This window comes from Oryx dammah, unplaced genomic scaffold (assembly GCF_014754425.2).
Source record: "Oryx dammah isolate SB20612 unplaced genomic scaffold, SCBI_Odam_1.1 HiC_scaffold_26, whole genome shotgun sequence".
NCBI classification, from domain to species: domain Eukaryota; kingdom Metazoa; phylum Chordata; class Mammalia; order Artiodactyla; family Bovidae; genus Oryx; species Oryx dammah.
This window is the reverse complement of record NW_024070210.1, coordinates 33620622-33692710: the sequence shown is the minus strand read 5'-3', so window position 1 is coordinate 33692710 and position 72089 is coordinate 33620622. Positions and strand designations below refer to the sequence as shown.

Genomic DNA, 72089 nt, shown 5'->3' with positions numbered 1-72089 from the left:
ATTAAAAAAGTGGAAAGAACTAACAAATACATGGGAAGATAGGCAACACATTAATAACCAGAGATACATAAATTTTTTTAAAAAGTAAAATAACATTTTTATCTCCACCAGATGAGTAAAAACTGGGAAAACCAGATAATGTCAAGTGTCAGAGACTACTTGGGGAATTTTGAACCCTGGTACATTACTGGTGGGAATGCAAACCTAAATACAATTATGCCACGAAATAATCTGACACAGTGTGTACCTGAGAGAAATTCTTACACAAATTCCAGAATGCTCATGTATAAGGGTATTCATGGCACATTTTCATTATAATGGAGACATCAAACAAGGTAGACACATGTTATGTAGTGGTCAAAAGCAGAGAACTACATGGATGTACAGCATGGAGAAGACTCCTGAGAGTCCCTTGGACTGCAAGGAGATCCAACAAGTCCATCCTAAAGGAAATCAGTCCTGGGTGTCCATTGGAAGGACTGATGTTGAAGCTGAAACTCCAATACTTTGGCTACCTGATGTGATGAGCTGACTCTTTTGAAAAGACCCTGATGCTGGGAAAGATTGAGGGCAGGAGGAGAAGGGGTCAACAGAGGATGAGATGGTTGGATGGCATCACTGACTCAATGGACATGAGTTTGGGTAAACTCTAGGAGTTGGTGATGGACAGGGAGGCCTGGCATGCTATGGTTCACACAGTCGCAAAGAGTCGGACACAACTGAGCAACTGAACTGAACTGAACTCAACTGGAGGACAAATCTTAAATACAGTGTGAAGGAAAAAATTAGCTCTGGAATGGGATCCACAATACAACAGCACTTATTTATATTAAAATCATGCATAAACAAAACCCAACACTGCAAATCTTCCAAGGACACATACACATCCAAGACACCTATGGAAATGGGAGGGCAAACGGGAATGAGCTTGGGGGAGACGAGAGTGTGATGTAAACTCAAAAGCATAATTTGGTTTTCCCTGGTGGTCCAGTGGTTAAGAATCCACCTGCCAAGGCAGAAGACACAGGTTAGATCCCTGGTCTGGGAAGTTTCCACATGCCATGGGGCAACTCAGCCTATGTACCACAACTAGAGGATGCCTGCGTGCAGCAACAAAGACCCAGTGCCGCCAAAAATTAATAAATTAATTTAAAAATTAAAAGCATGATTAACTCAATTTTCTGTCCCTAGATTAAGAATGAAATCCCTCTAGTGAAAAAGTTAAAGGAACATTAGTTTTTAATCTGCTAAGACCAACAACAAAGAAAGATACATTATAAAAAGGAAATTAAATGGTCACTTTGAACTTTATCTAGAAACTAACTTTCTCAAGGATAGATAGCCCCTACACCCTCGTGGGCTTCCCTGATCGCTCAACAGTAAAGAATCTGCCTTCAGTGCAAGAACCACAGGAGACATGGGTTCGATCCCTGGGTCGGGAAGATCCCCTGCAGGAGGGCATGGCAACCCACACTAGTATTCGCGCCTGGAGAATCCCTTGGCAGAGGATCCTGGCGGGCTACAGTCCATAAGGTCACAAAGAGTCGGACACGAGTGAAGCGACTTAGCATGCACAGTCTGATAAGTTCAGCCTTATTCCTGGAGCAATTCTAAGTGTTAAATATTATTTCATAGACTGGGGATAAGGGGGATTTTGAATGTCTAAAACAATGCATGGAACACTTTATTAACAGCTGGAAGGAAAATATATGTCTGTTCTTCAGGGCTAGTTTCAGAGAAAACCACTAGGACGGTGACACTGACAAACTCGGGGAGTGACTAAGTGCCATTCATTGTGCTTGCAGACAGGACACCCTCTAGGAGGTCAGCATATTTGTGTCGAGGACAATTCTAAAAGCCCAGAGTATTAGAATCAAAACTAATGTGTCTCTTTATTCACTTTAGTCCTAGTTTTGCTATTAGCATCTATACAATGTCTAAATGAAGTATCATTTGAAAAGTATTTTCTATTTAAGTGATGTGCAGCTATTATCATAAAGCTGCTCAATCTATAAGCAAAATAGTTATAACTACACTTCAAAAGAACTTCATTTCCAAAGGAATTTCATGACACATGCAGCATGGCCCCTATATCTACAAAAGGGGCTGGAAATGAATTCTCAGCCTATGCGCTCTCCCCTTAACTCTAACGGCATTTGCAGGGTGTTGGTGGTGCTGAACTGGCAGGTTGTAGATCCCTTAACAGCTTTTCCTGCTTCTCTCCGTCCAGGCTTGCATGGACTGTCACCAGTGCATTGCTAATTGAACATGATGGGCACTAGGTTGATTAAAGAGAAAATTACATTCTACTTATCAAATGCTGATTAGCATAACTACCACATGTGCTTGCTTTCTCTTGCCCTATTCAATAAACATTTCATTAGAAAAATGAATTCTGTCACTTGGGAGATGGGCCTCTAGCTCAAACTTCTTATTCGGCAGGTAATATTCAGAGGAGTGTGATACATAGTCCACAGTGTGTGTGTTGCCTTATTTACGTAAAAAAAAAAGTCCTAAGCAGATTTTGGTCAATTTTTCCCTTTTCAAATAGGGAAAATAAGAAAAACAAAGTACGTGAGTTCTTGGCCCCAAGCTGTGAAGAACAGCTGACCCAGGCCTCCTGGGCAACAGACCAGAGCCCCCTGGGGCGGGACACCAGAGAGCAGGCTGCTCCTCTCCGAAGACTGTGCTATGGTGGGTGCCAAAAGGCCGAGACTAGTCTAGCCCCTGCCTAAGCCTTGGGCCCAGTGTCTGACTGCAAGGGCAGCAACTTCCCAAAAGAGCTGTGACTGCCCCTCATGTCCTACATGCCCCTCTCTCCAAAAAATGTTGGAGGAAGTGCCGAGAAATTAGGGGGGACTTCCCTGGTGGCCCAGGGGTTAAGAATCTGCCTTGCAATGCAGAGATGCAGGTTCTATCCCTGGTCCAGGAACTAAGATCCCACATACTGTGGGGCAACTAAGCCCGAGCAACTAGTGAAGCCTGGGCACCATAATAAAAGATTCTGCACACTGCAACTAAGACTCGACGCAGCCATATATATAGACATCCATTATTCTGGAGCCTAGAGGATTCCATGGACTGTATAGTCCATGGGGTCACAAAGAGTCAGACATGACTGAGTGACTTTCACTTTCATATATATATAGTAAAAGAAATCAGGTGAGTAAAGAAGTGACTCTGCCTCTTTTCTGGTTGACACATTTTGGTGTGTCTGCCTGGCTCACAATAGCTCCCTCAGTCCTGGAGACCATTCTCCTACCCTGCCTCTGAAATGGTAACATGGCCAGCACCTTATGACCCACCAGGATCTGTGCTGATTGGACTGGGAGTGGGGCAAGGGAGGATAGGAGGATGTCTCAAGCTGGGCCATTTACTTCCTTGCTCAGATTTTGGAACTGGGTTAGAGGGGCAGCAAGCTAAATTCCACTAGTACTTAGAATCATAGCAGGTATGCCATATTCCACCACACAGACCACAGAGGTAGAGAGAGCTGGTCAGAAAGAAAGGAATCAGGAAGGGAATTAAGTAAAAATACCCAGAAAAGAAAAGATACATAGAAGACCCAGAGGCTTTGCACTTCAGGTTCAAGATGCCTCCTGCATCCATGCCCTTGGGTCTGAAAGAAAATGCTTGGGTCTTTAGATAATCTTCCCACTCTTGCTTAAATCAATTTGACTTGGTTTCTTTTTCCAGGAAACCACTGAGTCTTGACTAACATCTTTCCTCTAAGCAGCTCTAAGTGACTAAAAGAGAATCCCAGGAATCATCAATATCCATGAGAAGCTAGTGCCAAGATGTCCACAAGAGTTTGAAAGATGGAAAGCAGATGGTCAGGCAGTAACTGACTTCAGCAAAGCAGAGAAATTACAATTGTTGGCCCCTGCAGAGGGGAAAGACCAAAAACAAAAGAAAACAAAAGCAAGTGGCATTGTGCCACAGAACCCAAGAAGAGGGTCAGGATTCAGAGGCTTCAGATACTATGAAAAAGGTTGAAATAGCATTTACACTGAAGAATACAGTCCCCCACGGGTGGCTGTTTATCCAGGAGCCAGGTGACCCTCACAACACAGACGTCTTTCACTCCAGCAGGACATAGGAAGGTATTTCTCCAAAGAAACTGAGCCAGGAGACCTCTGGCCATGGACATGGGCTTTACAAGTTAAGGAGTGGGGCAGGGGTGAGATGCTGTCCTGAAAAATACAGCATGATTAAAAGATTTCATGCAAATCAGAACCACCCAGCCCTCTTTCCTGTTCTTCCAGAATCCAGGTATAGGTCTTATTCTTAATACATTATTACAGCCAGTACAGCACAGACACTAATCAGCTGGAACGGACACTGGCCTTAGCATTGAGGCAAAGCCCTTCAGGCTTTGACCCTTTAATTGCTGGTTATAGGGAATATGAGTTTCAGAAGGGTCAGCGTGGCTCAGGGCAGTGGCTTTTATGATAGCAGTAAAGAGTTTCAATATTTTAACAACCAGTCTGGCTGTATTAGTGTATACTAGCCAAATATCACACTTGTTAATACCCTCAGGCAAGAAAAGTAACAATTCTCCTCTGGTGAAATTGAGCTTTTCTCTGGTGAAAAATATTGAAAACTTAAGGTTCCTAAATGTAAAGACCAGGTCCTGCCTAACCACCCTATGGTGAACCCCAATAGTCAACAAAATGTTGCCCATGCACATGCAGTTTCCAATCAGCTTTTAGTACCTTATGTTTAAATATGAACTGACATGCCAGACTCATTCCACTTTTGAGGAAAACTGCCAGTATAGATGGAGACCAAAGAGCAACAGAAATTCAAGACTCAGAGGAAATAGAGACAAGGCAAGGAATGGGGGTGAGGGAAGACTTCCAAAACAACTGTAATTAACATCTTCAGAGGGTTGTGAAGAAATTGCAACCATAGAAGGAAAGTAACCAAATATTATTTGTATGTCTACTTTGTATGAATAGTAGAATGTTGAATGTCTACTATTATCAGTTTTAGTGATTGCTTTCTATTTTCTACCTTCCGTCTAGTCAAGGCTATGGTTTTTCCAGTGGTCATGTATGGATGCGAGAGTTGGACTGTGAAGAAAGCTGAGCGCTGAAGAATTGATGCTTTTGAACTGTGGTGTTAGAGAAGACTGTGGAGAGTCCTTTGGACTGCAAGGAGATCCAACCAGTCCATTCTGAAGGAGATCAACCCTGGGGTTTCTTTGGAGGGAATGATGCTGAAGCTGAAACTCCAGTACTTTGGCCACCTCATGTGAAGAGTTGACTCATTGGAAAAGAGTCTGATGCTGGGAGGGATTGGGGGCAAGAGGAGAAGGGGACGACAGAGGGTGGGATGGCTGGATGGCATTACAGACTCGATGGACGTGAGTCTGAGTGAACTCCTGGAGTTGGTGATGGACAGGGAGGCCTGGCGTGCTGCAATTCATGGGGTCACAAAGAGTTGGACACAACTGAGTGACTGAACTAAACTGAAATAGCTTTATAATTGGCAGGTTGATCTCCGGGTACCTTCAAATCTACAGCCCTAGAGCCAACCTCATCTCAGCTGAACTTTAGCAATGAATTTTTAAAATTATTATTAATCATCTTTATTAGAGCATAATTGCTTTACAATGTTGTGTTAGTTTCTGCTCTACAGCAAAGTGAATCAGCCATACGTATATATGTATCCTCTCTTTTTTGGATTCCTTTCCCATTTACAGTTGTTGTTGCTCAGTCACTAGGTTGTGTTCAACTCTTTTGGGATCCCAAGGGCTGCAACACAGCAGACTCCTCTGTCCTCTTCTATCTCCTGGAGCTTACTCAGATTCATGTCCACTGACTGGGTGATTGAAATGAGATGGTTGGATGGCATCTCCGACTCAATGAGTTTTAGTAGACTTCAGGAGTTGGTGATGGACGGGGAAGCCTGGTGTGCTGCAGTCCACGGGGTCCCAAAGAGTCGGACACAACTGAGCAACTGAACTGAACTGAACTGAACTGAACTGAGTGGGTTCACTCAGTTCATTTCATCCTCTGCTGCCCTCTTCTCCTTTTGCCCTTAGTCTTTCCCACTATCAAGGTCTTTTCCAGTGAGTTGGCTCTTCACATTGGGTGGCCAAAGAATTGGAGCTTCAGCTTCAGCATCAATCCTTCCAATGAATATTCAGGGATGATTTCCTTTAGGATTGCCTGGTTTGATCTCCTTGTAGTCCAAGGGACTCTCAAGAGTCTTCTCCAACACCACTGTTCGAAAACATCAATTCTTCAGCACTCAGCCTTCTTTATGGTCCAACTCTCATATCTGTACATGACTAATGGAAAAACCAGTATACAGACCTTTGTAGGCAAAGTGATATCTCTTTAACTATATGGATCTTTGTAAGCAGATATCTCTGCTTTTTAATACACTGTCTAGGTTTGTTATAGCTTTTCTTCCAAGGAGGAAGCGTCTTTTAATTTCATAACTGCAGTCACCATCCGCAGTGATCTTGGAGTCCAAGAAAATAAGACCTGTCACTGCTTCCACTTTTCCCCCTTCTATTCACCATGAAGTGATAGGACTCGATGCCATATTAGTTTTTTCTCACGCTGAGTTGTGAGCCAGCTTTGTCACTCTCTTTCACCCTCATCAAGAGAGTTCCTCTTCTCTTTGTGCCATTAGAGTGGTATCATCTGCATATCTGAAATTGCTGATTTTTCTCCTCACAATCTTGATTCTAGCTTGTGGATCATACAATCTGGCATTTAGTGTGAGGTGCTCTGCATACAGAGGAACCTGGTGGGCTACAGTCCATGACGTCACAAAGAGCCAGACACGACTGACCAACTAAGCACAGCACACCAGCACTCTGCATATAAGTTAAATAAGCAGGGTGACAATATACAGCCTTATTGTACTCCTCTCCCAATTTTGAACCAGTCAGCTGTTCCACATCTGATTCTAACTGTTGCTTCTTGACCCACAAACAGGTTACTCAGGAGACAGTTTAGGTGGTCTGGTACGCATTTCTCTTCAAGAATTCCCATTTAGGTCACCACAGAGCATTGACTAGAGTTCCCTGTGCTGTACAGTAGGTCCTCATTAGTTATCTGTCTCATACATAGTAGTGGATATATATCAATCCCTATCTCCCAGTTCATCCCATCCCTCATTCCCCTTTTAGTGTCCATGTTTGTTCTCTGCATCTGTGTCTTCATTTCTGGCAATGGACTTCTAATTCATCTCCCTGCCTCTAGTCTTGGTCTCCTATAATCCACCATTTACATTTAGAATGTAAGCTCCCAGGATCCATGGGATTTCCACCATCCAGAGAAAAAAGCACAGAAACCTTAACTCCCAACACAGACCCCAACTCAGTAGGACTAGAGAACCTGATGGTCCCCTAACGTCTTCTGACATTTCACAGCTCTGTGCCTCTGAGTTCCTTCTGTCCTCACCTTCCCAAACTTATCCACATTGAGAGACTCCTCCTCTCATGTCACCCTAACACCAGGCAGCATTAAGCATGCCCTTACCACTGTATCACTGCCAGTGTGTTCTTCCCCTTGTATGGGCTAAATGGCCCTGTTATGTGTCTGTTGGCCCTTCTAAACAACATATTCCTAGAAACTCGGGACCTTGACTCATTTGTATCCTCATGACTTGGTCCAGTGCTTGACACCTGGTGGAGAAATGTTCTTGAACCAAGGTAGATAGGTGAGTGGATGAATAATTTTAGGAACTGAATTGAGTCTCATGGGGTGACTAGATCTAGACTGGTGGAAAGAAAAGAGGAAGGCATTCCAAAAAGGGAGAAAGTAAAGAGTGTAGAGGCGGAAGTAGGAACACTCACAGTGAAAATTCTACCTGACCTAGAACACAGGACAGGAGTAAAAACAGCAGAAGGCAACATCTGGAGCCTCGGGACATGCAGTTCAGTTTAGATATGGTAGGGAATAAAAGCTGTTTTAAAGCAATGGTTTATAGGTCCTTGTGTAATTATAGCTAAGAGACCAACAGTCTGTCATGGAGTCCCATGCAGACCCAAGAAATGGACATGTTGAGAGGACAACATGTATGAGCCCTGAGTGTGTCATGGTGCAGCACACGCAGTATCGAGGGGAAGACTCATTTTAGCCCGATGAGGCAGGAATTATAGCACCAAGTTTTTTTTTAAACTATTTTTTGACCAAAACACGCGGCATGGGGAAATCATTGTTCCCCAACCAGAAACTGAACCTGCATCCCCTGCAGTGGAATTGAGGCATCTTAACCACTGGGCCACCAGGTTAAGTCCCCATAACATCTATTTTAGAGATGAAAAACTGAAACTTAGAGATGTAACTTGCCCAAGATCACAGTGAATGACAGTAAATTTAAATCCAGATCTATACTTTATCAAAAATATGAGAAATCCCCTGAAATAAATGCCATTTAAATTAACTTCTGGCTTTAAGATTTAGTTTATTTCATTTCCTAGTAAGCAAGAAAATATATGGCATGATATAAACAATACATGTAACTTCTCTGGCCTTAGCTTACTCATCTATAAACAAATGAACTAGTAATGATTAGCTCCCTCATAGAGCTATTATGTAGACTCGAGTTCAGTTCAGTTCAGTCGCTCAGTCATGTCCGACTCTTTGCGGCCCCATGAATTACAGCACGCCAGGCCTCCCTGTCCATCACCAACTCCCAGAGTTCACTCAGACTCACATCCATCGAGTCGATGATGCCATCCAGCCATCTCATCCTCTGTCGTCTCCTTCTCCTCCTGCCCCCAATCCCTCCCAGCATCAGACTCTTTTCCAATGAGTCAACTCTTCGCATGAGGTGGCCAAAGTACTGGAGTTTCAGCTTTATCATCATTCCCTCCAAAGAAATCCCAGGGCTGATCTCTTTCAGAATGGACTGGTTAGATCTCCTTGCAGTCCAAGGGACTCTCCACAGTCTTCTCCAACACCACAGTTCAAAAGCATCAATTCTTCGGCGCTCAGCTGTCTTCACAGTCCAACTCTCGCATCCATACATGACCACTGGAAAAACCATAGCCTTGACTAGACGGACCTTTGTTGGCAAAGTAATGTCTTTGCTTTTGAATGTGCTATCTAGGTTGGTCATAACTTTCCTTCCAAGGAGTAAGTGTCTTTTAATTTCATGGCTGCAGTCACCATCTGCAGTGATTGTGGAGCCCAGAAAAATAAAGTCTCTCACTGTTTCCACTGTTTCCCCCATCTATTTCCCATGAAGTGATGGGACCGGATGCCATGATCTTCATTTTCTGAATGTTGAGCTTTAAGCCAACTTTTTCACTCTCCTCTTTCACTTTCATCAAGAGGCTTTTTAGTTCCTCTTCACTTTCTGCCATAAGGATGTTGTCATCTGCATATCTAAGGTTATTGATATTTCTTTAGGCAATCTTGATTCCAGCTTGTGCTTCTTCCTCCAGCCCAGCGTTTCTCATGATGTACTCTGCATAGAAGTTAAATAAGCAGGGTAACAATATACAGCCTTGACGTACTCCTTTTCCTATTTGGAACCAGTCTGTTGTTCCATGTCCAGTTCCATGTCCAGTTGCTTCCTGACCTGCATATAGGTTTCTCAAGAGGCAGGTCAGGTGGTCTGGTATGCCCATCTCTTTCAGAATTTTCCACAGTTTATTGGGATCCACACAGTCAAAGGCTTTGGCATAGTCAATAAAGCAGAAATAGATGTTTTTCTGGAACTCTCTTGCTTTTTCCATGATCCAGCGGATGTTGGCAATTTGATCTCTGGTTCCTCTGCCTTTTCTAAAACCAGCTTGAACATCTGGAAGTGCACGGTTCGCGTATTGCTGAAGCCTGGCTTGCAGAATTTTGAGCATTGCTTTACTAGCGTGTGAGATGAGTGCAATTTTAGTATATGATATATACAAATACTTGATAAATATTAGCTACTGTCATTACATTTCCTTAACTAAGTTAATAATATCATTCATGTAATAATTCTAATTAGTCATTTAAAATATTTCTCTCCCAAAGCAGAGAATAGAATGGTGGTTACCTGGAGTTGGGGGGTTGGGGTGATGGGGGGATGTTAGTCAAAGGACAAAAACATCCATGAACAAGTTCTGGGAATTTAATGTACGCCATGATGATTATAGTTTATAATACTGCATTATATATTTGAAAGTTTGTAAGAGACTAAATCTCTAATGTTTTCATAAAAAGAAAGGTAATTATGAGACATCATACAGGTGCTAGCTAATGCTAGGGTGGTAATTATTTTGCAATGTTTAAGTGTATAAATCAACACCATCATTGATTACTTACACAATGATAAATTGTTAAATTACTTAAATGTTAAATTAAACTTATACTATGTTACATGTAAATTATATTTTAATAAAGCTGGGAAATAAAATTAAATAAACATGAAACAAAATATCTCTCTTCAGGACACAAAATGCCTTCGCATCTTGCATTAGATATAAGAATTACTTTGTAAGTTGACATTTTTAAATTCTAGGCAATATGTAAGTGGATCTTCTTTATATAATCTTACTATAAACAGATGGACTGTAGTCAAATATATTAAAATGACTCATGAGACATCAGAGCAACCATTTCCATTAGAGTGATTTTCTAAGGCATCACAGAAATATAAAATTATACACATAATGATGCACTGCTTTTGAATATCTTCTAAGCCCAAAATGTACCACAACTTGTTTACTTGACAGCTCAGCCATTAATTTCAGAACGGCTAAAATGAAAAAGCACCCAGGTTACAGTTGCCTTGCAGGAATCCCTCTGCTATAATCTCATAGTTTTTTCACCTAATTAATTTCCCCTTTCCTTGCACCAGAGTTTCATGAGTGTATCTTGTTTGGAGGAGATTAAGAGTCACACGCTTCATTAGCAAGGTGTAAATTATCAGTGAGGCCCTCTCCATCCACCTGCTTAATTGGGTTAATGAAGCACCTCTGCGGGGCCTTCCTAGTGCCGCCCTCACCCTGCACTCTGCAGGTTTTACCTCCCTTGGTGGTTTGCAAAACAGGTTTGTGTTTAAAGGTGCTACTGGCTTGCTCTGTTTCCAACCCTGACTCTAAAGTTCAACTCAGCTTTGGTCTTTTGATAGACAAAAATGTTGCTTGGGAAAATTATGAACAGATGCCTTTGCTGACTCCTTCCTTATCCCCTGCTCTTTTAGAGAATTTGCCATGGGGGGTGGGGGGCTTGAGTCAACTCTTGAGATTAGTGTTGTGACCATCCAGTGAAGAGTCTTGATCCCCTTCCAGGACCCTCGAATACCAGCACAGATCTTCATCACTGTTGTTCCTTCTCGTTAGCACAGCTTCGGAGATCATCAGGGTAGCTTTACTTTTTCATCATTTCTAAGTTCTTGAGTGCTGATTTAACACCTCTCCTTACAAATTTTAAAAATTGTGATTCTTGAGCTGGTCATTTCTATAATAGTCTTACTCACAAAAGAATGTTTGTGGTGGCCCTTTAAGCCCTCCGGCAATTTGCAAGGAAGTGTGCTGATCTTAGACCTGTAGGACAAAGCCAAAGAACAGCAAGTGCCTAACGTAAACACTTTCGGGTGGTTTAGTCACTAAATTGTGTCTGACTCTCGTGACCCCACAGACGGTAGCCTGCCAGGCTCCTCTGTCCATGGGGTTCTCCAGGCAAGAATACTGGAGTCGGTTGCCATTTCCTTCTCCAGGGGATCTTCCGGACCCATGGATTGAACCTGGGTCTCCTGCACTACAGGCGGTTTCTTTACCGACTGGGCTACCAGGGAAGCCCAAACTCTTTCTGGAACACTGTAAATCAGCGTCTGTCTACTCTCCGCTGCACTCTTTTCTCATCTCAAGGGTGAAACCAGTAGCTTCACAGTTTCCTTAAGCCCACATATGGCTGAGTGGAAAGAGACCTTGGCCAAATTTTCAATGAACTTAAAATTAATAACAGGTCAGATTGGGATGTCATTGACTATCTTGGGAATTTGGTCTGAGAAAGAAGCATTGTGCTTAAATCCCTTAGGCTTCCCTGGTGGCTCCGATGGTAAAGAATTCACCTTCGATGTAGGAGACCCGGGTTCAATTCCTAGGTCAGGGAAGATCTCCTGGAGAAGGGAATGGCAACCCACTCCAGTATTCTTGCCTGGAGAATTCCACACAGAGAGGAGCCTAGTGGGCTACGGTACATGGGGTCACAAAGAGTTGGACGCAGTTGAGCAAATCCCTCGGCTTATAAATTAAATCTGTTCTCAAAATTCACTATGATCAGTTCACTGAATTGTCCATCCCTGATGCCCATTAGGAAATTTTGCCCTTGCTTTCTAAACTCCCTAAAGTGTAAGACAACATGCATGGAGGAGAAAAAACCCTTTACTAGATCGGGTTCACTCTTTCACCATCTGTATACACTTTGATTCAAAGTAAATAGGATTGGGGCTGCAACAGGAATAAAGATATAAGTAGAATAGATCTCTAAGTATGTTCAATATACACTTGTTTTGGATATTCAGGTGAGGTGAAAACTACTAAGTACAGGTGTGTTAAGGCTTTTGTTTCTACAATAGTATTTACACTCGTCAGTTTATGTTACCTTTAGCACATCGAAATTCCAACTTTTAAGATCATGTCTCATATAGCTAATAGCATCCCTCAAACAGAAACACACATGAACACACATACCTGGCCCTCTCATGCACACACATAAACACAGACACTCATGTACAGTCCTATGTTTCATAGAAAAGCTTTCTTCAGTCTCTTACGATGAGGCAATTTAAGGTAAATTAAACAAATGATCAGGCTGGTCCATCTGTAATGTCAACACTGATAATGCAAATATAGTAGGGGGTTTTAGACAGGTAAGATTTTTCTTTAATTATTAATGAAAATTAATCAAATGACAGCTGAATATGTTTTCTCTGAGGCTGGTGAAACAGTGTTAATATTAATGTCAGGATCTGTTTACCTTCACTCTCAGTTGTGGTTGCAATTATTATGTTGTTAAGAAACCTTTACACTTGCAATAGTTACTTCATTTACTTCCTTTATATAATCACTCCCATTACAGTGACAAGTACCTACCTCTGATGTAATGGTTCTCTTTGCATTGGTGTCATCTCTAAGACAACATTTATTAACATGCACCCCCTGACGTGAGTGTGCACTAGGTTGGTACCAAGAAATGTCCAGAGCTGCTTGGCAGTCAGGGGCACTGCAGATAGTCTGCTATCCAAAATGTCTGAGGAATCAACACACTGCCTCCTCTCCCCATAAGGAAAATATTTGCCTCTCTTTTCTCTGTAAACAAATGTGACTTCTCATTGGCTGCAGCATAAATCTAAAAAATAAATTCCAAATCTGGATGATGGCTGCACAGAGGACGTGTTCTGAGATCTGATTTGTAGATCTTACACAGTTCTGAAGGCAAACAGACAGGAAGGAACATCTCCATTCATTCCAAATACCAGCTCTGTTTAGACCATTCCCCACCAGAGGAACCATATAGTTCAGCCTCATGTCAAATGCAGCAACAGTCTGCATTAACAAAGACTGACAACTGTGGGCATTATAATCGGTGGGCAAATAATATCAAAGGCTAGGTGAGAAACTGGATCTCTCGGGAGAACTACCTTCAACGTCAGATGATTCCCAAGAATGTGAGTGTGATCACATGATGCTCTAGCGTTCACAATCTGTGTAAGCTGACTCTATACTGTTCTTTTCTGTATGCACCGTGGTGTGTTTCTGGCTACTGAACTTTCAATAGCCACTGAGGTTTGTGTGCTTTTAAATTTTTATTAATTACATAAAAATCAAATGCAACTTTGAAATCCCTTGATTTTTTGTTACTTGGCAAGCACGTTCTGACTTTTCTGATAAGTTGATATTGTTCCATCAAAATCAAACTCCCTCATATGTCTGTTAACTGAGTTTGCACTAGAGAAGACGATGGAAAGAAATCATATTATTTAGGAGAATGAGACTTTCCCATGAAGGTAACTTTGCAAATTGAAACCTCCCAGCTCTTGCTCTCTTTAGCCCACATTTTGTAGCAGTCGAACCTAAATCCCTTGCATTCATTTATTTATTCATCAGTGAAAAATTATTTATTGAATGCTAGCACTCTGAAAACTGCACTAGGTGATGGACATATAGAGTTAAAAGATAATGCCTACCCTCAAAGAGATGGCAGTCTGTTGAGGAAGACAGATAAGCAATTACCACATTGGGTGATACCAATGTGACAAGGGTGGGCCTGGGGGTGCTTCATGAACACAGAGAAGGGGGCTCACTCCCACCAGGGCAGGAGGAAATAAGAAAGGTTTTCTTGGAGAACAGAAGCTGAGGAGTTTAGGGTAGCAAGATATCTTAAACATCCTGTAATTTAAGCTCTCTACTATAGATTATGGGGGCGTCCCAGGTGACTCGGTGGGTAAAGAATCCACCTGGAATACAAGAGACAAAGGTTTGATCTGTGGAGGAGGGCATGGCAGCCCTCTCCAGTATTCTTGCCTGAAGAATTCCACGGGCAGAGAAGCCTGGTGGGCTGCAGTCCATAGTATCACAAAGAGTCACTAAAGTAACTGAGTGCACACGCAGGCACTATAGACTATAGAAACTCCTTCTCCAAAAGAGACAACCAAAGTTTCATCCTGTTTCTGCTTCTGAAGAGCTCGCTGCTCTGGAGGTCAGTTCTTCCCACTGCTTGGTGGCTCTCATTGTGATTAACTTATTTCTGAGGATAAGCCCCCAAGTTTCTCCTTGTAACTCCTTTTACCACCATCCCACCCCCTTTCACCTCAGAATGTAATTAATTACCTCTTTATTTTTTTCTATGTCTCCATTTATCTTTGAAGACAGTTATTATCCCCATTTACCTCTTCCGATTTAAATATTCCAAGTTTCTTCCAGTGTTCTTCAAATGAGAAAATTTGCATAGTCACCATATTTAAAGTACGAACCCAGACCTGCTTGCAATTCTTCATTATGACTGGGACATGGTGTTTGTAGTAATTCAGTCTACAGTTGCATTTAATGTTTATTCCTTGATTGGAAGGGTCTCACTTTTCCTGTATCCCAAAAGCTTTTAGAACACAAACCTTTCTTATCCTGAAATTACCCCCAAATCCTTTTACTACACGCTCTTCTTAAAAATACTATCTTATTCCCAGGCACCTAGACCTGAAATCTTGAAGACCTAAGTAGATATTTATTATACCTCACTTGGACTATTTAAATGGCTGCCAACTGGTTTTTCTGCTTTAAATCTCTCTAATCCATCCTTCAGCCTCCACCACAGTAATCTTCATAAGGAGGGCTCTGATCATGTCATTCCAAGCTGGTATTTTATACTATGTATCTTCTTAAATTTTCCCTCTACCTCTAATGTAAATTTTTAAATTTATTAACCAAAAAATATATATCTATTTTACTTGCCTCATTCTGTTCATAATCCTATTATACCATTTGTGTTATACTTGTGCCATTACATTTACAACTTTGGTTAATACTCCAAGTTCATGTTATTACTCATATTCCGTATATTGATATGGAATTATTCAGGGCCTTAAATACTGATTTTTCTTCTCTTCTCTGCTTTTCCTCCCATAACTGGGTACTTTTTCTAGTTTGATTTTTCTTCAAAGGCCACAACTATTGTTGTTTATAGTAACACTGAAGTTATATATCATAAAAGAAATATAGATAAAGTGCTATGAGTGTTCCAGAGAGGAAGAGACTGCTTCCAGAGTAGAGGCTGTGACTGACAGAAGTAGTTCCAGGAAAATCTTCATGGAAGAGGCAGAATTTGAATTGAGCCTTAAAGAAAGAATAGGCTAGAAGACTGAGATAAGAGGAAAGGGTATTACTGGTGTTGGGATTTACAAAGGAGAATAAAGTGGGAGTGGGCAAAGGATTTTAATAGGTTCAATTGCCAAGACTATAAAGTGCATGAAAAAAGGGAGATAAAACCCTAAGAGAAAAAAAAGGATCCTATCTTAGTGTACTTGAATGCCAAACGGAGGCATCTGATGCCATTGGAATGACAAAATTTCAGCTTAGAGTGATCAAAGCACCAAATTTTGGATTGCCTATCTCTTCAAAGTCAATAAAGATATACACTAGGTTTGGGTTTACACTGCCATTTGAATCAGTCAAAGTAGGTAGAGAGAGGCTAGTAGACCTGAGGACCTGTGCCATACATCAGCGTATATGTAATAGAGAAAGATGAGGACAGTGCCCACTTCACCAGCATATGACTCCAGGCATAGGGCCCTTTCACCTCACTATGGGACTATCACAGTATGTTTTTCCTGGGGACAACTACAGAATTTATCTCCCAATTCCTAAGACTTTTGTTTTTAAAATAACTTTCTTTCTTTCTTTGGCTGTGCTGGGTCTTCATTGCTGCAGTGGCTGTTCTCTAGTTGCAGCTTCTCGTTGTGGCGGCTCCTCTTGTGGAGCATGGGCTCGAGGCACGTGGGCTGCAGTACTTGCAGGTCCCAGGCTCTAGAGCACAGACTCAACAGTTGCGGTGGAGGGGTTTGGTTGCTTCGAGTGCAGAATATGGGATCTTTCTGGACTAGGGATCAAACCTGTGTCTTCTGCATTGGTAGGCAGGTTCTTTACCATTGACCCACAAGGAAAGTCCCTCTTAAGATTTTTATGTACACTTGAGTTTCCTCCAAGTAACTTTCTGCATCCTCTTCTGAAAATCTCTGAGAGTTCACCCCCCAAAAGCAGAGCTTCTTACCTGTTGCAGAGCTCTAATGCTGCCAGATTATCCTCTTCCTCCCCTCTATTACATGCCTACATACCTCTTGGCAGTGACTTTGTGGCATTTCTATGTACGTAACACTTTTTTACATATGACTAACTTCTATGCATGGGTATGAGTACCTCAACCTCTTTAAAAAGGTAGAACATCCATTTGCCGTAGAACATGGGTTCTTAACCTGAAGCTCACAGGACCAGTCCCCACAAACACATATCCAAAGTGTCTGTGCATAAAATTCTGGAGGTTCATGATCAGAGGGAAAAAAAATCACATCTTTAACTGTACTAATCTCATTTAAAGTTGGTATTTTCTTATGTCACAAAGGAACTTATCTGTGAGACAGAAAGACTCACAGACAGAGAATAGACTGTGGTTCAAGGAGAAGGGGATGGAGGAGTGAAGAATTGGGAGTTGAGGATTAGTAGATGCAAACTGACATATATAGAATGATGGACAACAAGGTCCTACTTTATAGCACAGGGAACTATATTCAATATCCTGTGATAAACCATAATGGAAAAGAAAATGAAAAAAAAATACAGGTATAACTGAATCACTGTGCTGTACAGCAGAAATTAATACAGCATTTTAAATCAACTATACATCAATAAATCAAATTTTTTAGTGGTCCAGAGGTTGAGACTCTGCATGCTCAATGCAGGGGCCATGAGTTTGATCCTTGGTCTGAGAACTAATATCTTTCATGCACTATGATGCAGCCAAAAAAAAGAAAAAGAAAGAAATTTTTTTCCATTGTAAATACAGGCAAAAACCTACAGTAACTGAAATAATACCTATGATTTTTTTCTTAAATAGAGATCATGGATATTTTCATCATATTTTAGTTGTGGATACCTCAAAATATTGTTTAGCCCTATTGATAATTCAAAATTAAAGTCATTATTAGACTAGGAATTCCCTAGAGGTCTAGTGGTTAGGACTTTGTGCTTTCACTGCCATGAGTCCTGGTTCAATCCCTAATCTCTGGTTGGGGAACTAAGATCCTGCAAGCTGTGTGGCTCAGCCAAAAAAAAAAAAAAAAAAAACCACCACCTCATTATTAGTCTCACTGGTAGATTTTATTATTTAAGGCATTAATAAAGAAAGGCACAAATTACTCTGTCACAGCTTTGGGGTTCTTTCTAATTTTGATAACTATATTTCAAAAAATTGGTTTCCTTTGTAATTTTGTTTTTTAATACATTAAAAAATATTATTCAGAGGAGTCTATAAGCATTGTGGGACTGCTAAAGGAGTCTAAAGTACAGAAAGAGATTAGGGTCCCTCTCCTAGAGGAAGACCCCGCTGCATTTAGAGTACCTATAATCGGTGAAGGAAGACACACTCAGCAGAGCCTTAGAACAAGATTATTTTCCTCCAGCATCAGTAAAATGGCTAAGAGCATGGAGGGAACCTGAGAGGAAGGTTTCAAGTTCAAATTTTGTCTTTTCCTGGGGCTGCAGCAATGGACATATCCTCTAAATTGTGCAGCTATGCCCTTATCTAAAATATAAGTTGTGAAATTTAAATGAAACTTTGTATGTAAGTGATTAGCACAATGTCTGGTACATAATAAGCATCTAATATTAATAGATAAATAATACACATCATTAATAATAATAATATTATTATAGTGACTTATGATTCTTCATGACTTCCCATCAATTCTGTCGAGATATGTTTTTGTCTCAAAATATTCATCACTAAGAAATCCAGTTCAATAAAATCCAGTTGAATTACCAGTATTTATTAGGAAACTATTGTGTATGCTGTGCTCTATACTGAGTGCTGAGATTATAAGATAGGTAAGGCCTGGCTCCCTGCCCTGTAGCTCATGGTCTAGCTGGAAAGACAGTCATGTAAACAAACAATTATGATAACTTGTAATAAGTGCTAAACATCAGCACTAGCAAAGTGCTGTGAGAACTTGGAAGACAGAGGGATTAGCTGGCCACGGAAGGGGCAGCTGAGCTGGAAGGCCTCACAGAGATGGTGATATTTGAGCTCTCCGGAAGAATGAGTAATGGCTTAGCAACCAGAAAGGGTATGACATGAATCAAAGCACAAGTCGGAGAATTGCCAGAGAATGTCAAGAACAACAGTTTTGCTAGAATGTAGGGTATGGGGTGGGGAGTGAATTAAGATGAGCTAAAACGCCATTTAACCCCTGGGCTAAGTCAAGTGTTGTAGAAACCTGCTACACAAAATACAGTCCAGAATCAGCAGCAGCTGTATCAGCTGGGAGGTGACTAAAAATGCACATCCTCGGGCCACACTCCCAGACCCACCAGGTCAGAATCTGCCTTAAGGAGATTCCCAGGTGACTTGTATGCACATTAAAATTTGAAAAGCACGGTGGTAGAACCTTAAATGCCAAGCTTAGATGTTACACGTTCACCCCATGGCCTGTATATGTTATAGATCTGGTTTCTAGAAAGTCAGTCTAATAGCAACATGAACAAACAGATTGGAAGGTGGGGAGCAGGAAGACTAGATAAGAGACCAAAGTAAGGGCTCTGTTGAGGGAGAGAGGGCACAGAGCTGACAGATAAATACCCTCCGGTTTTGCCTGTAGTTGTGTGAGTCATCATTACCATGGAACAATTTCTTTGTATTAAGTACCTGCCATATTCCAAGCCCTGGGCTAGGTACTGAAGGGATGAAAATAAGCTTAAAGTGAAATCCCCTGAAAATTTTATCCTACATAGTGAGATGACAGAGACACATGAAAAGTTAACAACAACAAAAAAGATGTGTGTGGTTGGATGCGTGTCTGTGTTACACACATTTATACATATACCTATATATGAATGTGATCTCCTTTCTTCAGGAATTTCTTCACTGGAGTCAACCATAAAAAAGGCATCGTGAACACAGAAGAAATAAAGACTTGCACAGTACATTAAGGAATGCAGTGAACATATAATCCCACGGTGTTGTTAAAGAATATATAAACGTGTGTAGAAAACCACTGGGAAACTTGATATGAACATTACATTTCACTGTTGTATAACAATGCATTAGGAGCTTGTTGGAAGCACCAGCTGTCGATGAGGTTCAGGAACATCACTGCAGATCCTACCATTCTGAGAAAAATTTGGGAACAGTCCGGGCACTTCCTCTTAGAAAGGGCCATGAACCTAGACGTACTGTAGACAAAGCTTTCTAATGACAGTGGCATGTCTGATTTTTAGGACATATATATTTACTTTATTTTTCCTTACTAGGATTATTACTATAATATGAAAAATAAAAACAAGCAAACAAAACCCTGGTACTATTTCTCTCACAATCAACTAGTTTCTAAGTTTTCAGAAGGGAAGACTTTGGCATTTACCTGGCATATAACTCACTACTTACAGTACCACATTTCCTTCTGGTTTTAAGTTTTAAAAGATCACCACAGAGATCAAGTATATCCAATACTTTACCAAGTCAGTTCACTTTCGATGAAGCAAGGACCGAATAGTGACCACTGAGGTTTAAATTGCAATCTAACAACAGTACTTTTTTCCAATTAACTTTTTCTAAAATAATCCCAACACCATGGGATTATATGTTCACTGCATTTCTTAATGTACTGCACAAGTCTTTATTTCTTCTGTGTTCACGATGCCTTTTTTACGGTTGACTCCAGTGAAGAAATTCCTGAAGAAAGGAGATCGCATTCATATATAGGTATGTGTATATTTCTAAATAGAGTAATGCTGTCCACCATTCTGCTCCTGTCCCTACCTTCCTTGTCTTGGAACCGGGAGAAATGACGGCCATCCTCTGGTCCTGACAAAGACAGAGGACAGAGGAGGTGAGCCGTGGATGGACTGCTGTAAAAAGGGAAATACTAAAGCCACAGCAGTCTTTTTGAGAGCCCATTGATGCCAGGCACCACGAGAAGGAAATGTGCATTGGCAGCTTTTGTTATTTTTTAACTTGACCCTGACAATACCTGCTGTGCTACCTGTGCTTTCTGCCAAAGGAGTGTCAGATGCGGGAGGAAGTTTGCACACCTGGTGAATTCAACCTCACAATGCCTCTTGTAGGGAGGAAAGAGAGAAAGGCAACTACAGAAAAGAACATAGCCAAGAAAGAGAAGCTGGGGAGGAGGAGGAAGAGTAATGAAACAAACAATTTGGCAGAATTCTTGTGTGACATTTTTGGAGATCATGTTACACTCCAGCGACAGCAATAATTAAGTATTATGGCAGCACCAGAGTGTGAGAATACGCCACTCCGGATTTGGATTTTTGTACCTGGAACTCAAAAGGAAATTCTGCACCAGCCACCGTGTCTCTGATTTTGATGCCCTGTTTGACTGGGCTGTTCCTCTGTGGAGTTCCCAACCACGTGTAATTAAACATCACGCGGTTTCTTAATGGACTGTCCTTTCCACAAAGGCCTTTTTAAAATTTACAGTCAGTATGTCTGTAGAAAATATGAAGTAGTTGCCTTTGCCCATTCCAGTGACACTGTGACCATTTCTTTAACAGCCCTGTTGGTTTGATTGAGGCAATCGGAGGGGCTGAGGGAGAGGTTAGTTTCAAAGATGGTCAAGCCAAAGCCAAGCTTGTTAGCAGCAACTGTCACACAACAAGGCCAGGACACAGGACACCATATGGAGCTTCAACAGCCACAGACCCGGGGACCCATGTATGTCCTGAGGAGAAGCTTAAGTGCTCCAACCTCCCTCCACACGCTCAAGGCACCCTGAGGGACTTGAGAATGGAGCATAGGGACTGTACTGGTGCTCACTGGAACATCTAAATTCTATTTGCACATGTTTAGTGGGGAGGAGTGGGGAAAGTACTTTCATTCTTGAAAGTGCTGTAAAACATTAAACTTCCAATGTCACTTAGAACTTTCCACACTTTTTTTTTTTTTTTTTTTTTTGGGCTGTGCTGGGTCCTTCTCTAGTTGTGGTGTGCGGGCTCCCCAGTTATGATGTGCAGGTTTAGTTGCCCTGTGGCACGTCGGATCTTAGCTCCCTGACCAGAGACTGACCACGTCCCCTGCATTGGAAGGCGGATTCTTCACCACCAGACCACCAGACCACCAGAGAAGTCCCTCCACACATCTTTAGACCCATCAGTGTTTCCCTTTTAACTCTGAAGTTTCTGTCTCCTGTAATGACCACCTATCAATGTGCTCTCCCATAAACACGAATGTGAGCGCCACAGGAGCCGAAACCTTGTGTTTCAAACCCAAGAGAATGCCTGATACAAAGAAGACCCTCAAGTATTCACTGAATGAACAGATACATCTTTATAATGGTCCCAGTTTTCTTAAATCCTAATGAAATTTTAAGCAAAAACTTAATTTTACATAAATTTGACACCTGAGAATCCTTTCCTATGGCCATTCTAACATCCATTTTAATGTCTCTGAAACCAGAAAAACATTATGATTTTATTTGTCATGTAATTTGTTAATAATGCAGTTACTGCTGTTTAGCGAAATTTAGAGCAAGCATGAGAAATGACAATGGGCTTGGTTATTCTTTGAAATTCCTGACGAGGTCATAGCTGAAATGTCTTCAAGACAAATGCTGACTCAGTAAATAATTACATTTCCTTGTAGAACAAATGCAAATCTATATTAAACGACAAAAATCTCTTTGGCAGTAACAATATTAGTATTAGAACTGTCAAAAAAACTGAAAAAAGACATTTGGTGTTAAATAAGCATATAGTTAGATACATCATAGAGGGAAACTCACAGAACCTAATAGGTCATTTGGCAGCAACTCCAGCCCTCTACTAGTGCTGGACAGTTCCTGAGACTTAAGTCCAAGAGTTCTTCCTTCTCTAGCTTTAAATGTTCCAGACTGAAGATGGTGCCACTTCCCTGGAAGAACTTTCCCATAACTTGTGAAAAGTCATCACTGACAGATTTCTTGTTTCCATCAATTTACTCCAAAGTAGCCTGTTGCACAATTCTGCCTGTCTGACGGGTGATACCTTTTCAGGCACTTGCAGGCAGTTGTCAGGTCTTTGTTCCACTGTAAGACATCACAAAGGTCTTGCCTCCTTATCTATGCCCTCAGAGACATGTTTTCATTTTGCAACCTTAAACCAAATTGCTTGCATGGTGTGTGCTGAAGCACTGTGGAAGCTGATGACTAAAATTTCACTCTTTGCAAATATGGTCCATTTTGCCTATTCAGGCTTTCTTGAGACATCAGTCCCTCCAGCCACTTACTCATTTTACCTGAAATTCCTTAGAGAGCTGAATCGCCATCTTCAGTAAATTCATTTGAACAAATTCATTACCCTGTTCTCTTCTCCTTCTGCCGTCATCCATACTAGTTGATTTGCATAAAGTCTTTTTATTCTCAATTATTCTCTTCTTTTTTTAAACCAAGAGCCCAATTTACAAGGTCTTTATTACTTTATTACTAAATTACTTCACCTCACTCTTTCTGTTCAATGCCAATTGATAAGGGAGGAAACATGAAATGCAATGACAGCCCTATTTAAGCCACATCTAAAAGAAAATTAAAAGTATACTTTGACAGTGTTTTCAGAGATGGGGAGGAGGTAATAAACATTGCCCACAGAATGAACTAACCTACATTACATGGGAATAAAGAGGCCAGTATCATTCTTAACTAAAGCAAGAACAGTTTGTTGTTCAGAGTGCTTGGGGCCAGGAAAATGCTACTTGCAGTGATGAATAAAGACTTTAACTCTTATATGGAGAGGACCAAAGGTATGATTTTAAGATAGTAGGGTTGAAAATTCCCTGGCAGTCCAGTGGTTAGGACTCCATGCTTCTACTACAGGGGGCATGGGTTCAACCCCTTATAGGGGAACTAAGATCCTGCAGGCTGAGCCACCAAACACATAAATAAAATAGGGTGGTTTGTCTCATTACACCTTGATCCCCTTGTAAAATCCCTTCGTTCTTACTTCCTTCTTTCCAAACATATTTGCAGAGTTCAAAATCCTTATGGTTTCTACCAATGCTGAAGGAAAAAAATATAGACTCTTCATGATAAAGGCAAACAGAATACAAAATAATCTATGAAGTTACACAAAACATATAGTTTGACACATATTATACACTATTATATACCCACTCCTCTTGCATTCTTCATGTTACATCTGTGATCCTGTCCCTTTAACAGGATGAGTACAGCCAACATCAGTTCATCCTGGCGTCTCTGACTCAACTTTGCTGGCCACTGACTGACTACAATGACAATGATAATAATGGTGACAATAAGAACAAAGAACACATGGGGAAGGAAACGGCAATCCACTCCAGTACTCTCGCCTGGAGAATCCCATGGACCGAGGAGCCTGGAGAGCTACAGTCCACGGGGGTCGCAAAGAGTTGGACACGACTGAGCAACTTCACTTTCACTTTCTTAGTAACTTTGAAGTGTGTAATGTAGTATTATTAACTAGAATCACAGTGTTGTACATTAGATCTCCAAAAGTTATTCATCTTCTAACTGCAAGTTTGTATCCTTTGACCACCATTTTCTCAGTTCTCACCCCTCCATCCACATTTTTAAACCCAAATAAAACACCTCAATCATGAAAAAAGAAAAATAAAACCATAGTCTGATTATTAAAAAAAAAAAAAAAAAAAAAGAACAAAGAACATGGACTGAGCACTTATTGAGCTAAGTGCTTCAATGGCCATAGCAATTGGGGAAATACAAACTATTATTTTTCCTGTTTTACAGATGAGGACGCTAGGGTGCAGAGGGGTTAAATTATCTTCATAAGGACAAATATCTACAAATACCATTATAGAGGAGCTTGAATTCAAACCCAAACAATCCAACTCTAAAGCCTAAATGCTTCACTGATATCCTTAACTGCTCCCCTGGTGAAGCTAGGGGTGAATTTCTCAAAAAATGAAAAGCACGTTCTAACTTATGTTTTGTAAGGCACCTGGAAGTTATATCTCATTAAATAATGTTGTGTGAGGTTTTCCACAATGTTAAGAGAGCTAGTGAAGTCGCTCAGTCATGTCCTACTCTTTGCAACCCCATGGACTGTAGCCTTCCAGGCTCCTCTGTCCATGGGATTTTCCAGGCAATAGTACTGAGTGAGTTGCCATTTCCTTCTCCAGGGGAATCTTCCCGACCCAGGGATCGAACCCAGATCTCCCGCATTGCAGACAGACGCTTTACCACCTGAGCCACGAGGGAAGTCCTTAAGAGAGCTAGAAATATAGGCAAAAACCACAATGCAATTTGTATATGAAGTTGGGATAAAATTAACCAATGCTCAGAAAAAGCTAAAAATATTCAGACAAGATGAGCATGTCCACAAGGGAAGTTACAGACATTCCTTAGCACCAAATCCACTCAAGTTATCAATGGACAACATGGATGTAAAAGTTCAAGGCCTACAATAAAAACTGGTAAATTTGCCACTTTGGATAGATCGTTGAAAGGCTGAGTAAATCACCCAGTCCAACGCTCTGCTTACTGATTTAAGCCATACGCAAATGTCTCCTTTCAATTAGGGAGACTGATCCCCTCTTCACTGTCATCATCTTGAAGAAGTGGCAGCATTAAGCAAGAGAACAAAAGCCTAGACTCTCCCTCTTTAAGGTTTCCGACTCTATCCAGACCCCTTCATGGAGCAGACACATACTTTAGAAAAATAGTCCTGAAATTGTAAGCCCTTGCAAATACTCTGAACATGAGTTTGACTCTTGTCTATCCAGGCAAATGTTGTGATTCTCTTTATGCTTTCTGAACATTATATCCTTAAGACACTAGAGCTAAGGCCAATCTTAAGCAGTAACAACCCTTCATTTTTTTACCTTATGTCTTATTTCCCCAAAATCAATTAGGCAACTGCCCAATATTAGAAAATGCACCACGTTAGCCATCAGTGACTGGTGGTCCAGCAGTTAAGGATCCAGCTTGCAATATAAGGAACACCGTTTGATCCCTGGTTTGGGAAGATCCCATATGCCACGGAGCAACTAAGCCCATGCACCGCAACTATCGAGCCCACATGCTGCAACTGCTGAAGGCTGTGTGCCCTAGACCCTGGGCTTTACAACAAGAGAAGCCATGGCAATGAGAAGACTGCACACCGCAGTGAAGACTAGCCCATGCTCGCCACAACTAGAGAAAGCCCACCTACAGCAACACTCACCACAGCCAATACATAAATCTTTATAAGGGGTGTCCCTTTACCAAATGTATACAATGCACTCATCCTCTGATTAGCATTTATAGCTTAGGTTTATTTAGTATATCATTTTGAGGAGAAGATACCAAACAACAGAATAGGGTTTGCAAATACCAGTTAATTAAAAAGCTAGGGCAGCAAACAAATAGTGTAGGAATGAAGTTATGGAACAATATAGTGAGATGCTTCTGGGACACCGTTTGCTGATAACTGAAGTTCTGCATAAATCAAGCTGATCTTTGACCCTGTCCAAAGGAACTTTTTGCTAAAAATACCTAAAACAATTTGGTTTTACTTTTACCATCAATGATCCAATGATCCAACTTCCGATACATGGACCTTAAAAAACATATTATTAAAATAGCTGCAGTATTTTTGAAACCTCTCCATTAAAAAAAAAAAAATCTGTCAATTCTCTCTAGAGCCATCTAGCAAAATCAAACAGAATCATTACAATTAGTACACTGGAGTAGCACGGGGCAGAATAATTCCACAAAGTAGTAATGGCAGGTTTTTATGACTTCAGCTAGAGCTGAGTACACAGGAACATGAGGCTACTGCTCTTCCCTCTACACATTCGAAAGTTTAAATAGTAGTAGTTTTATTTACCCTGCAAGTCATTTAGCCAACCCCGTCTAGGCATCAACACATAGGACAGCTTTTGTTTTTCAGTATACCCCTTTCCTTTATTCTCCATCGCTGCCCACTTCCACTCTCTTTTCTAGCCCTGAACTGATACCAGGTTAATATATAGTGATCTGAACTGACCTTACTAGAGACGGCAAAATAAATGCCATTTTCAAAACAAGGAAACCACTTCTACATAGAACAACATTGCCTTTTGTTTAAAGTCCATATTCCCTCTACTGTTTGGCAAAAACATTCATTTCCAGAGGCTTTTTCTAGTCATAGTTACAGCGGTGTTGTTCAAAGTTTATTGGGCTGGGAACACACAAGGTTACCTTTTCAACCTTTCTAATTTTTATTGGATTCTAAGCTCCTACATCTTGGCCCTCAGGCATTTTCATTGATAAAGCCCTCCTACCTTCTAGTCCAACAAAGACCAAAGACTTTGGATATGAATTTTTTAAAGTAACCACTGGAGAAGAGGCTTCAATTGTATTGGCCCAACTGGCAATCTGTGGAAGGCCACACGAATTGCTCAGAGATAACGCCCTGCCTTTCACCTCGCGGTCACCAGTTTGAGTCAAGCAGAGATTAACGGTGTCCAACGGTTGTTATCATCTGGTGATGGCTTGGGAGCTGATATGAAATAAATTGCTAGTATCTTGCGTCTACTTGCCTGAGGTCGCCCAGTTCAGGCTATTTGATGGACCAGATCCAAATCTTAGCTGCAATGGTTCCTCTAAATGGAAGCCTCTGTGCAAAGATCAAATGCTAAATAAAACCGTAGATTATATTTCTTCTTGCATTAATGGAAGATATCCTCTCAGACAAAGTTTGAAGTAAGCTGGGGAGTTCTAAGTGGGGAAAGTGGGTAAGATCTGCTATTCCAGACGAAAGGCCTCTAAGTATTTAATTTAAATTCTATCCTGGAGGTGAGTATACCATTTGATCTTGAATTCCTCTCCTGGATAGTATAGTCATGCCCTCCTTCTGACTCAGTCAGAAGGTCCTACACCTCCCATATCTATTGTTTTGTCCATGTTTGACAGTTGTCAAGCTTGAAAATGAAAAATTTTTCAACAGAAAAATTTGGGAACTTGGGCACGGTTGGAATATGCATACACATTTATGTATTTGCAGAGAGATGGGCATGAGTTTGAGCAAGCTCTGGGAGTTGGTGATGGACCAGGAAGCTTGGCGTGCTGCAATCCATGGGGTCACAAAAGTCAGACACGACTGAGCAACTGAACTGGCTGACTGAGAGAGAGAAAGACAAAGAACAAATTCACATTAAATTTCCTGAAATATTTAATCAGAGTCAGAAAATATCTTATTATTGTTGATTGTTTTGATTACAAAGGCTTTTGGATCTGAATCATTAAAATATTTGCTTAAATTTTCTACTTGACATTTCATGCAAAATACTATTAGAATAAATCTTATCTACTTCATTCATTAATTTAATGTGTTATACATAAACAGACACATGAACAATAATTCAAACTGGGCCTAACTAGGTAGAATTTAGAAATAAAGGGACTTTTAAGATTATTTTGTTTAAAGAAAATTAAAGGTTTCTAAAAGTTAAGGGTAGACTCAAATTTTACAGGACTGTCACCTTTTTTGTTACCAAGTTTACCCTTCATTCACAACCTATAAAAACCAATGGCTCTTATTTGGAGTTTTTACAAACCCTTTTGGGCTTCCCAGTTGACTCAATGGTAAAGAGTCTACCTGTCAAGCAAGAGACATAGTTTCCATTCGTGGATTGGAGGAAGTCAACCCACTCCAGTATTCTTGCCCGGGAAATCCCAAGGATAGAAGAGCCTGATGGGCTACAGTACACTGGCTCACAAAAGAGTTGGAAATACGACTTAGCAACTAAACAATAAACCCTTCTGTGAATTTGGTGAAAGCTATAGATCTGTCCAGGGATTTTAAAAAAAAAATACAGTTACACAAACCAAAGAAATTTTTGTACAATTGAGTTAATTTACTCATCCTCTAAAATCTAGTCACAAACAACCATCCCCAAAAGGATACCTGAAACACAGGGGTAAGAATTTCGGAAGGGACTTTCCTGGTGGTCCAGTGGCTAAGACTCTGTGCTCCAAATGCAGTTGGCCCAGGTTCGATCCCTGGTCAGGGAATTACATCCCACATGCTGCAACTAAGACCTGGTCCAGCCAAATAAATAAATAGTTTTTTAAAAGAATTTCTGAAAAAATATCATCTTAGACAACTTCGAGTAAGAGTACATACTTTGCATCTTTATCAATACATATGAAGAAAAGCAAAAAAAAAAAAAAAGAGAGAGAGAGAGAGAAAGCAATGTGCTCTCTTAAAATGGGCAGAAATCAAGATTATTGGTTTAATCAGGCTGATTATTTGTCCTTGAAAATGGTGAATATATGTTTGTATCAAAATGGTGAATACATGTTTGTATCAAGTTTTCTCAATCTCAAAATTAGAGAGCCTTAGAGTATGTCCAATTTTAAGATCAAACAAGGCCATGATTTGGCTAAAAGTTAATTAGCAAACAGATTGAGTCTTTGTTAGCCTTCTAAAACTAGAAGTGGCCAACTCAGACTAAAATTAAAAACTGTTGTTGTTCAGTCCATAGGTCCTGTCTGACTCTTGCAACCCCATGAACTGTAGCTGTCCAAGCTCCCCTGTCCATGGGATTTTCCAGGCAAGAATACTGGAGTGGATTGCCATTTCCTTCCCCCAAATTAAAAATAGAATCCACTTAATCAGCAAGATCTACTGAAAAATAAATTTCAATTAGAGACTTGGATTAATTTAAAATTCTAAAATGTGATTCTTATTTCCAAAATAACCTAATTTCACTTTAGACATATATGTAATACACATGTATATATGTGTAATTTCTATATTACACATATAAATATATATAAGTGCCCCAAATATCTGCCTACCATTAAAAAAATATTCCTTACCACTTCCACAGCAGTAAAAATGGCTGAAATTCCTAACCAAACATAACTCAAAAGTTATAAAATTTTTTAGATTAGTGGCCAAGAAGGATTCGGGGGAGTCCTTTACATGTGCGTCCTTAGTCTTCACAACTATCTCAAAATTCATTTCAGGTGATTTTGTCAGTCAGTCGTCAAAACGTACCATAGCGCCCTAGCACGAAGTTGCCACTCTACTCACCAGCTGGCAAGGCCGTAAGTTGCAACCGGAAGCCGCTGCCAGCCGGCTGCCCAAGCTCCTGGGGCTCGGGTGGGTGCACTTCCTTGGGGACCCCGGGATGGTGCCGGCTATACCACGCGGCCCTGCACACTCTGTTCCCGGCTCCTAGCTCAGGCCCGGCGCGGTAGACAGGGTTATGCCAGGTCGCGAGCTCTAAGGACAAGCTGGTTTCAGTTCTTGCATCTTTCACCACAAGAAGCTTGAGAGAAGTTTGGACTTCGGAGCCGGCCCAGCGTGGGGCTGCGGTCAAGGCACGAGGCGAGAAGAGTGCCCACGACATAAGGACGGCGAGGGGCGGGTGTGGGGGGCAATTATTTTGACCGGTCGACGGCGACGTGGGCGCAGAGACTTCAGCTACCATTTGTGTGCGATGCGCCCTTGACTGAGGGGAATCGCCCGACGTCCTTACATCACACCCCCATCAGATCCTCGGGAAGACCATGGATGCTGTTGGAGAAGGAAGAGCACGCGGATCGCAGGCTCCTGGGTCTTCCCCGCTTCCGCGAGGAGGCACAATGCCGTGTGGACCAAGCCTCGCCTCTGCCAGGTGGGTGTGACCCACAGTCTACCACTCCGCAGGGGATCCGGCGGCACCACGTGTGACCTGGAGCATGGCTGGGGCGCTGTGGGTTCGAGGCCCACTTCCGGGGCTGGTGCCCGTCGGCTGCATGGGTTAAGGGGGGCGGGGGGTCGTGATCTTGATGTCCCAGGCAGCTGATCCGTAGGCTGCCTCTCAGCCACTATAGTAACTCCTGGCCTCCCCTGGTACTCTCTTTGGCCTCGCCAAATGACCTTAGCCTGGGGACGGTGCGCGGGCAGGGGAGGCCCCTGGGGCGATGCCCGGGTGTACTTTACAACCCCCGAAGGCCCTGCTTTTTTGGGGTCTTCCACTTAGTTTGCGGGTTGAAAGGTGGGGCTGGAGAATGGGAACGCGGTGCACTTGCCACATTTGAAACCCGGGAACCCCCTCCCTCCCTGGCGCCTTGGCCGCTGCCAGGACGTCCTCAGCGCAGTCAGCTGCTCGCGTCCTGGCCAGAAGGCTTCCCTGCGGTCTGCAGGAGAAGAGGGGAGCTCCGCGAGTGTTCGGGACGCCGCAGGCCTTGTCGGAGCTAGCCAGGCAGCCTCTTCACAAGCTCTGCTCCGAGGCGGCTGGAAGAGTCCCGCGAAGGAAGCCCCAGATTTAGGGCAAACCCAAATCTCAGGCAAGGCCCTCGATCTGCCCCGGCCACCGCTTTTCGGGCTTCGCTCCCTTAAAAGCCGGGATGGGAGGGGCAGTGGCTGGCGACCCGCCCCTCTTAACTTCTGAGGGTGACCTAACGCCTCCGGGCAAGTTTTCCCCTCTGGTTTCCAGAGCACTATGCGGTAGTTAAAATACGGTTAAATGAAGAACACAGAAGACTCCCTCTCCGCTCTGCGGAAGAACGCTTCTTAAGAGCATCGCTGCTAAGAAGAGGTTTGGCTGTAAGCTGATAATCAGGTAGCTGTGGTCGGACATCCACTCCAGAACCTCGCTGCTCAGGGGCCATGTTATCACACACGACGTCCATTAGGCCCAGTAATCCGCTATCAACGCATTTTAGAGCCATTTGAATGTTAAGGCGATTTTTATTAATGGTCCAGGAGCCTAAAATGTGACTATTGGCTCTAGGAACAGATTTTAACAACTGGAGGCTGCTATGAGTGATTTTCAGAGTACCTTGAGGCCTCTGGAGATTCCAGTTGAGAGACTGGAGGCAGGGCCTAAGGGGGAGACTTCACTCCACCCAATCGCTGTCTCTATAGGACATTTTCTGGCCTTTAACTCCGGGACCAGGGTTGAAGGGTGAACAGACCCACGAGGTACAGAATCTACTGCTTCTGTGGGATTTGCTGGTCCCATCACGGGCAGTTCAAAGGGGAAAAACAAAAAGGCAATAGTATAGCTGCTAAACACTCTCATCGTATTTTTTAAGTCTTCTGCTGGAAAGGTTTTCTAGTAATGTCAAGTAGGTTAACAAGCCTATTTTTATCCAAAAGGCCACATTCCCACTCCTAAGTAGGCAAACTAAGTCTAGGACACTGGAGAGGTGGACAGAGGATTCCATTTGATTCTGGGATAGCTTTTTTCCCCCCTTGTGGTGCTGAAACAGAAGTGAATTCAAACTTTGGCCACTTAGTATTATATTTGCTATGGCATTCTTTTCCCCCCCTTTGTTGTTGTTTTCCTTCCACTGAGAATTGAAGGTAAAGGATGGGGAAGATTAAGGAATAAAAGTGAGTCACAGACCTCATGCAGTTCAACTTTCCCTCTAGGAGAAAAACAAAATTCGTAGCTGACCCTCCCCCTAGTGATAGCTTGGCCTCTCTGGCACCTGCAGTTATCTTTGACCAAATGGGTTGGACTTGGTAGGGCTTCTTTATTTGAATTTGCTTATTGTTTGTTTGCAGTCAATAGCGGGTTGGTTTTTAAATATAAAGCACACTGCTTGCAAGAGAGGAAGTCTGGCTAATTCTCTTTAGAACTGGGGGCACCTTCCTGGCTTGTGGGGACCACTGCTTAGGGGAAGGCCTTTTAAATGCATGCCTGCTTCCTTCTCCTCTCCAGCCATTTCCCCATATAAAAGCTTCCTCTTGCCCTGTGATGGTTCCGTTTCATTCGAACTGCTTCCACCAGAAAAACTGCCCTTTACAGTGTAGAAATTTCATTTTAATCAGGTTAAAACCGAGAACCCACTTATTATTTTAAGGCCTCGTGTTGCTATTAACAGGCAGTTTAGAAGAGATGCTTCAAGCAATGGTATACAATGTGTCTCAATGCACCAGGAGCAGTATGGTTTCACATGTAGTGTTAATTCTGTCCGAGACAAATCCCATAATCTGTGCCGTTTCAGAGCCTAATACGGAAAAACATCGGGGTGGGTTTTGTTTGGGGTTTTGCTCTCTCCATCCCAGGGGAACGTCCCAGGGGCTCCCCGTCTTTTATATCATGCTAACCTAAGGGCGCAAATGGGGCGACTGGAGGGATCAGGTTTTATCAGGGCACGCTGCGCTGACAGGGTTCTGGCCGTTGAAGAGAAGAAAAAGAAGTGTTCAAGACTCTGGTCGCAGATCTGGGCATGCAGATGCGTGACGAGGGGCGTGAACCCTTTGTGGTACCAGACAGCTGTTCTATGTAAAGGTTTTGGAGGAAGGCGTGAAGCAAGCCGGGGTCAGGGCTGAAACTGACCCTGCATCTCCGCATTTTGGTTATTTCCTAAGACTTCAGCTTCCATTTGTGTGGGATGCCCCTGTCTCCGGCCCGATTCCTTTGTGTTTCTCCTTTGCATGATTAAAACACGCCTCTGTACGCAATAAATCACCACCTCACACTGGAACGCCTGGTTTTGGGTTACAGCTTTGTCCGGGTAACAACAGTGAGGTTTCCAAACGGGTGTTAGACGCGGGTTCAAACCTGCGGCGCGCGCGCCGGGGCCGGTCGCCCGAGCACCCGCTTCTGGTTAAGTGGAGGTGGGAGCAGCACTGCGGCCCTGCGCTGCAGGTAACCGGAACGGGCCACCCGGAGCTGTCCGGGACGCCAGAGGCAAGGTTTCCTTCTTCCAGAACTGGCCTCCGGCCTTCAGGGCAGTTGAGTGCTGCGCCGGGTCTAAAAAGGAAGTCAGGGTATCTGGTTTAAAGAGGAAATCTAGAGACGTCGGAGACAAGCGTTGCGCCAAGGGTAACCGCGAGTCCCACAGGCTCCCCCCTTGAAAGGCTCAGCTCAGAGCCGAGGAGCCCCAGGCAGGGCAGAACTCACCCAGACCCACTAGCCCAAGCCCCAGACTTTCCTGGAGGATCCCTGGGGCCCCAGGCAGGCTCAGCTGGACCCCACCTCGGCGCCTCGTCTGCTCAGAACACCGGAGGCCCAAGGCGCGGCGGGAGTCCCCGCTGTGGCGGCGGCGGCGGCCTCGCACTTCACCGCCAGTGGGAGACCCAGCTGTCTGCGGTGCTTCCTCCCAGGGAGGGGGCGAGGCCGGCAAGAGGCCGAGGGCCCCGCCGCGCCGTCTTCTCCTCTCGGGCCCCCTCTCCCGGGCCCCTCAGGCCCAGGTCGCCCTCTTCTCCTTCGGCCTTGGCTTCCGTTCCTTCTAGCTCCGGGCGTTCGTCTTCTGACCTGGCCACACACACGCACCCGAAGTCCGGCCGCCCCCCGAACTCAGCCAGGCCGGGAAGCCGGCCCAGGTGCGCCCAGGCCCACGGCTGACCCCGAAGCCTGCCCTCAGGGCTCAAGGAGCCCTCCTCCCGGCGCCGGCGGCGCACGAGTCTCCCCGCAACCCACAGCGCCCGGAGCCGCGAGGGAGGCCTGAGCACCGGGTCGTGCGGTGGGCTGCGGCTCGGCCGAGGTTGCGACCAGAGCCGGAGCCAGCCCAGAAAGAGGGGAAGCCGGAGGACCAGCGCCCCACAGGCCGCCCCAGCCCGGCCTGCAGGGCCGAGCGGGGCCCAGAGGGCGGCGCCAGCCTGGATAGCCACTTGGGCCGCGGGGCCCCGGGGCAGAGATGGGAGTGCTCTTCCGGGCTAACTCCGATCGGGGCATCGACTGAGAAACCGCAACCCTGAAAACTCGCCGTGAACTCGGTTCCAGTGCCGCCTCGCCCGCACCTCGGCGCCAAGTCCTCGGAGTCCCGCGCGGGCCTCCCGGGCTGAGGGTGGGCAGAGCCGCAGGAAAGACGAGATTAGAGGAAGCGATGGGGGTGGGGTGGGGTGGGGTGGGGTGGAGGAAACTGACCATTATCTCAAACTCCGACGTTTCGAAAGCCGGAACTTAATTGACTTGATTGGATTTCTCTTATCTTTGAAGGGGCGAAACACTCCCAAGGTGAAATACAAAGGGCCCAGAATCTTTGCGGGAAAGAGAAAGGTTTGGGGCTACAGATCTTTGTAAACTAGCCCACCCTCACCTGCACCCCTCAAAACGAAGATTACATCAACGTTCAAGTCTTTGCTGGTCTCCAGACAGTTGAAATAGCTCCATGACGCCTGTGGAGGGTGGCATCATTTCGGTACCAACTTTACTTTAAGCCGGGTCTTGGCTGGGCGCGGTGACCAGAACTCTGGACGAAAGAGCCCGCGCTAGCTGCCCGCCTCCCAGACTCTCCCTCTCTTGCCTGTGGTCAAGGGGAATTCATTTCTACTTCACTATCAATTCAAAGGGATTTAACTCCGTGGTCTGTTAAACAGAGTTGTGCAAAGGTGATGGAAAAATTAGTTTCAGAGGGGGCTCAGCGCCTTTTTCTGACTTCCTCCTTTTTTAAACTACTGGGAGAGAAACCCATCTGCAGTTATTTGCCAAACTACTCCGCTATTTGTCGTTATTTTTTTTTGTGGAGAGGGTGCTCTTTTCTGTCCCTTTGTGGGGCATCCTGAAAACCTAAGGCAGTGTGAGAAGTGATTTTGGGTCTGCTTTACTGCTGCATGAGAAAATCTGGGAGAATAAGACCCAGTATCTGGACTATAAAGATTCATGTGGGTGGCTTCTCCCACCCTCCCCTCAATCTCACTCCAGTGTAAACTATGGTAGGGTGAATATTATCAGTAAGAACTGGGAAATCTTGCCATTGAGTTGTGCCTCACTTGTTGACTGTAAACTATTCCATTTCCTTTAGCAGCAAAACAAAAACAATTATTAGACAAGATCATGTAGGGCTGGAGAGGGCATGCGCAGTCAGGGAAAATTAGCCAGAAAACAAAATGGTTGTAACTGCTAATGTTCATTTTAAAAAGTTACAGTCAAGAGTCACTTCATTTTGGTCAAACTTAAGAGCATAAGGAGTGTAAAATGAAATTAAATATTGCTTTTACCTGAGGAGCACCATAATCATTGGCCCATTTGTCTTTTCTCATAGCTGCTTTACAAAATGCAGGTATAACCAGAAGGGACCTTTTTTTTTCTCCCTTAACACTTTCTTTAAAAAAAAAAAGACCAGAGTGCCTTATGTTCAAGTACTGAAATTATACGTTTTAGAACTTTTCTGAAACTCTTTTGTTCAGAAATCATTTCTGCCTGAATTGCTTTCAGATTCTGATTACATTCCCTCTCATGTTTACCTCAGATTTTTTTGGAACTTAAAAAAAAAAAAAATCCCTTAATCAAATAAGAGAATAGAAACAAGGGATTCTTGTCATTCACATCTTCTCTGAGGTACTACAGTTTGTCACTTCTTGCTTAAAAAATTGATCTATGTTAAGACATACTAGTAAGGTGGCTAGGAAATCATTAGGGTATCTGGCAGGGAGGGAAAAGCAAGGAGGGGTTTTGATTGTTAGGCTCTCTATATTCAATTTCAGAGCAGTATTAATGAAAGTCACAAAAAGTTTACGTACCAATCATTCATATCTTAGTCATTGATATTTAGCACCCTCCCAATTAAAAAAAAAAAAGTTTGTTAATTCCCTCTCTGATCCAAGAAAAACATTTTGGGGGGAGGAGTGGCTGAATGTGGGCTTCTCATTCACAAATAGTGGTATAAAATTAAACGAGACCCAATGTTGTGCTAGAACCATTTTAATATAATTATACATATCTGCCAAATCAGGAAGAAAGGTTTATGCATATATAACTTTTCCAGTTAACATCTGCAAGCATAAACGATGATCTCAGCTTATAAATTCATCAGGGTCAGAGCAATTGACCAATGTCTCTTTACTGCTAGGTTTACCAACAGTAAATTACATGATGAATTAGTGTCCTTTTGTTTCTCTTCTCTTACTCTCCTTGTCCAGAGAGATTTTGTTGTAAAGTTTCAGTGCAGCTCACCTCCAGCCAAAGGTAATCTTTTTAGATAAGTACTCAGTTGCTCTGAATTTATTTATAATTATAACCTATTTAATCACAGAAGAACCCCTGCAGAGGTGGAGTTCAAGGTTGCATACAATAACAGGAGATCACAGTTTTGAAGTCTAGCACAGATTAAAAACCACAGATGTACCATTTATATAAGACACACACTGATTGTCTCTTAAACTACATATTGACTCCTTATGAACATTATTTTTTTAAATAAAGTAGTGCATCTAAGACAATCAGTCGCACAATTCACACAGCCCTGAAAAGTTTTTCAGTGCCAACTACCAGTTGGTCATGAAATGTGAGTGAGCTTGAGACACTGTCCATTCCTAAGATTCAACCAAGGATTGGCTAAAACGTTGGAATACCTCTGCTTTAGAAGGCTATGTCCTTCCCTCCTTCCCCTCACAATTTAGTTCTGCTTGTTTATTTTTGGTGGTATTTGGTTGCACATGGCTAGAATGCTTTCGATCACTTTGTGAATCAGGAAAACCAATGATCTAAAACTATAACAGGATCTTAAGTATTAAGTAGATTGGTTTGTCCATTTCAGGTAGCTGGTTGGTAGGCCCCTCTAAGGCCTTTCATTTTCCTTCTATACCTCCCAGGACATTGATCAGAAGATGAGTCTGAACATCATACCATCTAACTCTTTTAACCAATGCCTGGCTAAAACTGGAATGTCCAGCCCAGTATACTTAAAAATCACCCACAAAAAGAGGTTCTACAGGTCTTCACAAAACCTGGAATTTCCATGAAGATGTCTGATCTTTATAATCCAAGCAGTCAGCATTGAAGTTAAGCTTCCAGGAGGCAGTTTGGTCCTTATAATCCAAACAATCAGTGGTTGAGTTAAAACCCAAGCTTGAAGCTCCATATCCCTGGGTGGAAAGAGAAGCTGGGGACTGATTGAGATGGCTGGTGACTGCATTGGTACCCATGGGACTGAGTGTGGTCCCTGGTCCAGGAAGCTGGTGATGCATAGGGGTCAAATAAGATCCACAGTCCATGCCCCCAAAGTAGGAAGTTGAGCCAGCATATCCTTGACTATAGCCTGAAGCCTGAGTATAGGTCATGGGATAGGACCTCTGCATGCAGGAGGAGGAGGTGGACAGGGGATCTGACAGTGGGGAGATGGAAGCTGGGCTCCAGATAGACACAGGAGCGCTGCTGCTGGAAATGGCTGGGACTGAGGTGCTAGAGGGGGGAGTGAATTGGCCACTTGTTCCACTCTCTGAACTCACTTCCCGGGCAGGAGATGTCTTCTTTTTGGCAGGTCTCACTTTGTTTTGACCTCCGTTCTGCTGTTGCTGCTGCTGTTGGCGGCACTTAGCTCTTCGATTCTTAAACCATACCTTGAAAGGGAAAGAAACTTCTTTAACATGGTTTCAGTAATTCCTTAAGGAGAAGAATGGCTCCCAGATTATAAATCTGTCCTAGGTGGACAGATGAGCTAAGCGGACAATCTCTCCTGCCAGTGAAAACTCTCATATATGCTCCTGGAATTATAAGAAAATCAAGGAGGCTCTATTTAAAAGCACTTGACCCTGATTTACTCCTAGCTCAAAACAGTAACATTTAAGATAATCACCCAAATCATATAGCTAAAAACTCTCCCCCTCACTTTCCCATCTCTTCTTTCCCTTCAAATACACACATAAATGTAGACCTAGCTGCATTTTGGAACACTCTCACAATGGAATAGAATGTATTTGTTTTTTGGATGAGAACATAGGAGAAATGAGATAAAACAATTCTTTTGTTACATGGCAACAAGAACAGCCTAAATTCAAACACTTTATGGTCCATCTTCCAGGTAGCAACCGCTAATATGAAGGCTGGTTCCGTTTTGTCTCTCCTAGAAAGATTCATACAAGAAAGCTCTCAGGAGAAATGATACTGTTGAGGAAGGTCTGAAAGCCACTATTTGCCAAAACCTTCCTTATGGTAAGTGGAGTGAATTGTATGTACTCTGTTTTGAACTCAGAACCAAACTTCTCTTCTAGTCTCAAGTCTGAGACTGAGACTCTTCCTTCAGGGTAGCGCCACTCCACACATAATTGTTTCCTGTGTCGTGTTCATTGGCTTATCACCGCTGTGTGTAATTTTCAAAATTCTCTTTACCAGCCTTTTTCGTGTTCTGCAATGAAGGAGCTGTGTTTGGTGTGCAAGGGGGAAAGTTTATCAGGGAAACTATGGGCATTTTCTAGGCAAAAGTTTTTAGTTGTCTTCTTGAGTGAGCTCTCCATATTGGCGTCTTAGCTGTGAGAATAATGCCATAATGCTGAGCACAAACCACCAGCCATTCAGAGCCATTTATTTTCTTTCAGTGAAAACTTTAGTTCAAGCCTCACAGGTGCTAAAACTTCTTCTATCCTACTTTGAAAAAGTCCCTTTTTGATCTGCTGTTCATGGTGATGTGTCCTAGCTGAAGAGTAGTCCCAAGTGTGTGGTTTAAGTGCTCAGCATTCTTCCCAGAGAAATCTCCATGGGACTTGCATTCCAGGAAAGTTGGGAGCTCATTTTCCTCTCCAGCTTAAGGTCAAGTTAAGGGGGAGAAAGGGGAGAAGGTATTTATCACAGGGATATCATGTTGATATTTTATCTGCAGAATGGCTAAGATCTAGAAAGTTCTTTTCAATCCATAAGAAGTCAAAGAAAACACTCATATTGTGTAATTTCTTCTAACACCAAACTGACATGTGACCTTGAGCAGGCCATTTATTCTACTTCTTCATTGTAAAAATATTGGAACTATCCAGGAGCTAAACTTCTTTTACCCCTAAAAGTAGATAAGAATTGGGGTTGGGGGAGGGGTGGATTTCCAATAGAGGAAGGGAATTTTTAAAATACTATGTGACCCTCCTTGACTCCAAGGGTTCTAGGACTAGGCTTTATCATCACAGCTAAATCACCCATCTTACCTTGCAGCTTAGGCTGGAAGACCCTTGGTTATACGATTGGGTGGGGGTGGAGGGACAAAAAGGAGTAGGAGGAGGGGACCTTAAGAGACAAGTTCACTGCCTTCAGATGGAGCCGGTTAGTTTCAAACCTTCCTTTGGTCCTTTCCGAGACCTGGAACTCTCCTGGGTCCTCCACACACACAGTACTGGGGGTGGGGTGAGGTGGGCGGGTGTCACGGTCAGGAAAGAGGTTCTGTCTACATCTGCCCTACCTGTACCCTGGACTCAGGCAAGTTGATTTTCAGCGCCACCTCCTCCCGCATGAAGATGTCTGGGTATCGGGTCTTAGCAAACAGTGCTTCCAGCACATCTAGCTGCGCTCGGGTGAACGTCGTCCTCTCCCGCCGCTGTTTCCGAGGGGTGGCTGCGGGACAAGAAGCCCAGGGCCCTTTAGGGTTGGGGAGCAGTTTCTCAGTCATAGGGGTCTCTGTGGGTGTCCGACTCTCCCCACCCCCACACCTCAGCACTCCCCAGGTCCTCTGCATCCGCTCAGCCGGGACGCTACCCATGTTCTCCCCACCCCCTCCCCGTCCTCGGCTCCTCCGGCAGACATGGCCCCTTCCAGGGGAGACCCCACTCCCCCTGACGTCGGAGATCGCTCCAGTCAGAGCGTTCCTTCGAAAGCAAGCAAAAAGAAAAAATGAAATAAAAGACAAAAAACAAGAACCCTCCAAAATCAACCCCTAAACCACAACACAAAAACTCCATTCTCCCAAGTCAAGAGGACCGGCAGCTCAAACTGATGGGGTCTTTGTTCCTCCATCTTTAAAATGGGGGCACATTTCACTTTATATTTCTCCTTCTACCACGACTTTACAAAACAGATCTGATCGGAAAGGAAAACATTCACACCCCGGATAAATCACACCCCTAGGGATTAGAGATGAAGGGCCTGGACGTCAGAGGAGATGCCGCAGGTTTGGCGGGGAGAATTTATGAGGACCTCGACTTCGCCAAGAGGGCACTTCCGAGGAACTGGGCTTCGAGGTACGGGCTGGGGCGTCTCGCCCAAATGACAAGGGCAGTAGCCTTCTTTGCCCCAGTCCAATGTGTGTCCCCATTCACTCCAATTAAAAAGATACGATTTTCTGAAAACGTTGTAGATCCATGTACACCCTTCTCCTCCACCAATAAATGCCCTGTGGCTTTGAGCTGCTGCTTGGAAGAAAAACCCAGTGGGGACCTCTCCTGGAGCTGGGGCGGGGGTGACGCGACCCTCTACCCCGGTGCTCCGGAGGAAAGGGTGTTATAACCCCGCGAAGCGGCCGTGAGGAAGGAGAGGGCAAGAGTGCCGCGAGGCTCACTTACCCGGGTAGCCCACCGAGGGGTGCAGCAAGTCCATGCCCGAAGTGGTCAGACTCAGCCCATTGACTGCATAAGGCGGTTGCTTAAGATAAGACATCATGCTAAGGTTGTTTGGAGGCGCAAAGTCGGCCCAAATCCGGGGGACCCAGCCGGAAGGTCTCGCTTCGCCCGGGTTGGACAGATTCAGAGTCCTTGGTGGGTGGGTTTGGAGTGGTGGAACTAAGGCAGAGTAAACAAACAAACAGAGGTGCTGGTTTACCGCTTCGTAGGATGCAGCTCTTTCACTTCCACCACTGACTTAAAAAAGAGCCCGAGGTACACAAGGCAGAGGTTTATAAAGGACTTGCAGAGCAACAACCACCCCCTACCCCCTCCCCAGCTGCCCTGGAACTAGAGGAGATGGAGAGAGACCAGATAAACCTGTCTTCCCCACCCCCCAGCCAAAACTTAAAAAAAAAAAAGATCCGAAGAAAGCAATTACAATCTGCCTCCCGCACCACCCCCCGCCCCCCAACAAAACCCCACGCCTCCAAATGCTCACATTGCATTCCTATCCCTACATTTGCATAGGACTCCTTGGCTGGCACTAGCTAATTGTCTCAAACAAAACTTGATTGGGGCCATTTGCAGAGACAAAGAAGTCTTTGGCTAAATAAATAATGCTGATAACAAAGGCCATTGGTGAGAAACAAAGAAACAATTCAAGAAATCTACCTCTCCCCAGACTGTTGCCTTTCCAAGGCAGATTTTAATTATCTTAGCTTTTTACCACTTTCAACTGCTGCGAACCTAAAATGTCAGTGCATTTAACATCTAAAATACCAACTTGCTCAACAGCAAACTTGAGGAAACTACTCAACCACTATTATTCCACATTTGAAGTCATTTCCAGTAATCATTTTCACCTAATTAGTAGTCTGGGTAATTAGATTTCGAGGTAAGTAACAGATTTATTAGGGTTTTGGAGAACCTTGATTATATGTGTCTAAAGAACTCAAGCTAAACAAACAAGTATTTAACTTTTAATCGACACCCATCAAATATTTAAAGGTAATGCAAAGAAAGTCTTCCAGTTTGGCACAGGGTTTGCAAGAAACTCTGAAGTAAAGTTAGAATCCCACCAATCAGATAATGACAGGCTCCCACATTTGCAAATAGAAAGGGTGCGCATTTGTAGTGCAAGCCGCTCCCATGTTGATTTTGATGTGTGGAGTCTGCTGATCCCGCAGGAGGCAAATTTTCCGACATTTGGGCTTTCAGCAGCTACAGCAGAGTTTCCTGTTAACTCTAGCTCCTTTTTGCACATTCTAGTTTTGCAGAAAGTACATACACAAACACCAAAGTTGTGAAACTAATAGAATTTCTCCCTACCTTTTAAGTTTCCTAAAATCCTATAAGAGAAAGAGCTCAGAGAGGGCAAAGGAAGAAAAAGAAAAGTTATTTACTTTATTCAGATGAGTTTTTTCTCACTCCCCCAAGCAAAGGGATTCAAAAATGAGTGTTTATAGGCTGGCTGTTTGCAATTTTGACATCTATTTTCCCAAAAGGTGGTACTTCTGCATGGATCTCTACTTTTCGACTTTGACATTATGAGAGATTGCTTCAAAATGGCGGATATAAGATTAGGAGAAGTTCTTTTAGAGTTCCTACTGAGTTTTAAGGACTCTGGGTTTTCATATTTACATTGCTTAAGAGATCAAGACACAAAACTCCATAAATGGAACTTGGTTACTGCAACTTCTTGCTGATTTAAGTTCATAGCACAAAGCTCATTCTTTTCCATCCTTCAGTTCAGTTCAGTCGCTCAGTCCTGTCTGACTCTTAGCTCTAACTTAATGTAATTTTATAAATGCCCTTGTAGGAGTTTGTGTTATCTCACCAGTAAAACTAACTCAGCAGCTCCTACGGGGGGGAAAAAAAAGACATTTTATCTTTTCTTCTCAAGACACGGTTATTTGGAGGCTGTGAAAATATTATTGCTTTAAAATAAAGTCATGTATTGGTTTTAATAGCCTCTAAGCTGGAATTCTGTCTTGTTTAATGCAATCTTACTATGTTGGAAAGTCCTGAACTACTGTAGATGGAAACAACTAAAATTATATCGGATCTGCACATGAGGAATATGGAAGAGTTCTCCATGTAGAGCTCTCACCCAATTAAAAATGCCTGGCACATCATACATGAAAGCAGCACATTCCAGCATAAAAAGCAGCTACAAACAGAAAGCACCAGGACAGAGATCCTTCTCGGAGGTCCTTTGATCTACCATCGAGAAACGACCAAAAATCTTGGCATAAGACTGTTTTCGAACTTACTACGGGATACATCTTTAAAAGAAAAAGGAACAAAACAAAAACTACGACGTGTTCTCGACAGCCAGCCTAGGTGCGCGCTCTCCAAAGAAGAGGCCTCGGACCCTTCCATCTAACTTTCAAAGCCCTGCCAGGACGCCTTTCTCCCTTCCTCTCTAAGCAGAGCCGGGAAGGGGAAAAAGAAATCCCTTTTCAAAAATACAAACCTCAAAACAACTGCTCAGGAGGTGGCCCCTGGAGAACTCCTACCTATAGAAGGAGCGGGCGGCGGCCGCGCGGCGAGTCCCCGTAGCCGCTCGGCGCCCACACCTCCGGGCGCGAGTGACTCGGTCCGGCGGCGTCCTCGCCCCGCAGTCCCGCAGCCTCGGCGCCCGAGGTCCTCCCGCTCCACTGCCCGCCCCGGGCCGCACCGCCTTATATCTAACGGTCAATTCGTGCAATCTGTCGCTCCCCCTCCCACCTCCCCCCTCTGCCTTTTTTTTTTTTTTTTTCATCTTCCAAGGAGCCCATCTACCAGTTGCTGTGTCCTCGCTCAATAATAATTACCTCGTCCGAGAATTAATTATAATAAATGTTTTCTTGATAAACTAACGAGATAATCCGAAGGGCACACGTCCCTTAATTACAGGCCGCCGGGCTCAGCTCTGCTTCTCGTCCGGGCTGATTAATTTTCTGCATGATGGAAAGGAAACAAAACTACGCGGACTGGCGACCGGCCTGCGGCTCGGAAGACGACCAAGAGGAAGAGGAGAGAGAAAGAAAAGATTTGCGGGCAGCGCGGAAAACAGCCGGCGCGGGCCTCCCTCCGGCGAACTGGAGTGAAAGTTTCTGGCCTCAGGAAATCGAACAACGCTGCCACCCGCACGGGAGAGAGGAAGAAACGTGCCAGAAGGGTTGGCCTTGACTATTAATCATAGCGAGGAGAAAGCCCTGGTGTGAGCTCTGAGAGCACAGGTCTGGGTGTCTACCTGCCTTGGGCGGGGGAGGAGTTTCCTCTTCACCTCCTCTCTTTTGCTAATAACTTTGGAGACGGGAAGAGTCCCGAGGTGGGCAGGAGAAACCCTGACCCCGAAGCTCTGGGATGGAGGGAGAATTTCCAGGAGTGACCTCCCCACACCCCCCCAAGCAATCCACCACTTCAGGGGCAACGCAGCTCGGCCTTCGGCCCCCACACCCCACTTCGGTCTGCAAAGGAGGAAGAAGCCGACTGGGCGGAATTCTGACTGGGGTTTGGGTTTCAAAAATTGTATCCTGAAACCAGACTATGATCTCGAGTCACTTGAACGCCTCAACACGAAGTCTTCCTGGGAATTTACGGCGCGACTCGCCGCCGAGGCTGGGTGCTGGCTGAGGCCTTCTGTTGGTTCTTCCCGGGCAGACCGAGATTGGAGGCTGGGCTTCTGCGCCTGGCTTGTCCCGGCGCGACCCGGCCCGCGACGCCCGGGGGTCCCTGAGCCTGGGAGAGGAGCGCGCAGCAGGCCCGGCCGCTGGCCCCGTCCGAGAACTACCGAGGGGCAGCCTTCCCAGCCGAAGGACTGCAGTCCTCCGCTCTGCTCGGCCTCCGGCGGAGCAGGGGCCACTCGCCGCCACTGCTGCCCGCCCCAGGTGCGCGAGGAGGGCTGCGCGGGGCGGGCTCGGAACCGGCCCCGGCAGTCACGTTGTAAAACGACTCGGGCGCACTCGCTGGGTCTAGGACCACAACACACAACAGCCATGGGGGATTATGGCACTGCCGGGTGTTTTTTTTCCTCCCCGGAGGTGGGGAAAATGATGATCAAAAAAGAAAAAGATTTGGAGGCCCTCTGGAAGAGGCTGAAAACCTTAGTGAGCTTCTCTTGGCTGGGGTAGAGGGGGCCGAAAAAAGTGAGCGGCGAGCGCGCGGCGGACGAGATGCCGGCGCTCCCTGCCTGCTCGGTTTTCCTCTCGGGTTTCCTCTAATGTTCATATGGGGCAGGCAGGGGCTCGAAGGGCGCCCACCGGTGCCCGCCGACCCGCGGGCGAGCCAGGCTTTGGGCACGCGGGCCCTGGGAAGTGCCCAAATTATCATCATCACCACCATCCGTCCATCCATCTATCCATTCATCTAGCTACATCTGCGTCTTTTTGTCTCGGACTCTTAAAACGTCCTTGTGATCAATCCAAATGACCCCAAACACATCTGATGGCCAAAACGCAAAGATCGCAGGGAGAAACCCAGAATGGGCGTTGACATAAAACCACAAACAACACCCCTCCAAAACACCCCACATCAGATTCGCAGGGTTTCCACGACGTTTTGCTAAAGCACCGACCGCAGGAGCGCGCTCCCTCCCTACCTCCCACTCTCGTCCTTATCCCCAGATAATAAATTTTTCTCAGTGATCGTTACTGCACCTCAGAATTTTGCAAAGGGAAGAAAATATATCAGCCTTTAGAAAACTCCACGTTCTCAAAGGTGCACCAGTGGGTCTGTTAGAGGTACTGGGGTGGTGGTAGACAGAGGGACACACAGATATGGATATAGACAGACAGACAAGACAGACACTTACCTTACAGCCACATGGGGGGTTAGAGGAAAAAAATCAAATTATCCTTCAAAATTCCAAATAGCCAGCTATCCTAAAAGAAATCAAGAGTATTGAGTTAGATATCTTGTAATCTTCATCGTTCCATAAAAAGTCAAACAACGGAAAATATCTTTCTAAAGAAAAGAAAACGAGGAAAGTCGTTCAAGTTCGAGATGCGCGTGGGCCTCTCTGCGATACATACAAAGTAGACTTGAGGAGGGCTTCTCTAGCGATTTTTATTTTTAATAACAGTGGACGCTGAGTTGGAGCTGAGGTCGGTTCCGCTCTCAGGGAGATTTGCTGAGAAAGCGCCTCTCTGGCAACTTTTTGACGCAAACTCTCCAACCAATGGCAGGGAGAGAATGATTGACACATCTAAGCCAGAGGGAAAATAATAAAAACACACAACAGGGGGAGGAAAACAGGCCGCTGCTGCACGGGGGGACGAGTAGGCAACAAATCCAGGCCTCCGACATTACCAGAATGTTCTTGAAAGACACTGGGCTCTGCCTAAAATATACATTACGGCTGGAGCATGTGAACTTATTGTATAATTAAAATGATGGACAGCGAGGCCTCTCTTTTTCTTCTCCTGTTCTTCCTTCCCTCCCTCCTACCCCTCCCCTTTTTTTGTTTTTGCTTTTGATTTAAGGAAAGGGAGAAAGGAAACCCATACACCCTAAGATGGGAAGATAAAAAATATCTAAGTCAAAGATGGAGGAGACTGAGGGTAGGGGATAGCTGGTTATCACATTCCATGCTAGCAATAAGTGTGTGGAACAGACGCAGAAAGCTACTGAGACTGAAGGTTAAAAATACCACTATGTGGTCTCAAACAGGGTCAGCCCAGGCCGAGGGGATCGGAAGGGTAGAGAAAGGAGGCCTGAGGGTAGGTGTGGGCGTGTAGGCAAGAGAGATGCAGATACACAAGTCCAAGAACAAACTAGTTTTAAAAAGTCAGTGTCTTTCTCACTCTTTTTGTCCCTATAAACATCTCTCGGCCCCTGAAGCAAAAGACCTGGGCTCCTGGTTTTCCTGCGGGGTTTTTAGAGTTTTAAGAAGCCCAAGGCAGCCTACAAAGAACACGAATCCCTGAATCTAACCCCAGGGCCGGTTGGGGAGGTAGCAAGAGCCAGGTCAGGACTCCAGGGTGTGAGAGTGGGGTAGGCAGTATACCCGGGGAGGGAGCAAACGTGGGAGGCCCGTGCTGGAAACAATCAAGAGTTTCTGCATTAAAACAAACGCCACTCCAACGCTAGCCGTGGCGGGGCCTGGACCTAAACTGAGCCCGCGCGGCCCGAGCCGTGGACTGGAAGCCCCGAGGGTAGAGAGTTTCTGGACCTGGGGATCGAACGGGAGAGAGCGAACCTCAGCCCAACTTTTCCGCCTGGCACAGAGAGCGGGGCCCGACCGCTGGCAAACAGATCTGAGTCCCCAGAAAAGCAGAAACTGATTGGGCGGGGTGGGGTGGGGTGGGGGGGGTCCAAGTGGACCGGCTGAGGATATGTGAATGGCTGGGTGGGGTGGGGATGGAGAGCAGAAAACAGTCCTGCCTTACAAATCCCAAAGCCGGAAAAGAAATATAAAATCTCTTCATAAACACCCTCCCCCCTCCAACCACGCCACCACGGCAAGTGGGCCCAAAGAAACGGCTCGCTGCTTTTAATTTGGGGACCTATGTTAATGAAGTTGGTAATTAATTCGTCGCTTTGTTGTCGGTTCTTATACTGTATGTGTAATCAAATGTGGACGTCCTTGGGATTTACAGCAATTAACGAATTACGGGAGTGCGCACGAGGCAGCCGGCGCTCGGCGGCCCGGCTGGGCTCCGGCTCGGGCTCGGCCCGGGGCTGGGCACTCGGCGGCCGCGGCCGGGCTGGCAGGTGTCTCTAGAGCTTTGGGCCCCGGGTCCCCCACGAGCCCTCGAGCGGCCCGGGGTCTGTCCATCTCCTGGGCCCTCCGCGAGCGCTCCAGTCCGAAGAGACCCGGTGACTGTCGCGTTCCCAGGAGTCGAGACTCTCAGGGGGCCCGGGCTGGGGGGAGGGTGAGTACGGACCTTTTTTCTCACCCCGCCCCCACTGTGCTAAAATGCCTGACCACTGCCCGGAGCCTGTAATTGAGGGTGGGGGAAACGCCCCAGGCGGTCTGGCGGGTGCGGCGTAGGTTGGGAACCCTAGACCAGGGTCACCTTGCTTTCGATGAGGGAAGGGCAAAGCCACCCCGATCCCCTGAAGCAGAGTCTCCTACCTACCCCTAGAGAAGAACAGGGTTTTCCCCACTTTGATCACAATGAGGTTTAAAGCATCAAAGAACGAAAAAGAAAAATGGACGTTGTGGTTCTGGCGGAGGGAAAGGGCCGGGAGGGAGGCCTTGGGGGCAGCGGGGGCGGGGTGGGGTGGAGGGGTATCAGAACGCGCGCTTGTGATCTCCACAAAGTGAGTGAAAATTTTTAGACTGAGAGATTTCTCTGCAGTGGGATCCCGAGCCGTGGGAAAAAACCCTTCCGGCCCGACGTCTTCTCTGATGGCGGGGGCAGCCGAATCTCCCGGAAAATCCCCGGGTTCTGGGCGATAGGGGCAGATTTCGGTGCCTCGGGGGCGTGGAAGGGCTTTTCCCTTTCCAGCGGCCTGGAGCAGACAGCTCCCGCTTCTCCTTTGCCCTCTCGTCTAATAACTTCGCAGAAATGCGGGGCCAATAAACCACGAGTTGGAAATGGACAGTGTTAAATAAACAAGGGTCTCTTTAAAATTCTCATCCACTTCAGATGTCTAAAGTAAGATTGTGATGATTTTGTCACGGTTTGGTAAATTTACCCCTTTAAGAGGCTTTCATAAATCCCAGAACACACCTTCAGCCAGATTTGAATATAGATTTAGGTTTTAAAACCCAGAAGCTGGAAACACCGCTTTATCAAAGAGAATTTCCCTTTAGCTTAGCAATGTGCTGAAGCTCTTAAAAGATTGGATCTGAGAGAGAGAGAGAGAGAGAGAGAGAGAGAGAGACAGAGAAGAGAAAGAGAACTAGACAGACAGAGGCAGACAGGGGGGGAAAAAGACTTTCTTTTTCTTTCTAGAGGAATTCTGCCCAGACTCTGCAGCAGTTGGAACAAGCAAGGTTTCTCCTGGGTGCTTCCTGGAAAAGTTGCAAAATTGCTCTTCACCTGTAAGAACATGCTTTTTATCTTCCAGTTTCTTCTTGTCAATTCGGAAGTTGCAGACAACCGGGCTCAGGTACAGTCCCCACAAAACCTTCTCTAGGTCAGGACAAAAGCCACTAGCTTTGGGGGGGCGGGGGCGGTGGCTGGGCTGTTGTAGGGAAAACCTTAGACACTTGGTGGGAGAAAAAGACTCCTTGGATGAAAAGTCTAACTCGATTTTCTGTAAGTCCTTGAGCTTCCAATGTACTTACTACATGGTCGTTTTATTTTCTCTATTCATGTTTAACTTTTTTTCCCCTGTGTCCTCTGTCTTTAAGTTTTTTTTTTTTTCCCCTTTAAGAATCTGATTTATAGTAGCATGCTTTATGTTTTTAAGTAATTTTCATAAACAAGTGGATGGTTTTTAATTGCCACGAGTACAATTATCTTGCTATAAATATGAGATGTAAGCATTCAGAAGCTAAATTAAGAAAACTGATACACAGGGAATTAAATTATTTGTCAGAGCTTGCATGCAGTTTCCAAAATATGGCTGATATTCATCTTTCAAAATCTAGATGCCTGTCTGGTGCTAGCTGGGCTTACATTCTCCACCCCACATGCCAGGGCAGTTTAAAATATTCCAAACTTTCCTCCAAGTTTATTAAGTATGGTGGTATGGGGCGGGGGGAGTGGAGGAGTGGGAGGAGAAAGGAGAGAGATCTCAGTATTCTTTCAGGCTAATTAAAAAAGAAGATGAAGAACAAAACCCATATTCCGTGAGAACACAGACTCTCAGGGGGAAAGGAGCCAGTTAGACTCCTTGTACACTTACTTCAGAAATATGAAGATTAATTTCCAATCTTTTCAGTGATTCAGTGGACAGTGGGGGACCACATCTAGCCTTAAAACTGCCATGATATTTAGAAAGAAGTCATTTTTTCATTAGGTTTTAAAATATGTCTCTATTAAAAACTTTGACAAGATTAACTTTAATTAATTTTGTTACCAAGAGTTAAATATTAGTGATGCAGGCAGAATTGGAGGGGAAATAGGTGACAGATCACTTATGAATTAAGCTTGAGTCGCTTATTCCCTGTATTGCTATAGCCTCAGAAAAGAGGGTAAGGGGGAAAGAAGCGACATCAAAGATAGGATTGTGCTGTCCTGATAAAAGAATCGGAGGCAAATTCCAAATGCAAAAAAAAAAAAAAAAAAGGAAAAGACCATGTTGTTCCGGAATGAAACGGATTAAGATTGTGTGACAAGTGCGAGATGTGGGGCTGTGAGACATTTATGAGCTGAGTGTGAGCTGGGAGCTATGCGTCTGTCCCTGAGTGTGTGGGGACCAAGGGTGTGTGCAGAGCAAGGTTAGGATGGGGGATAGGAGGGGCAGGTGATTGTGAGAGACGGAGAGCAGGGTGAGGGCTGTGAGTGTGGGTCTGGGTGTGTGTTAGGAGAGTGTGGAAAGGAATGTGGATGGATTGTTGAAGGGTGGTAGCTGTCAGTTTATATAATTTTCATCTCTTGGTCCTGAAGTTTCCTTGAAGTCAATTCTACTGTGGGCAGTAGCCTTGAGCTTACAGAGCTGATATAAAACAACCATTACAGTCCAATATCTTGCCTGTTTGCAAACTTCATTTAAAACTGGGGGAAAAAAGACCCGAGAATGGTTTTGTAAGAAAGAAAAAAAAGAAGAAAAGAAAACCGCAGTGAAGCTTTAAACTAGTTTGGATAAATCTCTAATCTTTTATTTGTAACCTTTTACAAGCTTTATTTCCTGTATATGAAAAGCTTCTTTTATATGGGCACGACAGACTTTTCCTTTGGATTTTTAATTAGAGTCCATCAATTGTAGCCATATTTAAGAATCAATATAAAGTAATCCTTCGAGATGGGATAAGGTTTTAATCGAAAATCTAATTTCCCACTCTTTGCAGATCATTTTAAGGAGCTGGTTGATTTTTTTTTTAAGAGTTCAATTTTTAAAAGACATAACACCTAAAACCTGGAAAAGATCATGTCTGCAAAATAACCAACTGATGTCGCCTTACAAAGAAAAAAAAAGTCTAGCTTTTGTAGGGAACTTTTTTCTTCTATTTAGAAGAATTTGACTTATATTTTTCTCAAACACTATTCCATAATGTAATGTGGCTCCTGTGAGAGTATTCACATTGAATGGGGAGAGAAAAAGAGAGAAATTGTTTGTCTAAAATAGTATTTCATATGCAAAAGGTAGTAACTGAAAATTTTTTTATTAACAAAGAAAACACAGATCTTGACAGATCCTTTTCACTACAGCCTTCCAAATTCCCAAGATTAGAAAATAAATAATACACACCTTTCATTTTTGCTCATGGATGCAAAGTTTTCATTTATCCAGGAATGAACATTTCTGACCAGTTTTTAAACTTCAACACTAGAATTTTGTGATTAAAAAAATGTTTTTTTGCAATAGTTGAAAAGTTGTTTATCACAAAGGAATAGAATTTTAAGCAGTTCTGCTAGAGTTACTAGCTTTCAATTCCCCCTCCTTTTTTTTTTTTTTTAAAGAAGAAATATGAAAGCAAGGAAGAAAACAGATAAACAAAAACTAATTGTAGGTGCATAGCCCAAACATTTTTTGCGCCTTAATGATCAAGCTAAGGGATTTGTTCAAAGACTGCACGTTGTCTAAATGTGCTCAGTACATTTTCAACAAACATCACTGTTTTAGTTTAAGATCTGCAAATTATCCCTAAACTAGAAGGGATCCCCCAAAAGTTTATAGGCATATTTTCCAGTCACTGACTTGTTTTTATTGTTACATCTGTTAAATGCGTTTTAAAAAATGAACTCATGGTACTTGCTTTTTGAAATCTGAATGAAGCGGGTTTGAACATATTTGATACTCATGCTTTCCTTTTATCTGCAGAAATTTCAATTTATTTAAAAGCCTGCCATTTAATGCACTACATGGCCGCATACATTTTAGAGAAACTCTCTTGTATTTCTCCGTAATCGCGTCTAATGAAAACCTGGGATTTTCCTTTATTTAAAAAAATGTGAAAATATAATGCATCTTCATTAGGAAAATTGACTGCTGTGCTCACGACAGTTCTTAATTGAAAAGGCAACCTATTTTAATGGTGTGGTTGAGAAGAAGATTACATACTTTATCCAAACACAAAGACAATTAATAATGAGAAGCAGGCTGCTGCCATTAACTCTAATGCAGTTGCATCAATGTCAGTGAAAAGTGCTCATACCTGAGATACAGGGTGCAAACTCCCTGGCTCCCTCCTTCCCCAATTCGCCCACTTCTTGATTTGGGTTTCGTAACGTGTAAGCGCCAGGGCCACTGTCATCAGGCCGACTAGTTTTGGGCAAGTGCGGCGCAGGGCCAGGCGCCCCTTCCCGCAGGTCGCGCGGTCCCGGGCAGCGCCGCCGGCCGGAGGCGCCCCAGCCGCGGGTGTCTGAGCGCAAACCTGGCGCCCTCCAGCCTGCGATCGGAGCTGGGCGAGGGCGGCCGCGACCCCTGCGGGCAGGAAGGTTAGGAGACCCAGGGCCACCTGGTGCATTTTGGAAAGTTTACCCAAAGAGACAGGGCTGCCTCGGAGACTAGATTCTGCTTTGATTCTCTTACGGAAAAGTCGTGGGGGGGGGGGGATCTTTAAATTGAGAGCTTGTGGGGTGGGGGGCTCTGGGCGCATATGGTCATCCGGCGGAGTGACCAAGTTTGCCAAAGCGCCCCTCTCCAACTCGGGCCAAGAGAGCAAAGCGTGAGTGTGCGCGCGCGCGTCTCAGTGTGTGCGTGCGTGTTGAACGCGGGGGATCCCAACCTTCCCTAGGTTCGAGCACGCCCCGGCTCCAGGCTGGGCAATGGGGAGGAGGAGGCAGTCACCTCTGGGCTTTATCCTTTCCCCGGCGAGGCCCGGCCAATTCAGGCCTGGCGCCGGCCACCTCGAACCCGGGGCGGCTAGCAGCCCGAGCCAGCCCACGAAAGGGAGACCCCGGGCTCTAAAGCCAGGAGCGCCTAGTGCCAGGCGTGACCCTGCGGACGGCCGAGCCTGACACTCCGGGGCTCGGGGACCCGAGGTCACGGTCGGCCCAGGCAGTCGCCAAGCCCTGGAGTAGGGAAGCAGGGGAGGGGCTACAGGTTGGGAAAGGGGTGATCTCAATTTGTTTTTTTTTTTTTTTACGGGGTGTTTCGGCGCCCGCGAGGGGTAGACGCCTACAGTTGGGAGTCCTACAGCCCTTGGAACCCACTCTGCCCCTGTCTCTTCCACAGCACCATCTCCCAGCCCGAGGCTCAGGCAATTAGGGGAGGTGGTGCCTCTCCATCAGTATCACTCTCTCCCTCAAAGTAGGGCAACGGGCGGCCGCAGGCTAACAGGCGCACTCAGACCAGGAGGTCTCTTCCCTTCACCAAAGGATTAGTGGAGGGGGCGGCGAGGGGGGCCGAGCTCCTTCAGGGAATTCGGGAGGCTTCTCGCATTGGCCAGCCACACAGAGCGCCAGGGAGAGATACACTGCTGGGGTCTGAGCTCGTGGGAGGTGCGTGGGAGGTAAGAGAGGAGCCTGGCAGTCACACGTTCAAGGCTGCCCCAGGACATTCACACGCACATTCGGAGGAACCGGGTCCATCCTCCATGGCCCAACTGGACACACGCTTGCCATTGGAAGGTAGCCTCAGGAAAGTTCCTCTCACAAATGCACACTTTCATCTGCAGCTCTCAGTGTCCCTGGGCCAGCCTTATTATATCCCTCCATCAATCATACTCCACTTTTCCTCCTGTTTGCATCTATTCATCTTCAGCCTTCCTGCAGACTTGCCATTTTTTGTGATTCTGCTCCCGGGTTAGGGAGCCTCTCAAAGCTTCTGAAAACAAGTGTACCTGGAGTTTTCCGGGAAACCGCAGGCTCCTCCTTTCCCTCCCTCAGGGAGAGGTGGGAAGAGCCCTGTAAGCTTCCTTTGATGGAAGGAAGGTTGATCAGTTACTTGTCATGGTCTAAGAACCTTCTCTCCTCCTCCACCTCATTCTGTCTAATGTATCTAGAGCTTTTCCTGTTCCTTTGGACAGCATTTTTCAGAGTGCAAAGTTGAAGTACTCTGCTGCTGCTGCTGCTGCTGCTAAGTCACTTCAGTCGTGTCCAATTCTGTGCGACCCCACAGACGGCAGCCCACCAGGCTCCCGAGTCCCTGGGATTCTCCAGGCAAGAACACTGGAGTGGGTTGCCATTTCTTTCTCCAATGCATGAAAGTGAAAAGTGAAAGTGAAGTCGCTCAGTCGTGTCTGACTCTTCTGAGACCCCATGGACTGCAGCCCACCAGGCTCCTCTGTCCATGGGATTTTCCAGGCAAGAGTACTGGAGTGGGGCATGTCATTGCCTTCTCCGTGAAGTACTCTAGTTACTATTTATTAGACAAGCCTTGGTTTCTGCTCATGATGAGGCCTCCTGTGTTAGCTGGATATCAAGGGAGAGACAAGGTTACCAAGATCAGTAAGAAGCGGTTCCCTTCTTAGGATTTATTGAACCTTAGATGTCATACTTGCCCAACAACATAAGAGTAACAACAGACTAACTTGTTTTTGTGGATCTGTTTCTTGGCATTTGACCTGTCGATGCTAGAGGCATCTTTATTAGCGTGTGTGACTTTGGATAGCAACTCAGTAATGACACTCATAATCACTTATTGAATACAATTTAAGCTAGTTCAGCAATAGATAGTAGCTGTTAGCCTAAATGGCAGTTTTCTGGCAGCTTATTCAACCAATGGACAAGCAAAAAGCAAAAGATATAATTGCATCCAATGCTTAACTCCTGAGTATGGCAATTACCACTGAAGAGACACACAGACCACACCTGAAAAGCTGTTTGGTTGTGTTCTCTTGTATTTGATGCACTAAATAGGCCAAAGAAACAAGCATGGTTTATAGAAATTGAGTATCAATAGAATCATGACTTTCATAATTTATTCTTATCTTGCCCTACTGCTTCAGTAAAAAAAAAAAAAACCCACAAAAAACCAGAAGTGTCAAAGTCCTAGGTGAAGGTTTTTTCTCACAAGGAGATATTCTGTAGACTAGATATTCACCAAAGAATAGGTCACCTCAAGGAAGCCTGGGTTTATAATAAGACACTTGTGGAGGGAAACCAAATAATACCATTATCATTAAGAAATATTTTTAAATGACCTGGTAGTTGACCTTGGATAGATACAACCTCAGTCAACTACGTTCCAGTAAAAAAAAACCAAACGCATTTTGTGTTAGACCATATAGTCTTAAATCCAATTGCATATTTGGATCAATTTGGTCTATTAACCAGTTTATTCAACACATGGAAGGATGGATAAGTATTTTTCATGGTTCAAAAGTTTCCATTGAAATTTCTGATTTCTCTAAAGATGAGTAATTATCAACCCAAAAAGTCTCTATAACACAAGTTTTGTTTTTTTAAGTTGATTCTAACATGAACTCATATTCATTCCTTTGTTCATTCATTCAACAATCATATTAAAGGGCCTACTATGTATTATGCAGTTTTCAGGAGTTATATCTAGAGATTCAGATATAATCAGAACCAGAAACTAAGTTAATTTTTGTTTCTATTTAAAGCAGAAGCAAATGGTTATAATAAGCATTTCATCTAAAAGTTTACATTATCAACTGTCTTCTGGAAATTTCATCATCACAAGTCTGAGGGCAAAAGTCATCTTGATTTTTCTGGTTTTTAGAGTATAGAAGATTATTGGGGACAAAAATTAAGCATGGAGGGATTTGTCAGTTGCTCAAGGTTGTAAGTGCTTAGGTTGATCATCCACAGCAGTGTTCCGAGGGAAAACTGTAGGAGTTGTTTGCATTCACTGACAAAAGTAGGTGTCTCTTAATGTTCAAATTTGATTTGTTTCTAAAACATAAAATCAGAAGGCAGCTGAGTGTACATTTTATTTTATGTTTAGATAGATTATGTGCTCTTCAGCAGATGCTTTTCTTAGATAGGAATAAAAATAACCTTGAGATTTAATTCAATATTCTTTTAGCCAGTATCTAAAAGATACAGATATGTGTGGCATTGTTACATGTTCATCTTATTCTTAAGAGAATGCAACAAAAAGTATTTGACATGATTATGAATACCAGTTGCCTTTTAAGTCTTTTTTTCTTGGCTCAACATAATTATTGTATATTTATTTGTTTCTGACCATTTTAGCTTTGACTACTTGTGAGTCCTTAAATTTGATCGGTCTTATTTCTTTGTGAATCTACGATTTCCAAAGTAACAACTTACACTCAAATATTGTCTTTCCTAAGAAGATTTTCTCCCCCTTTTTTTAACTTGCACTCCATCCATAAAACAGATACTACCATGGATTTTTTCATTGGTCACTGATGGAGTTATTGAATGTGATCAAGTGATAGATTAGAACTAAGTCTCCATAGTAGTGTCTAGTGTATAAAGCCTCCTTTTTTCTGGTGAACTCTAACAGGGAGGAATTAAATACTATCTTTTATAAAGCAATCTTACTGATCTATGTCTATCTAGACCCACTACAGTCTTTGAGCCATCTCTTCACCAGTAATTATTTTATCTTTTGAGTATAATTTGAGGGTCATGGCACTCGTGCGTTTAGTCCGTGGTCCGTAGAGACACCATATTCATTAATACCTTTGATACAAAGTATTTGGAGGGTTTTTTTTTAATATCCTAAAAACATCCAAAAATACATTCTTTGCTTTCCAAATTTGGTCTTTTTAATTTCCTGTACAGCTAAGAGGATAGGAAAGCCCTTTTGTTCTAGAGCTGTGGATTCTTGTGTTCAAGGTGTGTGTTTGTTTGTTCCAGGGACTGCTCTTGTGATTTTAAAGTGCCATAAATTCTTCTAACTAAGCCCCTATAGTCTTTATACTACCATGCCAGCTTAGATTGAATTCTTGGGAATGGAAAAAAAAAAAATTTCCACAAGATTAGGTAGCTATTCATATTATAAATATGACTTTATTAAATTTAACTGGCAAAGAGATCTATTGCAAGTAAAGAAGGTGAAAATGCAGGCCTAAAATATCCAGGACTGAAAATAGAACATTTAATTTCTGATTCTCTCTGCAGGTGGGGTGTGAAATAGAATGCTTGTGTTGCTGCTGCCAGAATGCTTGCCTGTTTTTACACTTTCGTAAGGGATGTGGGCAATACACAGGAATACTTCCTGAAGTGCAACAGGGTTAATGTAGAAATTCATTAGACGTAAGGAGGGCAGTATTTGCTTTATGGAAGTTCGTGGGTCTCTTGATGCCAAAAAGGGTAGATGAGAAAGATGGTGAAACGAAAAGGAGATGAGAATCCAGACACTCCATCAGCAGCCTTACCCTGTGACAGACCCAGAGGCAACTCCAAAGCCACCAGGGCAACTGCCTGTTCAGTTTGCCAAAGAGCCAGATGCTGTTGCTTGGAAGAATCTCCTCCACAGCTTGATGTCTGGGTCCTGTGATTGCCGTCCAAAGAACAGTGGTGGGGCATGCTGGGATGAATGCAATCCCAGCATCCCACCACAGTGTTTTCTTTTTTAAAAAAAGAGTCATTTTAAATTAAATAAGTTTAAAGGCTCATGTTATTTTTGAAAATTTAAAAAGGAAATTGGAAGACAATAGTACAAATCAAGCCTGCGTATCTGGAAAAAAAACACTCTTAAATTTTATCTTGCTTTTGGGTCATATTTAATTGTCCCATGAGGACTGGGACATTTAGAAGAGACGAAAGACCATCCACCATTCACAATGATGAGATAAATATTACTAGAAAAATGGTGATAAATATTACTAGAAAAATGGTGATGCAGATGGTATTATTTATGTTATTAACTATGATCACTTACAATTTACTTACATGAAATATAAGTGAGATATTTAATTTTAGGATTCATTTTGCAACAGAATTTTGATTGTGGGTGCCAGTGAATATAGTTTAAGTCCAAAAAGCAGTAAGAAAAATGCTAAGGAACATTTAAGGGGAAAAAAATCATGCCTGACTGTCTGATGATTCCCCAGCATCTCTTCTTAAATATCAACAGGATTGTCCTATGAAGTAACATCTCTCCTTTTCAAAATGTGTGTTAATATCTGTTCTGTTGTAGCTGAGTGAATAATAGCTGCTGCATGTTTTTGAGTCATTCAGACCACTTCAGCAAATGAATATAATTTGATTACAGTGTACAACCAAAATCTTTGCCCTTTTTGTATAATCTTTTATTTTTCTAATTATAGGAATTTTTTTTTCCTTTAATATTCCCAGACTTCATCTAATAGCCTGATAGTAACCCTGAGTGCCAGGGTAAATCTGTAATTTCTTTAATCATTGCGATCAATGTGAATCATGGCATGATTAATTCGACCATGGTAAAAGGTAATGGTTAGAAAGATAATCAAAATATTTGGATAGTAATAACTTACTATGGAGCTGAGGTTCTCAACCAGGGGGATTTCTCCTCCCAGGGGGCTCTTGGCAATGTATGGAGACATTTTTGGTTATCACAACTCTTATCTAGTTGGTAGCGACCAGAAATGCTGGTAAATATCCTGTAATGCAGAGAACAGGCCCTAACAACAAAGAATTGTCTGACCTAAAATGTAAATAGGTGCCAAGCTTGAGCAATTCTGATGTAGGAAAATAGATAACATGTATACTAATGTTGACATTTATTTTTTGGTGATTACCAAAATATAAATAGCTATATAGTACCACTAATGCAGATGAAAAATTTAAAAGCCCAGTCACTGAAATATTTTAAAATATCTTCAGGTTTGGGATCATATAGACAGGGCATAATATAATTCTTACTTTCTTCAAATGTATATATCATCCTCACTTCAATTATTGTTTAAGCACATAACTAGCCATATCTTGATGAAGTTAGCAGTAACTTTGAGTTATTATGCTCAGGTTTCATGAATGATATACTAATTCAGCAGGAAAATTAGGTTAAAGAATTTTTCGTTTTTAACTTTTTTTTTAATGTTGAAAACTTCTTTCCAAAATATTTGCAAAATACATAGAATTATAAAGAGGAAAATGAAATCCTCAATTCTGCCTTATGCGTTTAGTTTCTGTAGACTCAAAGTTGTACAAATGGACATTAATTTCTTACTATAGGAACAAATACTGTTTGACAAAATATTTCATTATAATTAAGTTTTCATGATATTAATCCCCCTGTGCAGCAGATGAAAAGTGAAATTTTTAGTCATTTTCATAATTGTTCCCAATACTAATTTTTCTTCCCTTTCCTGAATGTGAATTTTTTGGTTTTTTGTTTGTTTTTTAAAGTAGTGTTTTAATTATACTGAATAGAAGGTATCTCTGCATAGAAAAACTTGCTTAGACCACAAAGTTAATGAAATAAAGCACAGTCTTTAAATAACAAATTGAGCAGCAATGAGTTTGTATTAACATTTGGGCAGTTACACACGGCTTCTGCTTTATTTAATCCATTAATCTTTGGTTTCCTCCTCAGACCCAAATTGCCTATTATCAGGGAGGCTGTGGAGAAAGTGGAAATGGCCCATATGGCCCAATCTTCAGGCTTTATCTTTTTAGATTTGAAAACAGGGGCAAGTCCTCAAACTAACACAAGTTTTGTCTTACACATTTGGTAATGGCCATTTTATGAAACCCTCTACCTGTCAATACAGGAAACACAAGAGACAGCGGGTTTGATCCCTGGGTCAGGAAGATCCCCTGGAGTAGGAAATGACAACCCTCTCCTGTATTCTTGCCTGGAAAATTCCATGGATAGGGGAGCCTGGTGGACTACAGTCCATGGGGTTGCAGAGTCAGACATGACTGAGCAACTGAGCACACACCCCTCAACACAAAGCAAGAGCTTTAGTGAATAGCTTCTAGAACAGACCTTCTTTCCTTCCTAGCAAAGTAGGTCTCATTCCTGAATGTGTAACAGGTGGCACATTCAAACAGTAACATGCCTGTCTAGGGGTTGGCTGAGAGGTGATACTTTTTTTTTTTTTTTTTAACATACTCTGAGCAACACTATTTTAGGAGAATCCCACCTTCTTATGTCCACCAGTTCAGCTCAGTTCAGTTCACTCACTCAGTTGTGTCCGACTCTGCGACCCCATGAATCGCAGCATGCCAGGCCTCCCTGTCCATCACCATCTCCGGAGTTCACTCAGACTCACGTCCATTGAGTCAGTGACTCCATCCAGCCATCTCATCCTCTGTCGTCCCCTTCTCCTCCTGCCCCCAATCCCTCCCAGCATCAGAGTCTTTTCCAGTGAGTCAACTCTTCGCATGAGGTGGCCAAAGTACTGGAGTTTCAGCTTTAGCATCATTCCTTCCAAAGACCAAGTTCAGCCAAATAAAAAGAAACATAATGAACGGCTTTCTAAAGGTTGCAAAAGAATCTTTTGAGGAGAAATAAAATATAGCTGTATAATGAGTAATATGTCAAATGGCAAAAAAATTATTAAAATACAACTGAAGTGTGGATCCTTTCCAAAATAAAGAGTATATGGGTACTTTTGATAGTAAGACTATGGGGTTATTTGTCCTGGTTCTGTTTTGGATCTTGTCCTTATGATGAGTTCTGCTGGGCTTCCCCAAGTCCTGTGTTGCCCATGCCATCTTGGCCATTTCTTTGAATTAAGGCTGATTTAGTAATTACAGAGACATCCTAATCTCTGGGTGTTTCAAACTTAAAGTTTAGAATTTAATATTGAGTGTCTTCAACTATTTCTATACCTCTAGTTTTTTTTGTTCCTATTTATACTTGCAAAATGTCAGGATGTGTTGCTCATTTAATTCTTTAGGGGTCTATAAGTTTATTTGACTGTCAGTTATAACACTCCTTTTATTTTTTTCTCCTGCTGTAGAGGAAAGGACCTGTATATCCACCCAGGGTTGACGGGGCAGAATAGAAACTCCTCTGGGCATGATCTAGAGGAGTTTCATTTTCTTTCCATCACTTATATGTCCTTATGGCTGCTTCTTTGTCATATTTTTACCTGCACTTTCATCATTAGCTAAAAAACGAACTAAGGAAACATGTACTTACTTCTCTAGTTGATGCCCATTTGTATGTGGTTTGTATATACAGGCTGTTTAAAAAAAAACAAAACAAAACATGGAACAGACCATTCATGGCTTAGGAGGCACTCAACCCTTGGGACTAGAGTTGAGTATTAATGAGAATGCAGGACCTATTTTTAACACTGTTCTTTAAAATATAAAGAAAGTGTGGAAACCCAAGTGAACTGAAAGGGCTGTGATGATAGAAATATTTCATGAGCATAGCACATAGTTAAAGGGTGAGTTCTTTTAACTTGAAGAAGACTAGCTAAAGTGATGACCCAAGTAATGTCATGAAATACAGAGATAATTTCTATAAGAGAGTTTTTAAAGGAAGCTCTCCATGCCTTCTTTATAAGATCAGACTCACATCCCCAACTTACCCAACCCAGTGGTAAAACACAGGAATATGTTTACTGGTGGCCATTGTAGATTCTCTGTAGATCTCTTTGAGATCTCTGGGAAGAGATTTGAAAGCATTGGTTAAATAGTTTTATTTATACCTGCCTGAAGGTAATCTAATGATTTCTTAAGTTTCTTTTTTATTCTATGTGAATATAGAATATGTGAATATAATTTTTAAATTATTTTATTAATAGCCAAGGGAAATATTTACTTCCAACCAGTAAATTAGAGGAGGATCTTCTCATGTTTTGAGGATTTAAGAAGTTCATGTTGTGCAAAAATGAACTAGCCTTGAAATTCTCTCTCAAGAAAGCTCATAGTCCTTGCATGTTTTTTGTATGTACTTTTTAAACATCTTGGTATTATTTACTACTTAGTTACAAATTTTTATTACATGCTATATTTTATCCCTCCAAAGCCAACACAAACCTTAAAAAATTTCAGCCATTTGTTGTATCCTGAACTCTTTTTTTAGATGCTAACTTTGAATTGTTATATAGTAAAACTGACTTTTGGGGCACACTTGGTTTTATGGCTAATGCTGAGTAAGTTCAGGGTTTCCTGACTGTGGTGGTTACAGGACTCTATGGTGGTTTAGTTGCTAAGTCGTGTCCAACTCTTGTGACCCCAAGGACTGTAGCTTCCCAGGCTCCTCTGTCCATGGGATTTCCCAGGAAAGAATACTGGAGTGGGTTCCCATTTACAGGACTCTATACATATGTTGAAAAATTCACAGAACCAAGCCCAGTTTGTATAGACACAGAAAAGGAATAGTATAGGTAAAATAGCAGTGTTTTGACTATGCTGTTTCTACAGATAGATGAAAAGATGTGTTTGTAATTTTCAGATAAAAATGAAAAAGTCAAGGATTTGGGCTCAACTAATCACAGTCAGGGCTTCCCTTGTAGCTCAGTAGGTAAAGAATCTGCCTGCAAGAGACCCAGGTTCAATTCCTGGGTTGGGAAGATCCCCTGGAGAAGGAAATGGCAACCCATTCCAGTATCCTTGCCTGGAAAATCTCATGGACAGAGGAGCCTGGTGCGCTGCACTCCATGGGGTCGCAAAGAGTCGGGCATGACTGAGTTACTAACACTTACTTACACTTACTTACTCAATCACAGTCAACACACAGAAGAGAATTCTGTTAAACACTCCCCTTTCTTTTCATCTCTTCTTCAGAAAGGGAAGTTATTATGAGACAGTAAACATAATAGGGTTAAAAATACCTGGAAATTTAGTACATGGTGTCAGAGAAGATACCACAATAGTCAAATGTAATGAGGTTGGATTGTGTGTATTCTTCCAATTTGTTATTTCTTTTCAAAGCTATTATTTCACCCTTTCTGATAACCTCTCTTCAGTTAAAAAAAAAATTACCATTAACATTCACTCACTTTTTGAAGGTTTTGAACAATTTTTTAATCCAACCAGCTATTTTACCTTACACAATAGATGTGGTTTTAGCCAATAATCTTCATTGTTAACAACATCCAATGGCTTTTAAACAATTATATGACATCCATTGTGTTCCATTTTCTTTCTATGGCAGTAAATGCCCTTTAAAGCACTCCAACTAGTAAGTACGCGAGGTATCGTTTTCATAAAGCTATGTTAGCTGTCTCTTAATTCAATTATTCAACTCAAAGACTTCCTTCAATGCTGCAGAATTGTCCTAGGACTTCCCCATTTCTGATGTTAACCTGAGCTATTTGTGGTTGCTTGGGTTGTAAAGTGTTTCTTTACCTATTTTGTTTATCTTTTAAAACTGTTCTACCTGTCATGATGAAATGGTTTCAGATTTTTTTTTTAATCCATAGGAATTATAAGTAGATGTCATTTGTATAAGTGTAAAGAAGAAATGAGCATCTTGGGCAGGGGGGTGAGTGGTGTCAGATCTCTACCCATAAAGAAAACCATGATGTTAAAGCTCAAACTCTGTACCACCAGTGCTGCTGCTTCTTAATGCTCATTGCTTCCCATCCCCTTATTTCTGGGGTAAATCTTATTTGGGTCATTTGATTATTTACTTATTATCTCTAGAGGGTGGGTAGGCTAGTACTGTCTGAACTCCAAATAAACTCAAAATGTAATAAAGGTCAGAAGCTAGAAAGGATTAAATCCTTGTTATATTTACCTTTTGAAAACCCATCCAGTTTCACCCCACAATTTCATCCTGGGAAAAAGTAGAAATGGTATTGGATACATTATCAGAAGAGTGTCAGTATGTAGTTCTCTGTGGCTAACTAATTATGAATCAATTTTTCCTCTTATAAAATAAAAGTTTGGAGTTAGTATGTGATAGGTTTTTCCCCCTTCCTCTCTGAATTTTTAGAAATGAAAAGAATAGGTGCCAAAATCTCCCTCATAGGTTTGATTCTACAGTAGCTAAAATGATGAATCATTTGGCTGACATGATTTTGCCTTTTTTTTTCTTTCATAAATCCCTCAAGGTTCATTGTTGTAACTCTCAATCTGGCTACACCACTGTTATGGTTTTGAGCAGTAGGACCTTGGCATAGCCACCGTACTCAACCTGCGTTGCTCCTCATTGATCTGGCAAACTCGAAACAGTAGTTCATCATGGCTCGTATTAGCTAGAAATTCACTAACTGCAAATTCTTGGTGAACAATAAGAGTTCAACTTTTAGTATACTGACAGGATATTAATCAGATATGGGTGCTACTCAAACCAGCATGGTTCAGGGAGCACGTGTTTTGTGGTCATGGGCCAACCTCTGGCTCTAAAAGACAATGTTGAAGAACATAAATGTTTATTAAGGAAGACCAAGCAGTGTCTATCTGAGAGGTGCCAGCCTCCACCCTTTACAAATATCACTCCCCAGGGAGCCGTCTCACCTGTTCTTGAGGTTATCTGTGCCCACCTGTCTTTCAATCTCCACTTCATAGAGCTAACACACTTCTTTTCTCACCCACGTGTTACAGGTATATGTCAGGTGGCACCTTGGACATCCAGTAGAACAGGGAGTGGGTAAGCTGGTGAAAAAACTGAGACTTTCTGAAGAGATTGACAGCTTGTCTATTTATCAGATGAATTTGATTTTCAACCGTCAGATTGAGGTATACAAAAACAGGTTTAGAGAAAAGCCAGGACAGAACCTGGGATGGATATATTATCAGTTAAGGGACTCCTATAAAAATAAATGAAAAAGAGAAAAGGAAGGGGGGAAAATGGAAACTTCAATTCACCTATGCGTGTGTGTGTGTTCAGTCGTGTCTGACTCTCTGCGGCCCTATGGACTGTGGCCTGCCAGGTTCCTCAGTCCATGGGATTCTCTAGGCACAAATACTGGACTTCCGTTTCCTCCTCCAGGGGATCTTCCTAACTCAGGGACTAAACCCATGTCTCCTGTGTCTCCTACGTTGCAGGCGGACTCTTTACCCCTGAGCCATGGGGGAAGCCGTGCCCTATTCACCTAACCCAACTAATTTTTTCCCCAGAAGAATAAATGGGTTTAAATATATGAACTATATCTAATGCAGATTAGTTAATATTATGAATATAAATTCAATGGAAGCCTGAAATACTATGAAAACAAAATAAATGGTGAGCACTTCCCTTAGTCACATGTAAATGCTAGCCAAAAGTGAATCTTCCTATTGTTTGAGGAGCCATAGTTCATAAAGATTTTTTTTTCTGTGAATCATAATATGTTAATTCAGGTGTGGTAGTTCATGCTTGGTTTTATTCCTTCCTTCAGCAAATGCTTATTAAGCACCTACAGTGAGCTAGAAGCTGTGGGTTCTATATAGAGGTATAATCCATGGGATACATAGAGGCAAAAGCCACAGTTGCTGCATCTATCAGTCAGGGTCCTGGCAAGGAATAGATGGTGCACTCAAGCATGGTAATTGAGGAGAGATGAATGAAGGGACTATTTACAAATGTGTTGGTGGGGATAGGGAGCCCACGAGGGATGGTGAAGCGCCATGGGACCAGCAACTCTGGGAGCCGTTACCGCTCCTAATAATGAAGGGATAAAGGGAAGGAGCAGTTACTGGAACCGAGGGCAGTCTGCAACCACAGTTGTGGCTGTCACCCTAGGAGGGAGCTACCTAACAGGAGCTGGGCCCCCTCCAGGAGAGAAACGCTGACATGCCACGACCCGTCAGGGAGGGCACTGAGAGACAGACACCATGCACTCTCTCCTCCCACCCTCTGATTTCCTGAGGGTGGCTGTCATGGCTAAATGGACCCCCAAATCAGAAAACCAGAGAGAAAGGGAGCCCACTGAAGGTCAGCACCCCAATATACAGAACAGAGTGGAGGAGGGAAGAGGAGGGTTCTAGGGACAAGCAGCACACCCAGAACACTGACCTTGAAATATACATGCAGAGCAAGTTAAACACAGAACAAAGCAACAAAAATGTCACCAAATAATGACACATCATAGGGCAATATGGCCTGCTGAGGGGGAGGAGGGGGGGTTGTGGTATAACTCAGCGGAGACTCTTAGGAAAAGAGGAATACATCTGTGGTTGGGCCTTCAAGAGCATGCTAGGATTAGGTCAGGACAGACTAACCTGGGCTTCCCTGGTGGCTTGGATGGTAAAGAATCTGCCTGCAATGCAGGAGACCTGGGTTCCATCCCTGGGTCAGGAAGATCCCTTGGAGGAGGGCATGGCTACCCACTCCAGTATTCTTGCCTGGAGAAGCCCCATGGACAGAGGGCCCTGGTGGGCTACCGTCCATGGGGTCTCATAGAGTCAAAGTAAGCGACTAAGTGACTGAGCGACTAACTCACAGATTAATGTGCAGGATGGTCCAGTTTGGGGGACAACAGAGGGAACAAAGGCCTGGAGATAAGAGTGAATATGGCATAGTTGATTGAGAGATATGTCCAACTGGCTGAAGCACAGAATAGATGCCTTAATGAAAATGCCAGGGATTTCTGTGAGAATGTGAAAATTGCCATCTATAAAATTTCCCCTTATCTTTACTGAAAGTGAAAGTGGCTCAGTCATGTCCAACTCTTTGTGACCCCATGGACTATACAATCCGTGGAATTCTCCAGGCCAGAATACTGGAGTGGGTAGCTGTTCCCTTCTCCAGGGGATCTTCTCAACCCAGGGATCCAACCCAGGTTTCCTGCATTGCAGGCGGATTCTTTACCAGCTGAGCCACCAGGGAAGCCCAAGAATACTGGAGAGTAGCCTATTCCTGCTCCAGTGGATCTTCCCAACCCAGGAATCTAACCAGGGTCTCCTGCATTGCAGGTAGATTCTTTCCCAGCTGAGCTACCAGAGAAGCCCTATTTTTACTGATCCTGGGAAAGATTGAAGGGAACAACAGAGGACGAGATGGTTGGATGGCATCACCGATGCAATGGACGGGAGTTTGAGCAAGCTCTGGGAGATGGTGAAGGACAGCGAAGCCTGGTGTGCTACATTCCATGGGGTGGTAAAGAGTCAGACACAATGGAGCAACTGAACAACAACAATAAACCTTGTAGTCTGCAAAGATTTTGAACAGAAGAAGACACCAAAGATAATAGGAAATCTGGACCCTTTCACTTTTGCTTGCTATTCTCTTGAAACAGTGAACTAGTTAAGCACAAAACACAAAATACCAAAGTGAATGGTACTTGGAATTCAAAAAAAGAGTAGGCTAGAATGTGTAATTCCTGAAGTGTGTTCACTCACTAAAAATAATCCATTCAAAAATCATATTTGAAGCATCTCCCATGTACCATACACTATCATTACAAATAGAATTTTTGGAGGGTGATCAGATCCAAAAGCCAGTTGACAGTTTGGCTCAGACTGAACCTCACCTAGTTAAGACAAAAACAAAATGAAGTGTGCTGTTCCAGAATATATCCAAATCCACAACAGGTGTTGTTGTTCAACTTTTTGAGACCCCATGGACTGCAGCACTGCCAAGCTTCCCTGTCCTTCACTGTCTCCTGGAGTTTGCTCAAACCATGGGTCATGAAGAGTCGGACATGACTGTGCAACTTCACTTTCACTTTTCACTTTCGTGCACTGGAGAAGGAAATGGCAAACCACGCCAGTATTCTTGCCTGGAGAATCCCAGGGACGGGGGAGCCTGGTGGGCTGCCGTCCATGGGGTCGCACAGAGTCAGACACGACTGGTGCGACTTAGCAGCAGTAACAGCAGCATGTCATTGAGCCAGTGATGCTATCTAACTATCTCATTCATTCTCTGCCGCTCTCTTCTCCTTCCATCTTCAATCTTTCCCAGCATCAGGGTCTCTTCCAATGAGTCGGCTTTTCACATCAGGTGGCCAGAGTATTGGAGCTTCAGCTTTAACGTCAGTCCTTCCAATGTATATTCAGGGTTGATTTCCTTTAGGATTGACAGGTTTGATCTTCTTGCAGTCCAACGGACTCTCAAGAATCTTCTCCAGCAGTCTTCTCAAAAGTATCAATTCTTGGGTATTCAGCCTTCTTTATGGTCCAACTCTTTCATCCATACACGACTACTGGAAAAACCATAGCTTTGACTATATGGACCTTTGTCAGTAAAGTGGCATCTCTGCTTTTTAATACGGTGTCTAGGCGTGTCATAGGTTTTCTTCCAAGGAGCAAGCATCTTTGAATTTTGTAGCTACAGTCACTGTTCACAGTGATTTTGAAACCCAAGAAAATGAAACTTGTCACCGTTTCCACTTTTCCCCCTTCTTTTCCCCACAACAGGTACTCACTAAATATTTGTTGATCAAATGAATGAGATAAGTAACTAAATATAAAATATTATATATTTCTACAGTATTTTGAAACAGGGCACAAGATGGTCATTTATACTGAATTCCAAAATGAAGTGACAGTGCAGACCTACTGTGAAGGCAGAGACCTGGCCTGTCTTGTTCACTGAAGTAATCCCAGCTCCTTGCAGAGAGCCCAGCTCGGAGCTGGAGCACAGTCCCTATCCCCTGAATGAAAGCTGGGATAAATTGACAAATGAATGCATACTTGAATTAAGTATTTTTACAGTAAGCTTGCTTGGGGTGGTGGCATCTCTTGGGGGCAACCCTTGGGGAGATGTAGTTGCCATTACAGCACATTAAGTAGTCCTTCAGATTTTTAATGAGTGCTTCTTATAAGTGCTTCTGAACTTTTCCTCATTTTAATTCCTTGTGAGTCCCAGATGAGCAGTTGTTTAAATAGCTCTAAATACAAAGGGGAAAATCATGTCCTGCATCACTTTTGAAAGGCCACACATCAGGGCAACCCAAGAAGATGCAGGGCTTCTGTCTCCAACCAGGGCCCAGGTGTGTATACCTGTGGTCGGCCTCAGTGGCACTTGCACGTTTACCTTTGTTCCTTTCTTTAAGAGCTCTGACTTCTTTTCCTACTGCCATTAAAATCATATTAAGTCATTCTGAAGTGTTTCCCATAAACACCAAATGAGAACTATAGCTGCGAGAAAAATTATCTACCTGTGTGGAGTAGGTTATTATTTTAATTTGTCATCTGAGTGACATTCATTTTAGAGAAGAGTATTGGGGTGTGCACCCTCCCCCATGCCCCATTTACTCAACAAAGAGTGTGGCTTCCCCCGGCTCCACTCCCACCATAGCTTTAACCCCATTGGCTTATTAATTATGAGGGTAAATTTCTATTTCCTGGCTTTTAAACATCGCTTCTTTTTTTTTTTTTACTTGCCATTGGTCACACATAGAGGTGTAAGTTCACACTGATGTTTATGGTCAGTAGAAACTGAAAACCAGAGATTATTATTGTCAGATGATGATGGATGTGTGGTAATCTTGACTTTAAAGCAAGCGGGCGTCCTAGTAGAGCGAATTATGTTTACACATCTCCTCTGGCCGGCTTTCAGTTGAACAATTCTTGCATCTGTGAGGGTGCGATGGGAGAACCAAGGCTTTCAGGTGTCTCTAAGATCTGGGAATACCCACTGCAATCCAATTGTGAGTAAGGGGCTCTGTGCACTAAATCCTTGTGTTTATATTTAGAAAGAAATAAAAAATGACTGTTAGAGCTGATGGCACCCTGCTGACCTGAAGACGGAGTTTGTGATGAGGGCTTTTTCAGAATCTTATGGCCGAGATAGGACCAATTCTTTTCACTTGAACAAAAGATGATTTATGATGAAAACCTTAACCCATATGCTCTGACAGACTGAAATGTAAAAGAGGTGAAGGAAGTTGGAAACATATGGATGCAAAAATGTCTTAAGTATGTGTGCTAGGAATGGAATTGTGCAAATGCTACTTTCAGTTCTGAATATTTGTTCCAGTTTGTGAAATTCTTTTCTTGTTTTAAAGATCTCACTGCTAGATATACCTACATATTAACATGTGGATATCTCTGCCAGCATTCAGCTTCTAATTGTATATGTAATAGTCTAAGCAAGTTTTTTACTGCAGATTATGAAATTAAACTTGCACATTAATTCCCCCCATAATGATTACTGTGGATGCTATATGAAAATAAAAGTGAAGTTTTAACATTGAAGTATAATTGATTTACAGTGTTGTGTTAGTTTCTGATATACAGCAAAGTGATTCAGTTAGACACACACACAGACACATACACACATTCTTTTTTATTTTTTTTCCATTATAGTTTATTACAGGATATTGAATATAGTTCCTTGTGCTATACAGTAGAGCCTTGTTGGTTATCTATTTTATATACAGTAGTTTGTATCTGCTAATCCCAAATTCCTAATTTATCTCTCTCCAACGTCTTCCCCTTCGGTAACTGTAAGTTTGTTTTCTATGTCTATGAGTCTGTTTCTGTTTCGTAAATAAGTTTATTTGTCATGTTTTAAATTCCACATGTGTCATAATATGGTAATTTGTCTTTCTCTTTCTAACTTACTAAAGAATCTGCCTGCAGTGCAGGAGACCCAGGTTCAATTATTGAGTCAGGAAGATGCCCCAGAGAAGGAAATGGCAACCCACTCCAGTATCCTTGCCTGGAAAATCCCACGGACAGAGGATCCTGGCGGGCTGCAGTCCATGGGATTGCAAAAAGTTGGGCATGACTAAATGACTAACACTTTCACTTTCACCTGGTATGGTAATCCTCAGGCCCATTCATGCTGCTACAAATGGCATTGTTTCATTCTTTTATATTCCATTGTGTATATGAACCACATTTTCTTTATCCATTCATCTGTCAATGGACACCTCGGTTACTTCCATGCCTTGGTTATTGTAAATAGTGCCTCTATGAACACTGCGGTACATATACCTTTACAAATTGGAGTTTTCTCTGGATATATGCCCAGCAATGGATTGCTGAATCAAATGGCAATTCTATTTTTAGTTTTTAAAAGACCCTCCATGCTATTCTCCATAGTGGCTGCACCAGTGTATATTCCCCGCAACAGTATAGGATTCCCTTTTCTCCACTCCCTCTCTAACATTTGTTTCCTGTAGACTTCTTAATGATGGCTATTTTGACCTGTGTGAGGTGGTCCCTTGTTATCGTTTAGATTTACATTTCTCTAATAATTAGCAATGTTGAACATCTTTTCACATGCCTATTGGCCATCTGTATGTCTTCTCTGGAGAAATGACTAGGTCTTCTGTGCATTTTTTGATTGGGTTGCTTTTTTGTTGTTGTTATTGAGTTGTATGAACTGCTTGTGTATTTTGGAGGTGAAGCACTTGTCAGTCGAATCATTTGCAAATATTTTTTTCACAGATTATCTTTTCATAATGTTTATGGTTTCCTTTGCTGTGCAAAAGTTTATAAGTTTGATTAGTTTCCATTTGTCTATTTTTGCTTTATTTCAATTGACTTGGGAGACTGACCTAAGAAAACATCGGTACAGTTTATGTCAGAGAAGGCTTTGCTTATATTCTTTCCTAGGGGTTTTATAGTGTCATGTCTTATATTTAAGTCTTTAAGAAATTTTGAGTTTATTTTTGTATGTGTTGTGAGAGTATATTCCAACTTCTTTGATTTACAGGCAGTTCTTCACCTTTCCCAACACCACTTGCAGAAGAGACCATCTTTTCTCCATTGTATATTTTTGCCTCCTTTGTCAAAGATTAATTGACATAGGTGTGTGAGTTTATGTCTGGGCTCTCTGTTTTGTCCCACTGATCCATATGTCTGTTTTTGTGCCAATATCATGCTGTTTTGATTGCTGTAGCTTTGTAGTATTGTCTGAAGCCTGGGAAGGTTATGCCTCTGACTTTGTTCTTTTACCTCACCATTGCTTTGGCAATTCTGAGTCTGTTATGATTCCATATAAATGTTAGGATTATTTGTTCTAATTCTGTGAAAATTTTCATGGTTATTTTGATAGGGATTTCATTAAATCTGTAGATTGCTTTGGGTGGTATAGCCATTGAACATAGTTGACACCACTGTAGTATTCCAATTTGTGGGGAAAACACTATTTTTCTTTTGAAGGTTTGTACAAAAATGACACTCAGAGATAAAAAAAATACCTACTTTGGGCTGAAGTATGAGACATGGGATCTCAATTAAGAAGTATAATTTGGAATTATCTAAGCATTTTTAAAAATGTCTTCTGAACCTCAAAAGATTACAATGAACAAAAAATAAAAATTAATTACTTAGATTTTTTTTAACTTATCACCATCTTTATCAATAAGTAAGAAACATAAATGGCCAACTTTTTAGATTGTTGGGTAAACCCTAAAACTTTTTTTTTAACCCTAAGACTTTTAACAAGTAAGAAAAAAGAAAGAAGTAAAAAAGAGGAAAAATCTTGACTTTATCATATGATTTCAACATTTTTAATTTTGGGTAAATAACAAGCTGAAATAAAAAATTTTAAATAATTATTTCAAAACTCATGTCTAGTTCTATGTATGATTAGGGTA

The 72089-nt window shown here is 43.0% G+C and overlaps 1 protein-coding gene and 1 non-coding gene across 2 annotated transcripts; one reads left to right on the top strand and one right to left on the bottom strand.

Annotated features, from left to right (window-relative positions):
* Nucleotides 1-28610: 28610 nt before the first annotated feature.
* On the top strand, nt 28611-28683 carry TRNAW-CCA. Its single transcript has one exon. It is a non-coding gene; the product is annotated as a tRNA-Trp (tRNA).
* Nucleotides 28684-36247: 7564 nt separating this feature from the next.
* Nucleotides 36248-45992, bottom strand: OTX2 (orthodenticle homeobox 2). Its single transcript, XM_040226381.1, has 5 exons — nt 45874-45992; nt 45654-45723; nt 40817-41032; nt 39721-39872; nt 36248-37900 (listed from the first exon to the last, which is right to left on the bottom strand). Exons 3-5 carry the CDS (start codon nt 40911-40913, stop codon nt 37280-37282), a joined length of 870 nt encoding a protein of 289 aa, XP_040082315.1. The 5' UTR covers nt 40914-41032; nt 45654-45723; nt 45874-45992; the 3' UTR covers nt 36248-37279.
* Nucleotides 45993-72089: the final 26097 nt, after the last annotated feature.

What these genes read in the sequence shown, in the direction of transcription:
- OTX2 (XM_040226381.1), bottom strand. Translation starts at nt 40,913, where the DNA reads ATGATGTCTTATCTTAAGCAACCGCCTTATGCAGTCAATGGGCTGAGT. An exon ending in CCCCTCGGTGGGCTACCCGG is followed by an intron (nt 39,873 to 40,816) that starts GTAAGTGAGCCT and finishes CTTGTCCCGCAG; the next exon opens with CCACCCCTCGGAAACAGCGG. An exon ending in TGCCTGAGTCCAGGGTACAG is followed by an intron (nt 37,901 to 39,720) that starts GTAGGGCAGATG and finishes TTCCCTTTCAAG; the next exon opens with GTATGGTTTAAGAATCGAAG.